Genomic DNA, 71,596 nt, shown 5'->3' with positions numbered 1-71,596 from the left:
GAGTGAAAAAGTTGGCTTAAAGCTCAACATTCAGAAAACGAAGATCATGGCATCCGGTCCCACCACTTCATGGGAAATAGATGGGGAAACAGTGGAGACAGTGTCAGACTTTATTTTTTTGGGCTCCAAAATCACTGCAGATGGTGACTGCAGCCATGAAATTAAAAGATGTTTCTCCTTGGAAGGGAAGTTATGTCCATCCTAGATAGCATATCAAAAGCAGAGACATTACTTTGCCAACAAAGGTCCGGCTAGTCAAGGCTATGGTTTTTCCAGTGGTCATGTATGGATGTGAGAGTTGGACTGTGAAGAAGACTGAGCACCAAAGAATTGATGCTTTTGAACTGTGGTGTTGGAGAAGAGTCTTGAGAGTCCCTTGGACTGCAAGGAGATCCAACCAGTCCATTCTAAAGGAGATCAGCCCTGGGATTTCTTTGGAAGGAATCTAAATCTAAATCTAAAGCTGAAACTCCAGTACTTTGGCCACCTCATTCGAAGAGTTGACTCATTGGAAAAGACTCTGATGCTGGGAGGGATTGAGGGGCAGGAGGAGAAGGGGGACGACAGAGGATGAGATGGCTGGATGGCATCACTGACTCGATGGACATGAGTCTGAGTGAACTCTGGGAGTTGGTGATGGTCAGGAGGCCTGGTGTGCTGGGATTCATGGGGTGCAAAGAGTCGCATACGACTGAGGACTGAACTGAACTGAACTAACTGCCATGCAATAGATGGTATTCTGCTTGATTAACTGAAATGTTAATCTCATTTGAAATACATTTTCACATCTAGAAGCATCTAGAATATGACTGACTAAATATCTTGTATCACAGCCTGGCCAAGTTGACACAGAAAATTAACCATCACAAATCATCACAAAGCAGCTCTTTCTTGAAATGCTCTTCTTCCCTAGTTTACTTACTTCCAGTTCTCCTTCTAAACTTCTTTGACTCCTTTTTCAATATACCAAATAGGAAAGGCTGTTTTTCTGAATATAGACATTCCCTCTCCTTATATTAGTTGGTGTGAGTAACATTCCCTGATGTAACAACAACCTACTGTCTTAACAGGACAAAAATGTATTTCTCACATCACAATCTAGTGTGGGCTGGACCCTTCCCTAGTGGTCCAGTGGCTGAGATTCCATGCTCCTGTTTGTTTGCCAAGAAACTCCCTTGCAATGGTACCACCCACACTGCACAGTAGCAAAATATTCTTGAAAAGATGAGAGGGTTAATCCAGTTAATTTCAGAACAGGGTTCAAGCAACATTGGTCATAAAGGAAAATGTAAAACCCATTTTCCTACTGGCCTCCATTTAAAGTAATAAACAAAATTCCTGGAGGGGGTGGATGGGAATCTATCAACATTCTTGAGTGAAGACTTGTCTAGAGAAGCATTACTCTATCACGTTACCATTCCATTGAGGATAAGGCCTAATCTATCTATCCATTTCTGTTTATCATCTATCTATCATATGAAAGTGAAAGTGAAAGTTGCTCAGTTCTGTCTGACTCTTTGTGCCCCATGAACTACACAGTCCATGGAGTTTTCCAGGCCAGAATACTGGAGTGGGTCGATTTTCCCTTCTCCAGGGAATCTTTCCAACCCAGGGATCAAACCCAGCTCTCCTGCATTGCAGGCAGATTCTTTACCAGCTGAGCTACCAGGGAAGCCCTTTTGTCTATTATATCTGTCATCTATCACCTCTCTATGCTACGTGTGCTGTGCTAATTCGGTAAGTGTTGTCTGACTCTTTTGTGACTCCATGGACTATAACCGACCAGGATCCTTTGTCTGTGAGATTCTCCAGGCAAGAATACTGGAGTGAGTTACTGAGAGAGTCATTTCCTAGGGAGGTTGATAAGAGGTCTAGGGTCCCCAAGGAGAGAGGGGTCTGGAATTCTCAAGGAGGAAGAAAGGACAAACTTTTTCCCTCTACATGACAGAGGTTTGTGACACTGTACAGGAGACAGGGATCAAGACCATCCCCCTGGAAAAGAAATGCAAAAAAGCAAAATGGCTGTCTGAGGAGGCCTTACAAATAGCTGTAAAAAGAAGAGAAGTGAAAAGCAAAGGAGAAAAGGAAAGATATAAGCATCTGAATGCAGAGTTCCAAAGAATAGCAAGGAGAGATAAGAAAGCTTTCCTCAGCGATCAATGCAAAAAAATAGAGGAAAACAACAGAATGGGAAAGACTAGAGATCTCTTCAAGAAAATTAGAGATACCCAGGGAACATTTCATGCAAAGATGGGCTTGATAAAGGACAGAAATGGTATGGACCTAACAGAAGCAGAAGATATTAAGAAGAGGTGGCAAGAATACACAGAAGAACAGTACAAAAAAGATCTTCATGACCCAGATAATCACAATGGTGTGATCACTGACCTAGAGCCAGACATCCTGGAATGTGAAGTCAAGTGGGCCTTAGAAAGCATCACTACAACAAAGCTAGTGGAGGTGATGGAATTCCAGTTGAGCTATTTCAAATCCTGAAAGATGATGCTGTGAAAGTGCTGCACTTAATATGCCAGCAAATTTGGAAAACTCAGCAGTGGCCACAGGACTGGAAACGGTCAGTTTTCATTCCAATCCCAAAGAAAGGCAATGCCAAAGAATGCTCAAACTACCACACAATTGCACTCATCTCACACGCTAGCAAAGTGATGCTCAAAATCCTCCAAGCCAGGCTTCGGCAATATGTAAACTGTGAACTTCTGATGTTCCGGGCTGGTTTTAGAAAAGGCAGAGAATCCAGAGAGATCAAATTGCCAACATCTGGTCATCCAAGAGATAGAAAAGGATTGACTATGACAAAGCCTTTGACTGTGCGGATGTGGAAAATAAGAGATTGACTACCTGACCTGCCTCTGAGAGAAAATTATTTAACTTAGAACTATGCAGACTGGTTCCAAATATCATGTAGAAATTTCGCAGAGTACACTGCGAGAAACTGACTGAAGAAGCATGTTGGAATCAAGATTGCCGAGAAATATCAATAACCTCAGATATGCAGATGACACCACCCTTATGGCAGAAAGTGAAGAGGAACTCAAAGCCTCTTGATGAAAGTGAAAGAGGAGAGTGAAAAATGTTGGCTTAAAGCTCAAACATTCAGAAAAAAAGATGTTTCTCCTTGGAAGGGAAGTTATGTCCATCCTAGATAGCATATCAAAAGCAGAGACATTACTTTGCCAACAAAGGTCCGGCTAGTCAAGGCTATGGTTTTTCCAGTGGTCATGTATGGATGTGAGAGTTGGACTGTGAAGAAGACTGAGCACCAAAGAATTGATGCTTTTGAACTGTGGTGTTGGAGAAGAGTCTTGAGAGTCCCTTGGACTGCAAGGAGATCCAACCAGTCCATTCTAAAGGAGATCAGCCCTGGGATTTCTTTGGAAGGAATCTAAATCTAAATCTAAAGCTGAAACTCCAGTACTTTGGCCACCTCATTCGAAGAGTTGACTCATTGGAAAAGACTCTGATGCTGGGAGGGATTGAGGGCAGGAGGAGAAGGGGACGACAGAGGATGAGATGGCTGGATGGCATCACTGACTCGATGGACATGAGTCTGAGTGAACTCTGGGAGTTGGTGATGGTCAGGGAGGCCTGGTGTGCTGGGATTCATGGGGTCGCAAAGAGTCGCACACGACTGAGGGACTGAACTGAACTGAACTAACTGCCATGCAATAGATGGTATTCTGCTTGATTAACTGAAATGTTAATCTCATTTGAAATACATTTTCACATCTAGAAGCATCTAGAATATGACTGACTAAATATCTTGTATCACAGCCTGGCCAAGTTGACACAGAAAATTAACCATCACAAATCATCACAAAGTAGCTCTTTCTTGAAATGCTCTTCTTCCCTAGTTTACTTACTTCCAGTTCTCCTTCTAAACTTCTTTGACTCCTTTTTCAATATACCAAATAGGAAAGGCTGTTTTCTGAATATAGACATTCCCTCTCCTTATATTAGTTGGTGTGAGTAACATTCCCTGATGTAACAACAACCTACTGTCTTAACAGGACAAAAATGTATTTCTCACATCACAATCTAGTGTGGGCTGGACCCTTCCCTAGTGGTCCAGTGGCTGAGATTCCATGCTCCTGTTTGTTTGCCAAGAAACTCCCTTGCAATGGTACCACCCACACTGCACAGTAGCAAAATATTCTTGAAAAGATGAGAGGGTTAATCCAGTTAATTTCAGAACAGGGTTCAAGCAACATTGGTCATAAAGGAAAATGTAAAACCCATTTTCCTACTGGCCTCCATTTAAAGTAATAAACAAAATTCCTGGAGGGGGTGGATGGGAATCTATCAACATTCTTGAGTGAAGACTTGTCTAGAGAAGCATTACTCTATCACGTTACCATTCCATTGAGGATAAGGCCTAATCTATCTATCCATTTCTGTTTATCATCTATCTATCATATGAAAGTGAAAGTGAAAGTTGCTCAGTTCTGTCTGACTCTTTGTGCCCCATGAACTACACAGTCCATGGAGTTTTCCAGGCCAGAATACTGGAGTGGGTCGATTTTCCCTTCTCCAGGGAATCTTTCCAACCCAGGGATCAAACCCAGCTCTCCTGCATTGCAGGCAGATTCTTTACCAGCTGAGCTACCAGGGAAGCCCTTTTGTCTATTATATCTGTCATCTATCACCTCTCTATGCTACGTGTGCTGTGCTAATTCGGTAAGTGTTGTCTGACTCTTTTGTGACTCCATGGACTATAACCGACCAGGATCCTTTGTCTGTGAGATTCTCCAGGCAAGAATACTGGAGTGAGTTACTGAGAGAGTCATTTCCTAGGGAGGTTGATAAGAGGTCTAGGGGTCCCCAAGGAGAGAGGGGTCTGGAATTCTCAAGGAGGAAGAAAGGACAAACTTTTTTCCCTCTACATGACAGAGGTTTGTGACACTGTACAGGAGACAGGGATCAAGACCATCCCCCTGGAAAAGAAATGCAAAAAAGCAAAATGGCTGTCTGAGGAGGCCTTACAAATAGCTGTAAAAAGAAGAGAAGTGAAAAGCAAAGGAGAAAAGGAAAGATATAAGCATCTGAATGCAGAGTTCCAAAGAATAGCAAGGAGAGATAAGAAAGCTTTCCTCAGCGATCAATGCAAAAAAATAGAGGAAAACAACAGAATGGGAAAGACTAGAGATCTCTTCAAGAAAATTAGAGATACCCAGGGAACATTTCATGCAAAGATGGGCTTGATAAAGGACAGAAATGGTATGGACCTAACAGAAGCAGAAGATATTAAGAAGAGGTGGCAAGAATACACAGAAGAACAGTACAAAAAAGATCTTCATGACCCAGATAATCACAATGGTGTGATCACTGACCTAGAGCCAGACATCCTGGAATGTGAAGTCAAGTGGGCCTTAGAAAGCATCACTACGAACAAAGCTAGTGGAGGTGATGGAATTCCAGTTGAGCTATTTCAAATCCTGAAAGATGATGCTGTGAAAGTGCTGCACTTAATATGCCAGCAAATTTGGAAAACTCAGCAGTGGCCACAGGACTGGAAACGGTCAGTTTTCATTCCAATCCCAAAGAAAGGCAATGCCAAAGAATGCTCAAACTACCACACAATTGCACTCATCTCACACGCTAGCAAAGTGATGCTCAAAATCCTCCAAGCCAGGCTTCGGCAATATGTAAACTGTGAACTTCCTGATGTTCAAGCTGGTTTTAGAAAAGGCAGAGGAACCAGAGATCAAATTGCCAACATCCACTGGATCATCAAAAAAGCAAGAGATCCAGAAAAGCATCTATTTCTGCTTTATTGACTATGACAAAGCCTTTGACTGTGCGGATCACAACAAACAGTGGAAAATTCTTCAAGAGATGGGAATACCAGACTACCTGACCTGCCTCTTGAGAAAATTATATGCACATCAGGAAGCAACAGTTAGAACTGGACATGGAACAACAGACTGGTTCCAAATAGAAAAAGGAGTTCGTCAAGGCTGTATATTATCACCCTGCTTATTTAATTTCTATGCAGAGTACATCATGAGAAACGCTGGACTGGAAGAAACACAAGCTGGAATCAAGATTGCCGGGAGAAATATCAAGAACCTCAGATATGCAGATGACACCACCCTTATGGCAGAAAGTGAAGAGGAACTCAAAAGCCTCTTGATGAGAGTAAAAGAGGAGAGTGAAAAAGTTGGCTTAAAGCTCAACATTCAGAAAACAAAGATCATGGCATCCCGTCCCATCACTTCATGGGAAGTAGATGGGGAAACAGTGGAAACAGTGTCAGACTTTATTTTTCTGGGCTCCAAAATCACTGCAGATGGTGACTGCAGCCATGAAATTAAAAGATGCTTACTCCTTGGAAGGAACGTTATGACTAACCTAGATAGCATATTCAAAAGCAGAGACATTACTTTGCCAACAAAGGTTCGTCTAGTCAAGGCTATGGTTTTTCTTGTGGTCATGTATGGATGTGAGAGTTGGACTGTGAAGAAGGCTGAATGCGGAAGAATTGATGCTTTTGAACTGTGGTGTTGGAGAAGACTCCTGAGAGTCCCTTGGACTGCAAGGAGATCAACCAGCCCATTCTGAAGGAGATCAGCCCTGGGATTTCTTTGGAAGGAATGATGCTAAAGCTGAAACTCCAGTACTTTGGCCACCTCATGTGAAGAGTTGACTCATTGGAAAAGACTCTGATGCTGGGAGGGATTGGGGGCAGGAGGAGAAGGGGACGACAGAGGATGAGATGGCTGGATGGCATCACTGACTCGATGGACGTGAGTCTGAGTGAACTCTGGGAGTTGGTGATGGACAGGGAGGCCTGGCGTGCTGCAATTCATGGGGTCTCAAAGAGTCGGACACGACTGAGGGACTGAACTGAAATCATCCCATACCTATGACTTTAAAACAATTGAGAGGATTTTGGGGAATTACAGGCTACTGTCCCATTTGGATTCTGGGTTATGGGAAACTTTCCCAGCCTTTATATAAACTTACAGCTGAAACTCAGCAGGCCCAAACTGACAAACTGGTTTGGTCTCCAGATACTCAAAAGGCTTTTAAGGTTCTTCAGACTGCTCTCCTGCAAGCTCCCACTCTGAGCTTCCCCACAGGGTCAGAATTTAATTTGTCACTGAAAGAAAAGGTATGGCCTTGGGAGTTTTGATACAACTCCGAGGGCCTCACCAGCAACCTATTGCTTATCTAAGCAGAGAATTAGTTGTAATTTCACGTGGGTAGCCCTACTGCTTAAGAGTAATTGGGGCAGCGGCTTTATTAGCACCTGAAGCTTTAAAAATGATTAATGGATAAAACCTTACTGTACTGACTTCCTATGATGTGAGCGGAGTCTTAAATTCTAAGGTTAATATTTGGATGACAGACAGTAGGCTTCTTAAATATCAGTTGTTGTTGTTAGAAGGACCAGTAACTAAGCTTAAAGTTTGTGGAAATTTAAATCCTGCCACTTTCCTTCCTGAGAAGGAAAATGAAACATCTGATCACGATTGTTCCCAATTTCTAACTTTAAACTATGCAGCTTGGGAAGTTCTAATGGATAGCCCATTAGACAATCCTGACATGGAAATATTTACAGATGGCAGTGCTTTTGTTCAGGATGGAAAGCATAAAGCAGGTTACGCCGTGGTGACTGCTGAACAGATTTTAGAAGCAAAATCTCTCCCCCAGGGAACCAGTGCTCAGTTAGCAGAGCTTGTGGCTCTGACCCGAGCTCTAGAGTTAAGAAAAGGGTCGTGGGTAAGTATCTACACAGATTCTAAGTATGTTTATTTGACTTTACATGCTCATGCTACAATATGGAAAGAAAGACAGTTTAGAACAACAACAGGAGAACCTATTAAACATTTCAGAGAGATCGAGAGACTTTTAACTGCTATATATTGTCCTAAAGAAGTAGCAGTTATGCATTGCAAAGGGCACAGCAGGGATGGAAGTAAAGTAGCCGAAGGTAATCAGTTGGCTGACTGTCAAGCCAGAAAAGTGGCACTTTATGAAACCCCTTCACTGCAGACGCCTTTGATCTGGACAGGTCCTGTGGAACAGGGAAAACTACAGTATACTGAGGAAGAATTAGAAAAATATGAGAAAAGAGGAGCAAAGATTACTGACAAAGGGTGGTCACAGTCCGAGGATGGATGACTAATAATCCCTGAAAATGCTCAGTGGAAAATTCTTAAAGGTTTACACCAGAGTTTTCATTTGGGTGCAGAGAGTACTTACCAGATGGCTTCTCATTTGTTTGAAGGTAAAAATGTAATGAAAACTTTAAAGAACATTATCAAAAGGTGTGAGGTTTGTCAGAAAAATAACCCAAAGACTGAAAAGCTAGCAAAATCTGGATTACAACTAAGTGGAAAGTATCCTGGAGAGGACTGGGAAATTGATTTTACTCATATGCCAAAAGCTAATGGGTATTCTTGCTTACAAGTTTGGGTGGATACTTTTTTCTGGATGGATTGAGGCTTTTCCCTGTCGTAGTGAACAGGCTAAGGAGGTTATAAAGATTTTAATCCATGAAATTATCCCCAGGTTTGGGCTGCCACGGAGCCTTAAGAGTGACAATGGCTCCACCTTTAAAGCTGCTGTAACTCAGGAGGTACTCTTTCTGCCTCCTTCTGATGCCTATATCAGAAGCTTTCTCTATCTCCTTTATACTTTAATAAAACTTATTACACTAAAGCTCTGAGCGATCAAGTCTCATCTCTGGCCCCGAATTGAATTCTTCTCCTCCAGAGGCCAAGAATCCCAGCGTTTTTTCGTGGTTCAGCAACAACCTTTCATTACCATTCCCTTCTCCAGGGGGTTTCTCAACCCAAGGATCAAACCCGTGTCTCTTATGTCTCCTGCATTGGTAGGCAGTTTCTTTACCTTTAGCGCCACCTTGAAGTCCATCATCTCTCTATGTCTATTTATTTATCTATTTTCTGTTTATCATCTATTGTATCTATCATCTATATTACCTGTCTCCAATTCTATATCTATCTATTAATATCTATCTGATATTCATCTATCTATATCTAACTATACCCAATCTATACCATGCAGTATTTGGGCATGTAATACATAATAGACATCTACCTAATGATTTTTATTTTTATTGAAGTATAGTTGACTTTATATTTAAGTCAATAATATTAGCTTCAGGTATATAACATGGTGATACAGTATTTTTTACTGTCTATATTTTAGTAAGCAGAAGACATTCTTAAGCAAGACAGGAGACCTAGAAACTATAAAGGAAAAGATAAGGAAATTTCACTACAAAAAAATGTAAAGAACCACCCTTATGAAAGGTAAAAGACATGAGAGCTTGGTAAAAACATCTGCAATACACAGAGGATTACATCATTTATTTAAAGAGCTCCTGTACATTGTTAGAAAAAGGGGTGCACTGTAAATCAACTATACTTCAACTTAAAAAAGGATGCCTAACCCAACAGAACAAACAAATAATATGAATGAGCAAGTCACAGAAAAGGAAACTTTATTTTAAAAGGAAGAGCTGAAAACAACGAACACACAAAGACAGTAAGAGAGCAAAATGTCAGTTTCACCCACCAGAGTGGCAAACGTTCAAAAGGACGACTACATCCAGGCTGATGGTCACGTGGGAGTCGGGTTTTCTCAGAGACAGTGAGAGTTGCTGCTACCACCAGCCTGTATATGTTAACATTAAGATGACACATTCTCTTTTACCCTACAATCCCAATTTCAGAATCTCTTATACCAATAAAGGATTAACAGTGAAGATAGTTTAAGTAATATTTGCCTACTTATAGGTCTATGATAAGCAACTCAAGAGAGACTAGCATAGATCTTTTCCCAAAGAGATCCTATTTGGGAAAATAAGGGAAACACAGTGGATGGAGCCGAATTTTCCAGACTTAGGGAAGCCCTGAAAGAGCAGTAGGATGCCTCTGCATCAGCTCTAGGCCGATTTTATCACTTATGATTTTATTACCCATTATTTTTTTTATGACCGAATACACCCAAATTATAATTAGAGCCTGGAGGGTGACTCTTAATTATAGGCCATGGAGTATTTACTGCTTTCATCCTTTTCTAGCTCGTCCCACTTACATCAGTGGTACTTAAGCTGCTGGCACAGAGCTGGACCGTGACGGTGGTGGTGGGGTGGGTGCATAACAAAGATACCACCGAACAGGGGACAATGGTAGGTAAAGCAGAAAGAGATGAACAGCTAAACATAAAGTTCTTTACTTTCTCCCTGTCCCCTCCCCAATGGTTCCCCCACTCCAAGGAAAAAAATCAAGCCCCAAACCCCAAACCCGACCGCCTGTCTGTAATGGGAGGAAAATGACTAAACGTCAGCGTCTGCCAAAAAAAGATCAATTCTATATGAATCAGCCAAGTGACTCAGCAGCTGAATAAAAGCTTATCTTGAGTGTTTGTGCAAGAGAGCAGGTGGTCCTGCTCTGGCCTGTGGTCAGTCCTCACCTGTATTGGCAGGCCCAGAGCTCAAGAGAGGCAAGGTGCAGAAGGCCAAAGGGTTGGGGAAGAATTTGCAAACTGTGACAGAGCAGGCAGTGACAAGCCTGGGAAATGCTGGGAGAAATGAAATAGCCCTTGAAACAGCCCTTCAAAGAGCCGAAGGGCTACTAGCAGTGGGGAGATGGATTGGGTTTTCTCTGTGTGGCTCCAGATGACACACCTGGGTCTGAGATTGTCCCTTGCAGGAGCCAGACTCTGACTTCAACAAGCTGTACAGACAACTAACTCTGTGGACAGTTTTCTAGATGATTTCATGCATGGAGGTGATGAGCACTCAGTTATTGGGGGCATCCAAACAGAGGCCAGGGTGACCACCTGATGGGAATGTGCCAGTGGTGGTGGTAGCTGGGGGCAGTTGAGAATCAAGTAGTGGAATCTAAAAAAAAAACAAAGGTATAAGGGGACTTCCCTGAAGGTCTGGTGGTTAAGACTTTGCCTTCCAATGTAGGGGGTAAGGGTTTAATCCCTGGTTGGGGACCTAAGATCCCATATGAGTTGTGGGCAAAACTCAAAACATAAAAGCAATATGGTAACACATTCAGTTAAAAAAAAAACTATAAAATAAATATAAAAAGAGTATAAATGAATGCATTTACAAAACAGAAACTGAAATACAGATGTAGAAAACAAACTTATGGTTGCCAAGAGGTAAGGGAGGGGAGGGATCAAAACTGGGAGACTGGGATTGACATATACACAGCACTATATATAAACTAGGTAACTAACAAGGACCTACTGTACAGCACAAGGGACTCTGTTCAATAGTCAGTAATGACCTACATGGGTAAAGAATGTAAAAGAATGGATGAAGTCAGGTGGGCCTTAGGAAGCATCGTTACGAACAAAGCTAGCGGAGGTGATGGAATTCCAGTGGAGCTATTCCAAATCCTGAAAGATGATGCTGTGAGAGTGCTGCACTCAATATGCCAGCAAATTTGGAAAACTTCAGCAGTGGTCACAGGACTGGAAAAGGTCAGTTTTCATTCCAATCCCAAAGAAAGGCAATGCCAAGAATGCTCAAACTACCGCACAATTGCACTCATCTCACACGCTAGTAAAGTAATGCTCAAAATTCTCCAAGCCAGGCTTCAGCAATATGTGAATCGTGAACTTCCTGATGTTCAAGCTGGTTTTAGAAAAGGCAGAGGAACCAGAGATCAAATTGCCAACATCCGCTGGATCATGGAAAAAGCAAGAGAGTTCCAGAAAAACATCTATTTCTGCTTTCTTGACTATGCCAAAGCCTTTGACTGTGTGGATCACATGAAACTGTGGAAAATTCTTCAAGAGATGGGAATACTAGAGCACCTGACCTGCCTCTTGAGAAATTTGTATGCAGGTCAGGAAGCAACAGTTAGAACTGGACATGGAACAACAGACTGGTTCCAATAGGAAAAGGAGCTCGTCAAGGCTGTATATTGTCACCCTGTTTATTTAACTTATATGCAGAGTACATTATCAGAAACGCTGGACTGGAAGAAGCACAAGATGGAATCAAGATTGCCGGGAGAAATATCAAGAACCTCAGATATGCAGATGACACCACCCTTATGGCAAAAAGTGAAGAGGAACTCAAAAGCCTCTTGATGAAAATGAAAGAGGACAGTGAAAAAGTTGGCTTCAAGCTCAACATTCAGAAAACGAAGATCATGGCATCCGGTCCCACCACTTCATGGGAAATAGATGGGGAAACAGTGGAAACAGTGTCAGACTTTATTTTTCTGGGCTCCAAAATCACTGCAGATGGTGACTGCAGCCATGAAATTAAAAGATGTTTACTCCTTGGAAGGAAAATTATGACCAACCTAGATAGCATATCAAAAGCAGAGACATTACTTTGCCAACAAAGGTTCGTCTAGTCAAGGCTATGGTTTTTCCTGTGGTCATGTATGGATGTGAGAGTTGGACTGTGAAGAAGGCTGAATGCGGAAGAATTGATGCTTTTGAACTGTGGTGTTGGAGAAGACTCCTGAGAGTCCCTTGGACTGCAAGGAGATCAACCAGCCCATTCTCAAGGAGATCAGCCCTGGGATTTCTTTGGAAGGAATGATGCTAAAGCTGAAACTCCAGTACTTTGGCCACCTCATGTGAAGAGTTGACTCATTGGAAAAGACTCTGATGCTGGGAGGGATTGGGGGCAAGAAGAGAAGGGGACGACAGAGGATGAGATGGCTGGATGGCATCACTGACTCGATGGATGTGAGTCTGAGTGAACTCTGGGAGTTGGTGATGGACAGGGAGGCCTGGCGTGCTGCAATTCATGGGGTCGCAAAGAGTTGGACACGACTGAGCAACTGAACTGAACTGATAACTGATTCACTTTGCTGTACACCTGAAACTAACACAACATTGTAAAAAATCTACTACGAGCCAATAAAAGTTAAAAAGAAAGAGTCAACTACTGGGTGAGGGCTGCACCGATAGGTCTCCGTGATCTATTTAGACTGTTTAAAATCTAGTTGATGCATTTACGGTGCACTTTTCCCCTTGAAGTTTCATCTTCTGAGCCTTGTGTGCTTAGTGGCGAGCTGGAGTCATCAAGTAATTGCTCCCAGAGGACCACAGTTGAGGCTGTGAATCATGTTATTTTCTCCCAATCCCTTCTTCTCCTCCCTCCCCCTGCTTCAGCTGACTAAGGCAGATATCCTTGTCTTGTCCTCCAAAGTCTGATTTTAAAAAATATATAATTATTACAGATTTGTGCCTAATGTTCCGGATGCTGGGGAGTCACAGAACAGAAAAGTTACAAGGAGGGAACTCAAAGAGAATCCATCTGTCCTGGGGGCATTGATAGGATGCTAAAGAGGTGGCAGTCTCCATAGAAAATGTAGCTGTTACTGATAATTAGACTTTTTCAGGAAGATAAAGTGAAGACTCAGGGGAGAAATACTGTTGCAAATTCTGGTTGAATTTTTTTTTTTTCTTCCTTCTGGGCTGGTGATCTTCTCACACTTGGCGTTGCTCCTGGTGAGATTGAAGGGGACCTCAGAGATGATACATTCCAGATTCCTCATTGTCCAAAAGGAAGAAACTAGAGAACTGAGGAGCCCGGATGGGGTGTGGGGGTTAAAATCTTCGGGCTGGCCAAGGTCACCCAGATCCTCAGGATGGAGCTGAGAGCTCCATCAGAATTCTTGGCAACACTCCTCCCCCCTCCTGCCCCCGCATACACTTTTCTCCCTGTTTTTCCGCTTGCCTAGAAGCTCCCTCTGTGCTCCTTCCTGAAAAGGGTGGGGTCCTAGTTGCCTCGGACCTTGGGCAACCAGGGACTGGGTCTGAAGGTGTATGTTGAAAGCTGTGAGCAGGAAAACTCAGCCCCTCGCCACACGACTCTCCTCTGTGCCCCTGATCTTGCCGGTTTTCAGTTGGCAAGTGAACCAAACTGTCCCCGCCTGCCCTGCACACCCATCTTCCCCCAGCCAGGGCGAAAACCACCCTTAAGCCCCTAGACCTTTCTCTTAGGGCTCAAACATCCTGGATCAGAGTGCCTGACTCTGTTTCTTCCCCAGGAAGTATTAATCGCTATGCCTGTGGGGCTTCTGGGTCGCTCCCCTGCCTGCCAGGGGTGGCATAAGGGTTCCCACCCCTCAGCCCCATCAAAGCCCCCTGCCACAGGGAGTCTGTTGGCAAGCTTCCTCCTGCCAGCAGAAGGAACTTGGGGCTGGTGGAGATGAGCGAAGGCCTTTGCAAATAGGATCAGCAGCATAATTTGTGAGGCCCTGGGCACAAGGAAAACGCAGGGCCCCTTGTTCAAAAACGATTGAGAATTTCAAGACTTGGACAGTAGCAGGGTCCCATGTTCATGAAGCCCACCTGATTTGGCTGAGTCTCAAGTGGATGGGGACAACATTTAGTTAAGGTCTAGGAATCAAAGAGTCAGGGAGGCCTTATGATTTCCCAAACGGATGCTCTGTTCATTCCTAAGAACCTGTTTCTGTTCCTGCAGCCTAGCAGGTCTGCCATGGGGTCACCAGGTGACTGTAGTGGTTTGGGAAGCGGTTATTTCACACTTTCTGTGTTCCTTCTCTATCACAACATCCCTCTCCATTACACCCCGTTATTTCTGATGCTTTTAAATGGAGCCGGAGGAGTGACGCACGTGAAAAACTAACGTTCAATCGGGCAGCGGAATTCTGAGTTTTGATTCGGGAGTAGGCACCAGCCTGGGGCGCGGAGCATCCCTCCACTTCTGCGGAGCTGGGCGCTCGCCGTGCACGTTAATTCAGGCTCTTCCCTCCTGGGGGCGCCGTGCCCCAGCTCTGAGCCCCAAGGGTGCGATCCCGCACCCCAACGTCTGTCTCCGCTGGAGCGTTTCACGGTGCCAAAGCGCCCCCCTGCGCCCCTCGCCGAGTGCTGCACCGGACCTCCCCTCCCACCCAGCCAACTGCCCGCCCCTCGCATCTCAGCACCCCCTCCCGCGCCGGCTTCCAGAAAGCTCCCGGTGCTTTCTACGGCATTCTTTGGGCGTGAGTCATGCAGGTTTGCAGCCAGCCCCAAAGTGGGTGTATACGCAGCGGAGCGCTATAAATACGGTCGCCTCACGGTGCTGTGCACGCGGCGTGGCCAGGAGGAGCGCGCGGGCAGCGGTGACCGGTGAGACGTCTCCACCCTTCCAGTTCCCTACGCAGAGCCCCGCCGCAGGGACGATGAGCAAGGGGATGGGGTGGAGGTGGCCGCCAGGCTAGGAGAGGATGATCACTGGTAGTTAGAGGGCTGTCAGAGGGGTGCTTTGGGTGGAGTCGGGAGATCAGGGAAGGCAGGTGACCACCCCATCGCCTGTGAGCCTGGCAGGGTCCGAAAATTGCTGGGGTCGGCGCACAGGCAAGGACTCGGGAACCCTTTTGTTCATGAACTCCAATCACAGTTCTCTGGGGGTACACAGGATAGGTGTAGTGAACCTCTTTTTGTAAAGATGGGGAAATTGACATTTGGGGGACTGCCGCAGACGCTGGAGGCCAGGCTAGTTAGTGGCAGAGCTGGCCCGCCCTGAGAGCCTTCCTGCAGCATTTTCCTTGCAAAGGCGCTGATATCTCCAGGGGTGGCGGTCAGCTTGAGCGCGTGAGTCATCTTGTTTGTTCCTTAATTCTCTAGTTTTCTGGCTAGTGTGTTTATAAGTATGATCTTTTGATTTAAGTATATGTTGTGTGCGTGCTCTGTCGTGTCTGACTCTGGTACCCCATGGACTGTAGCCTGCCAGGCTCCTCTGTCCATGGAATTCTCCAGGCAAGAATACTGGAGTGGGTTGCCATTTCCTCCTTCAGGGGATCTTCCCAACTCAGGGATGGAACCCGCATCTCTTGAGTCTCCTGCATTGGCAGGCAGATTCTTCACCACTGAGACACCTGGAAAACTCTTTCTGCTTCCTAATGCATCAGAGTACATCAGAGAAACGTGTCACACAACCTCCATCAGATTTCAGACATCTGATTCAAAACTGTCACATTTTATAGATGAAAATCTGGAACGATAAACAGAAAGATAAATCTGCAAAGATAAAAAGAAAATAAGTATCAGAATTGGGATTAGAGCCCAAGTCTTGACCTTCCAGAATTTCTGGACTTACTGAAAAAAAGAAGCTGATTATTACTATTTAAGACTGAGGTTAAGAATTAAGAGTATGTGCAAATTCTATAAAAGGATGCTCTTAAGAGTGTTCGTTATAATAATAGTCAGAAATTAAAGACAATTTAAATGCTCAGCTTTGTGGAATGGCAAAACAAGGTACACCAGAAAAAGGACTATTACACAGCCACGAAAGTATGCTTTTACAGTGTATTTGAAGATAGTGGATGTAAAGGACCCAATTGTATGCAAATGCATAGAAAAGAGGAAAGATAAGCAGTGCTATTGTTTGCCTCCGGAGGGTGTGAATTACAGGTGAATTGTTTTGTTTTTCATTTAGGTAGAGTTTATTTATTTGGGGAGGGTGTAGGAGAGCAGCTTGGGCTTTGAACTGTGCGGCTTACTCTGCCCATGGCTTCTTCTGGGGAAAGGAGGACCTTTGAGTGGCTGGTTTAATCAGAACAGTTGACAACCAGGTGCCCTGGTCTGAAAATGGGAGGGGAGGGGAGTTAGTGCAAAGGGAGGGTAATTTGGCTGCACAGCCGCTGTTCTCGTACTGTCCTTCGGCTAGAATCAGTATTGCTACTGCTGCTGCTGCTAAGTCGCTTCAGTCGTGTCCGACTCTGTGCGACCCCATAGATGGCAGCCCACCAGGCTCCCCTGTCCCTGGGATTCTCCAGGCAAGAACACTGGAGTGGGTTGCCATTTCCTTCTCCAATGCAGGAAAGTGAAAAGTGAAAGTGAAGTTGCTCAGTCGTGTCTGACTCTTTGCGACCCCATGGACTGCAGCCTACCAGGCTCCTCTGTCCATGGGATTTTCCAGGCAACCCACTGGAGTGGGGAGACTGATACCGTCTCCGAGTATCAGTATTACCTGCAAGCTTTTTAGCACAGCAGTCTCAGAATCAGAATCTGGTGTAATAACAAGACTCCTGGCTAATTCCCATGTACTTTTAAGGAGCCAATTGCTTCATTAAGGCAAAGCCCGCAGCAGGGAAGGACTGACTGCAGTGGCCTCTGTGTGTCTGTTTCAGTTTCTCTGTCCATGTCTCTACATGTAGGTCATGTCTCTACATGTCCTCCCACTTCCCTGAAAGATATCGTGCCAGTGCCCACAATTGGTCCTACGTCTATTTCTGAAGGAGTCAGAATTTCCTGTGATGACATAAGACCCTTGTGTTTACAGAACAAATTCAAATCTCTGAGGTCTGTATTAGGTCCATTTTACAGATGGAAAAACTGAGGCTCAGATTTCAGTGACTCAATGTCAAGGAAAGAACACTGGACTAGGGGATTGGGAGGGCTGGGTTCTCAATCCTGGGGTTGCCACCTGCTTGTAGGCCTTGGGGGCCCCATCATGTTTCTGGGTTCTGCCTCCCCTCTGAGGTGGAGGACTGAATGAGAGACAGGTCCCTGTCCCAGCTCTCAGCTCCATGGCTCCCATGGTCTCCAGGCTTCTGATGGGAGATCCTATACTGACCCCTGGGTTTCTGGACTCCTCATCCAGTGCTCTTGCCTGTGACTTTCCTGACTTCCCTGCATCTCTTTTCCTCAGGACCCAATGCCCCGTCTTCCGGTCCAAGCCTATTTCAAAGGCTGGTATATGGATTTCTCAAAAGCCTTCACTTACGGGGGGTGCTCTGCTGAAGGGGTGTTTCTCTCTGGCTTTGTCTCTCTGGCGTGACAAAGCCTCTGTCCCTGCTTGAGGCGTTTCAGGCCTCAGTGAGCAGCTGGGGCAGTGCCTGGCAGACTGAAATAGCGCCCTGGCTCAGCCGCCCACCCACCATCTCTGGGGAGGTCAGTGACCCGCTCTCCTCTCCCACGCTGCTCAGGCACCACAGCCTGGCTACCTTACTAATTGTGTCTCAGGAGAGACTTGGCTTATTCATGTTCTCCCAGGGTCTCAGCCTACGGAGCTGAGAGCAGCTTTGGGGTGAGCGTCATTCCAGGAAGGGGAGAGCCCCTTCCTACTCTTGTTACGGGAAGCGGGTGAGTTCAGATGATAAGTTGTGGGGAGGGGTGCAGGGGGACGGATGCAGGGGGAGGGGTTTCTGTTTTGCAACAACTTCAGCTTTTGGGAAAGGATCCATTGTGTAAGGCCAGCTGGTCCAGTGTTCAGGCAGCCAGCCGAGTGTGGTGCAAGGACCTTGGCAGACGCTCTGCGGTGGGTTAAGAGAGACCAGCTGAGTGAAAGGGACCTGGCAGAGCAGAGAGGCGCTCCTCCCAGCAGGACTTCTTCTGGGGAGGCTCCTTGCCCCCCCACATCCCCCTCCCCAATCCTTTGGCTTTGCCCCTCCCTCTCTACGCTCCCTGGAGACCACTGTCCTCGCCTTGTTCTACTCCCCCATCCACGCCTCCTGCCTCAAGTCTCACACTGGGGATGACAAATGAATTTATTTTCCTGTGCCAACCCAGAGGGTCTGAGGCTGTCAGTGCCTCAGGCCCTCAAAACAGCTTCAGACCCTCAAAAGCACTTTCAGGAGGTGTCGAGACATGGCTGGGGACAGTGCTGTGATTGATTGGTGCTGCCTGCTGCGGGCAGGCTTGGTGATGTCAACAGCAGGGGGCTGGCTGCGCTCTGGACTGCAGTCCCCACGTTAGGGGGATGGGATAGGCCGGACGAGTGACCCAAGAGAGGTGTATTCAGAGTTGAGTTTGATGTGAGCAGGTATTGTCAGATGGATGTCCTCTCTGGATGCAGACAGTTCCTGTGCCTTTTTCGGGCACAGTCAGCTATGATGAGAAGAGAAGGAGGAGGGGGAGGAACGGGGAGGAAGGGGAGGACGAGGAGCAGGAGGAGGGTAGCTTGGACCTGAGTCCAGTGGTTCTGACTCCAGATCCTCGTTTCTTCTGTATGAGGCTGCTTTCCTGGGGTTCTTCCTGGTACCTGCTGCCTCCCACTTTCTTTTTAAAGTGCGCATTGGCAAGACTGATCCTTTCTTGTCCAGTCCCTGGGATAAAAAGGCGGTGATGCAAGCTAAGGGCATAGCGGAGGGCCAGGCCTCAGAAGGGCTCCAGGAAAGCAGGCGGCAGGCTGGGCTGGAGACCAGCGGGCTGTCTAGCTGTTGCCATGACAGTCCCCTGTTCTCTACAAACAGAGGCGTGCTGGGATTCCAGAAGTGGAGAAGGAGGCAAGATGAAGACTCTACTGCTGTTGATGGGGCTGCTGCTCAGCTGGGAGAGTGGCTGGGCAATCTCGGACAAAGAGCTCCAGGGTAAGTGACCAGGCCCCCAGGGGTCAGAGACCTTTTCTTCCCTGTGCATTGGATCTGGTTTGCTCTGCTCAGGCCCCTCTCTGAGCCCTCTGTCGCCAGCCCAGGCTCTTTGTGGTCAAATTGTCTTCCAGGCACTTTCAGATGGAACCCAAGCCCTTTCTGACTGCTGCATCTCCTTCAGCTGTTCCCTTCCCAGTCCGCTTGGCCCAGCGCCCACACCTCCCCCATGACGCTCCTTGAAGCCTGGACCACTGGGGCCTCTGTGGACTTCCCTTGGAGTTTCCATAAAGCTCACTACCTGTATCTGCCACCTTGCCACCTAGAAAACCAATGCTCTGGATTCAGGAAAGAGGAAATATCATTTATTAGGAGGGCTTGTCATCCTTCAAAGCCCGGCTTTTGCTTCCCCTCTTCTGCTAGGTCCTTCTTGACACCTGTCTTCCCTCTGCTTCACTCTCATCCCGCGAGCTGACCAAATCTCCGGGGTAGTAGTTAGAAACCCTAATATTGAGATCAGAGGTGGGTGGGAGTCTGTCTCTGCCCTCCCCAGCTGTTATAACCCTGGGTGAGTATCTTGACCTCACTATGATTCTCCATCCTCACTTGTGCAGTGGGGTGAAGGCGATGTTGAGAGTCTTAAATAAAATGCATGTGAAGTGTCCAGTGTGGTGCTTGACCCAGGATAAGCACCAGAGAAGCGTGGGCTGTTACTTTCAGTACTTCGGTGACATTATCTCATTGTATTTGTCACACGATGTGGTGTCTGATCACAGTCTCACCTCCATGTCCCTTGTCACCTGATACCATTCGTCAGAACAAAGATGAAATTCAGATGTTTGCTTAAACTGCATTCCAGAAGAAATTATATCCAGAAGGATACAATTTGATATTTTGATGCTTAAACAATTACGCTTCCAGGATTTTTTTTTTTCTTGAAAATTTTCTTCTGCAGCTGGTTAGGCTGCTCCTCCAGCGCCCCAGGAGCACACTGGGTTATTCCTCCTCTGGGGTGTGTCCGCTCCAGTGTTTGCTTTTCTGAGAAGCTGGCTGTAATTGATTCTCAGGCCCTGGGTCTTCAGTGTGCCCTGGAGATGGAACACTGGGAATGGAACCCGGGTCAGGGTGAAGCTGGGACCCTGAAGGCTGCCTGCCAGGGAGACCCCAGCCTTAGCAGCCCCTAGACCCCCTGGCCTTTCTGACCCTTTATACTGGTTCCAGGGTTGTATTCCCAGCACCATCCCTTCCTCTCACATCATCCACCTGCCTGCCCTTTTCCTGCAGAAATGTCCACCGAGGGGAGTAAGTACGTGAATAAAGAAATTAAAAATGCCCTCAAGGAGGTGAAACAGATAAAGACCCAAATAGAACAAACCAATGAAGAGCGCAAATTACTGCTCAGCTCCCTAGAGGAAGCCAAGAAGAAGAAAGAGGTAAGGAAGAGCCGAGCTGCCCCTACCTTGATCCTCTGTGCTGGAGGCAGGGCATGGGGAAGCCCTGCCAGGTTGCCATGGTGACCCTCTGTCTTTCCTTCCAGGCTGTGTCAGCTGATACCCAGGGCTGTGGTTAACAAATAGGAAAGGTTTATTTGCTTTTGAAAGCTTCAAGGGGTGAGATTTCGGATCTGGTTTCATTTCAAGCCTGGCCTAGGGCCTGCTGCCCAGATTTATTTCAATAGATTTTTCTAAACCCCGATTGTGTGCAAGCTCCAAGGTCGGCTTTGGGTAGGGTCTGTCATTGTCACAGGTTAGGAGGTGGATGTCACCCTACCTTCAGGAAGCTTATCTAGTGTGAGTAATACCTTTGGGGTACAGCAGGCACACACTATTGCTCACATCTGAGTTCTGGACTACTTTGTAAACAGACATCTAGGTCCACTGGTGAACACACAAAACTAAACTACTATTGTTCAATAAACAGCTTATTTACACTGTGCTAAGTCGCTTCAGTTGTGTCCAACTCTTTGAGACCCCATGTACTGTAGCCCACCAGGCTCCTCTGTTCATGGGATTCTCCAGGCAAGAATACTGGAGTGGGTTGCCATTTCCTCCTCCAGGGGAATCTTTCTGACCCAGGGATCGAACCTGCTTCTCTTAAATGTCTTCTGCATTGGCAGGTGGGTTCTTTACAAGTGCCACCTGGGAAGCCCAGCTTATTTAAAAAATAGTCTCCTTGACGATATCCTCAAATTCTACTCTTGTTGCTCCCCTAACCCTAATGACAGAGATGCTGAAATGGGGCCTATGGTCCCTAATGCATGGAGTGAAATCATTATAAAGACTCAGAGAAGTTCTGCAGTAAAGGAACATGTGTGACTTCATTCAACCCAAGTGCTTTTCAAATCCATTTGACCAAGGAATCCATTTATTTTTTTCCCGATAACTTGTAGCACAATTTCATGGAAGCCACTTACAGAAATGTTGGCCTGGGTGCAGCCCTTTCTTTGAAACTTAATTATCTTTCTTGGCATGAATAGAAATTCCCACCATGCTATGAGAAGGCTCCTAGAGTCCACGGAGAAGTGGCAAGTCTTTTTCTTGAATGTTGTGCTACTCACTGGGATTTGATAGTTGACAATCTATGATAAAGCACATCATGTTTGGAAAAAGACTCCATGACTTCTCAGGTGAGGAATATGGGAACGGGAAAGAAAGGAATTGCCTGTGAATTGGCCTAGTAGAAGGCATGGTGGCCTTCCCCATGTGGGAAAGGCAGTGGACATGGCCCAGGGGGACGGGGAACACGAAGTAGGGGAAGATCTCACACAGCTCTTCCTGGTCACACATTCCTACTGGAGCTTCATTTGGGGGTATGGATGGTCTACTTAATTCTTTGAAGAGTAATACCCACATTTATCAAGATTTTAATACAGAAAAGCAGAAGAGAAAAAGTTTTTCCATAATCCTTTTACCTTAGGACAGTTCCTTAGGTATCTAAGGATACCTGCATTTGATCTATTTCTTACTACTTTTTCTCTTCTATACTTTTTGGACAGTGGCTATACTCAAACTCATGAATTTTTTAATGTGAGAAATGCTTATTATAATATTTAACAATTATTATAAACATCCTTGGTAATGCTATCCTGTTTACCATTTGTAGGTACCACAGTTTCCCTAACTGGTCCCCTAGTTTTGAGCACCTGAGTTGACGCCAGTATTTTTTTTTTTTGCCATTCATGAATATTGAAACAAATATCTTCAGGCATATGAACTTCTCCTTTATTGCAGGAAATCCTTGGGATAGAGTCTTGCAGATTTACTGGATCAAATGTCATGGTCATGTTAGAGAGTTTTGGTAGTAGATGTGACCTTGATTTTGGAAGCTTACCTATTACCGTGGTATGCCAGGGGCTGTGGTTGCCATAGAAAAATAAGATTCAGGGAAGCTTTGGAAGATGACATTGAAATTCCTGAAGTTGAGAGTAGAAAGTGGGTTATTTGTTGAGAGGGGGGAAGTCTTGGGGTAAAGACTGTAGGTGCAGCGTCAGAGAAAGAAGTCCAGATGAGCTCTAGGGGCCAGAAGGGACTAAGGAGCAGGATGAAGATGGGAGGATGTTTAAAACCAGATGAGAAGGAACATCCAGGTGGCAAACATGAACGAGAGCAGGGATGGAAACAAGCACCCCATGTGCCCAGGTTTGGCAGAGGTGGGCAGGCCCACCCATGCCTACCTCGGGCAGGGGAAGCCTGTGGTTTCTGTGGCTAAGCCAGCTTTTGTTATCCCCTAGGACGCCCTGAATGACACCAGGGATTCTGAAAACAAGCTGAAGGCGTCCCAGGGGGTGTGCAATGAGACCATGACAGCCCTTTGGGAGGAATGTAAGCCCTGCCTCAAGCAGACCTGCATGAAGTTCTACGCGCGGGTGTGCAGAAGCGGATCGGGACTGGTTGGCCACCAGGTGATGAGGGCTCCGCTCCTTCAGCGCAGCATGGCTTGGGGTGGGGAGTGAGGAGAGCTGAAGATGCTTCTTTGATTCTGCACCGAGTTCCAAGTATAGGGGTATTTCCCCACCAAGGGATTCTCCCACACCAGCTGGGTGCCCTGCAGTTCAGCTCAAGTTGGACCCCATCTACCCGGAGACAGCGTTAGACCCCACAAGTTCAGGGCTCAGTCCCACAAGACTGCCCCATCATGCCCACCCCCCAACTTCAACAGCCAGTCAGAAGTCCAGGTGCTTCTGACTGACTGGCTGTAGATCAGAGAGTTCCATGACTGCTTCCTTTTGTTGCTGTTGATTCGCTAAGTCGTGTCCTACTCTTTGCAACCCTATGGACTGTAGCCTGACAGGCTCCTCTGTCCATGGGATTTCCCAGGCAAAAGTACTGGAGTGAGTTGCCATTTCCTTCTCCCAGGGATCTTCTTGACCCAGGCATCGAACCCAAGTCTCCTACAGGTGGATTGCCCCTGTAGGCAATCTCGAGCATTAATTTGCTCGAGAAGCTCACAGAACCCAGAAAAACATTTTACATAGTAGATAATCAATTTGTTATAGAAGGATAGAACTCAGGGGATTTCCCCAGTGGTCCAGTAGTTAAGTATCTACCTTGCGGTGCAGGGTACATGAGTTCAAACCCTGGTTGGGGAACTAGGATCCCACTTGCCACGGGGTAAATTTCACGTAGGTAAAATCTTTTTTAAAAATGCTACCAATGGGTGACCAGCCCATTGGTCACCCATTAAAAAAATAATAAAAATAAAAGGATATGAGTCAGGAGCAGCAAGATGGAAGAGATACCCAGAGCTAGGGATGGGGAGCGGTGGGGGGCCTTCATGGCCTCTCCAAGTGCAGCAGTCTCTTGCATCTCTTTGGTGCACGTGTCTATCAACCCAGAAGCTTTACAAGCCCATCCTTTTGGATTTAATAGAGGCTTCATTACACCAGCATGGTTGATTAAATCATTGACCATTGGTCACTGATTCAGTCTCCAGTCCCTCTCCCCTCTGTAGAGATCAGGGGCTGGGGCCGAAAGCACTAGCCCTTTAATCATGTAGTTCGCTCCCTGACAGTCAGCCCCCATCCTTAGTTGCTTTCCAAAAGTCACCTCCCTAACATAACAAGACATCTTAATTGCTCTTATCACAGGAATTCCAAGATCTTTAGGACCTTCTTGTCAGGAACCAGACCATATATATATATGACTGACTCAAATCCTTTTATTTTAATTATTTTTTTAATGGGTGACCAATGGGCTGGTCACCCACTGGTGGCTTTTTTAAAAATGATTTTACCTACATGAAATTTACCCCGTGGCAAGTGGGATCCTAGTTCCCCAACCAGGGTTTGAACTCATGTACCCTGCACTGCAAGGTGGATAAATCACAGTATCACAGCTTCATTTCGTGTGCCAGTTGCAATTGATTAGTTCTGGCTGCAGTGTGTGATTGATTGGTAATGTCTGCTATGAATGCAGTAATGTGGGAATGTGAAAAACACCTGTGCCAGGTATTTGCCATCTTAAAAGACTCTCATCCAGCTATTCTTAGCTGCATAAGTTAACAAATGGCTCCATGGTAGAGCAGAGCCCTGTGTCCTCTTTAGCAAAAGGAATTAAGAATTTTTAGTATGCTAATATTTATCTACCCTCCCCTGCAGGCCTTGCTCAATTAGGACTCATGAATTTTGCCCTTCCCCAGAGTCCTATTGGTTGGCGCTTGGCTGATTGGGGGTCAAAGAGGACAGAAGACTAGTCTCACCTGACGGGTCTTGTGACTTCCTTAGCCTCACAGGTCTTCTTACTCCTGCCCGCTGGGGTCAGCAGAATGGAAGGGGGCTGGCCTGGACATTTCAGAGATGGGAGCCATTCCCAGCCGGGCCTCCGCCCCATGCTGTGACTCTGAGATGTCCCAGGTGCTGGGATGGGCCTGGCCCCTCTTGACAAGGGGGAGGCATCCCTGACTATCCCCCACCTCCTGTCACAGCTTGAGGAGTTCCTAAACCAGAGCTCCCCCTTCTACTTCTGGATCAACGGTGACCGCATCGATTCCCTGATGGAGAATGACCGGGAGCAGAGCCACGTGATGGACGTCATGGAGGACAGCTTCACCCGGGCGTCCAGCATCATGGACGAGCTCTTCCAGGACCGGTTCTTCCTCCGGAGGCCCCAGGACACTCAGTACTACTCCCCCTTCAGCTCGTTCCCGAGGGGGTCACTCTTCTTCAATCCCAAGTCCCGCTTTGCCCGGAACGTGATGCCTTTCCCCTTGTTGGAACCCTTCAACTTCCACGATGTGTTTCAGCCCTTCTACGACATGATCCACCAGGCCCAGCAGGCCATGGACGCCCACCTGCAGAGGACTCCCTACCACTTCCCCACGATGGAATTCACAGGTGAGAAGGAGGGGGACAAAAACTCAGTTCTTTGAGATGCTTAACCCAGTCAAACAGGCTGTGATGCTGAAGAGACGTATGAATAGCTAAGGAGCTAAGGAAGTATAGAGGCAGGGAGCCTTAGATGCTCAGATCTGTGCCCAGGACTTGGCCTGTATCATCTGAATCCCCCAAGGAGCAACCTGGGGAGGGGGCTACCATCTCTGACAGGGAGTGTAGGAACATGCCCAAAGGTTCACAGACATCCCTATTGGCTCAGCTGTAAAGAATCCGCCTGCAATGCAGGAGACGTGGGTTTGATCCCTGGTTTGGGAAATCCCCTGGGCTGGTCAAATCTAGTCCTACAGGACTTGTAACTCTGGTATTCTTTTGAGTTTTCCAGGCTCCTTCCAACAATTTCCTCTAGGGTCGGGATTCCCGGCCTCTGGGATTTAATGCTTGTTGACTGAGGTGGAGTTGGTGTAATAGTAATAGACATAAAGTGCACAATAAATGTGATGCTCTTGAATCATCCTGAAACCTTCCCCCACCCTCCCCCTCCGTGGTCCATGGAAAAATTTGTCTTCCACAAAACTGATCCCTTGAACCAAAAAGGTTGTGGACCACTGGTCCTGAGGGCTAGACCTCTTTGTCTTGAGAACTCAGGTGCTTTATATGGATGCCATGCATATACTGGCAATGAATTATATAATCAGCTCACTGTACAGTTAAGAAAGCTGTTTGTGGCTATAACCTTAGAGTCTGGTAGAGAATGGGCACATAACGAGTATCTTTTGAATGAATGAACTCTAACATGGACATGAAAAGCCAAACTTTTCGAAGTGATTTCTTTCATTGAACCAATAGACACTGGTTGGCCAACCCCATCGGCTAAATGCTACAGTTGGACCAGCACTGGGTTTTGGCTTGTAATGGATTGGAAATACAGGAGGGTACTGACTTAAACAGGTTTCCCGGTGGCTCAGTGTTAAAGAACTCACCTGCCAATGCAGCAGACATGGGTTAGAACCCTGAGTTGGGAAGATTCCTTGGAAAAAGAAATGGCAACCCGCTCCAGTATTCTTGCCTGGAGAAGCTCATGGACCGAGGACCCTGGCAGGCTACAGCCCATGGGGTCGCAAAAGAATCTGACACGGCTTAGCGGCTAAACAACAAATTGACCTGAACAAGCATTTCCTGCATATCCATAAGGTTGCGGGGGGTGGGGAGTCGCCCTGTGTTATAAGGAGGTTCCAAGGTAAATCTTACTCCTGCCTTCAAGGAGCTTGCTGCCTGGCCAGGGGGAGAGAAACGAGACAAGACAGATTGCAGAGCAAAACGGGTTATGATACCAAAGAGAAGTACACACAGCTAAGGGAGTATGGAGGTGGGAGAGGTGTCAGCAGGCGAAGGTGGTGAGAGCGTGGCCATGCCCAGCTCAGGGAGGCCTGGGCGCCACCTCCTGGTCCCACTGCAGGGAGTCCCACTGCTGGTCCAAGCCTGGAGGACCAGCAGTCTTCAGGCAGACAGCCAGATGCCAACCTGCTCTGCCCGCAGAATCATCTCAAAAGGCTTGTCAGTGGTGTGGAAGGGCTCAGAGAGACGGGGGCAGCCCGTGTTGCTCTGCGTGACTTGTCCCGTGTGTTCCCAGAAAACAACGACCGTACTGTGTGTAAGGAGATCCGCCACAACTCCACGGGATGCCTGCGGATGAAGGACCAGTGCGAGAAGTGCCAGGAGATCCTGGAAGTGGGTGAGTCAGGGGCCCCCTGGTCTCCTGTGTCTTCAGGTCCCCAGCACCTCACTGGGCTTGCCTTTAGCGGGTCAGGTGGGTGGGAGTTTAATGCCAGCTCTGCTGCCTTCAGCTGTGGCTCTTGGTAGGGGGGACTGGCCTTTGCTTGGCTCTCCCTGGATCCCCCATCTGGGGTTGAGGGTTAAGATGCAGAGTTGTCCCTGAGGTCAGGAGACAGAATACTTATCACATCAGCTCATGGTTAACAGGCTGACTGTGGGAGGGGTGCTTTCTAAAAAGCTGTCATCCTGTGACTTCCTCCAGTCAGTCTGTTCCCAGGGGCTAAACCTAGTATACTTCATTTTTGGCTGCAGACGATGAAAATTTAGACAGTATGTTGTTGTCGCTAAGTCGTGTCTGACTCTTTGCAACCCATGGACTGTAGCCCAGGCTCCTCTGTCCATGGGATTTCCAAGGCAAGAATACTGGAGTGGGTTGCCATTTCCTACTTCAAGGGATTTTCCCAACCCAGAGATTGAACTCAAGTCTCCTGTATGGACAGGCAGATTCTTTACCACTGAGCCATCGAGGAAGTGCTTCAGCAGTACGGACTCTATTAAACAAACTCTTGCCGTGTGTTTGTTACCAAACACCCTTCTTCTCAACACTTTACAAACATTTGCTCTTTCCCTAGAATAACTGGGGTGGCTGCTTTTCTTACAGAGGAGGAGACTGAGTCAGAGAAGGTTTGGTGACCTGCCAAGATTACTGGACGCCCCTCCTGGGGGGTGTTTGGGAGGTGTTCCCCACCATTGCTGCTGTGTTCTCTGCCCTGAACATATGGTCTCTCCTCGGGGTACCTTCGCTTTCTGGCCACCTTCCCTGTGGTTGGTTGATCCCTGAGTTGGAGGAAATAGCTCTCTTCCGCTGTTGCTCTCTGTTTTATCAAGGGGACTGAATTCTTCCTGCTGCTGCTGCTGCTAAGTCGCTTCAGTCGTGTCCGACTCTGTGCGACCCCATAGATGGCAGCCCACCAGGCTCCGCCGTCCCTGGGATTCTCCAGGCAGGAGTACTGGAGTAGATTGCCATTTCCTTCTCCAAAGCTTGAAAGTGAAAAGTGAAAATGAAGTCACTCAGTCGTGTCCGACTCCTAGCGACCCCATGGACTGCAGCCTACCAGGCTCCTCTGTCCATGGGATTTTCCAGGCAAGAGTACTGGAGTGGGGTGCCATTGCCTTCCCCGGAATTCTTCCTACTTGGAGGTAAACAGCTATAAAAGCAGTGACACACTTCCTGGCTCACAAAAGTCTATGCTTGGAAGGAAGGAGTTAATTATTTCTCTGTACTGAGTGAGTTGATCCTGGGGGGTGTTTGCTTTGCTCTTACTTAATTCTTTTGGGTGCCTGGGCAGCCCTTCAGAGTCTAGTTAAATATTCCTAGTCTCAGTGCTGTGATTTTAGAAGCCACTGCAAAAGTACGAGTGCTATGTGAGGCTGATCCATGAAGGAGTGAGGTGAGCCCACACGCCCGCCTCTTGGGTTTAGCCCATAACATATCACAGTTAGAAAGCCATAAATCACATAGTGCCTCACAGTGAGAAAGTCACCTTAGGGCCAGAAGAAGAGACCTCCTGACGCCCAAGCTCAGATTGGTGCCCCTGATACCGATCTTAACCGTCACTGATCACAACTTCCTGAAACGCTGGTTTTCTTTTCTACATTGAGGAGGACTTAGGACCTCTTATCTAAGGTGCTTGCAGCCGTGGGAGCATGTGTGTGCTGCCTGGGACCTCCAGACGGGACTTTTGCAATCTCCATTCTCCTGGCATTTTGAACCAGATCATTCTTTTTTTTTTTTTAAATGATAGGCTTCATCATTTTTTAAATAACTATTAAAAAATATTTTTATCTGGCTGCATTGGGTCCTAGCTGTGGCATGCAGGATCTTCACTGCGTCATGCATCGCAGTGGGTGGGCTCAGTAGTTGCGGCATGCAACGTGGGATCCTAGTTCCCTAACCAGGGATCAACCCCGTGACCCCTGCATTGCAAGGCGGATTCTCAACCACTGAACCACTGGGGAAGTCCCTGGGCCGGATCTCTGTTTGTGACGGGGCTGCCCTGTGCACTGTAAGGCAGTTAGCAGCATCTCTGGCCTCTAGCCCCTGGATGCCAGTAACCTCCCACCGCCCCGACCAGTTGTGACAACCAAAAGTGTTTTCAGACCTTGTCAAATATCCCTGGGGACAGCGCCGCCCCAGGTGAGGGCCACTGCCCTAGGCTGCATCCTGGTTCCCAGTGGCTGTCCTTACTTTCAATGACTCCCTGGCACAGAGAGTGTAGTCATTGTGCGTATTTCTCAACTCAGCTTATTGTTCATAATCCTATGTCTTGCTCCACCTGATTGCTTGCTCCTCCATTAACAGAAATGATTACAACCAGCATGATGAAGCATGCAAAGAACTCCTCCTTTTTCCCTGACTTGCTTGAGTTTCGTGTGCTCTTTGGGGCATTTTTCAACAATTAAGGGAGAGAAAAACAGAGAGAGAGTGTTTAAAGAGAGAGTGTTGTTTCTAGCTCTTGTCTATCTCACCATCTGCGGTGGGTGGGGTAGGGGTGGGGGCCAAAAGCAATGAACTTGCCTACTCTCTGGTGAGGTTGGTAGCCAGCCGTGATGGGCAGGCGGGCAAACCTGGGCCCACAGCCCTCAGTCCCTGTGTGCTTGTGGTCCGAGGATCCTGGCTGGCTCTTCTGCTACTTAGCTTCTTGGGGCCAGAATTTCCAACTCTATAGATACAAGCTAGCTTGGAGAAGTTTCCAGAGCCATAGACTGAGTAGCAAGAGCCCAAGTTTAGGAGTTACAGCTCTGGGTTCACCATCCTGACCTCCCAAATCGTTCATCCTATGACTTTAGGCAGATGGTTTAGCTCTGTGGTCCTCAGTTTCATTGCTGGACGTCAGAATACATCAGACTATTAATGATCACTGCTATCCAGAGCGCTTGGTAATGCCTGAGCATAAGCATAGCAGTACTGGACAAATAGCAGCTACAGATAACATCCACCACTTCTGGAAATGGTTCCTGAGGGGACAGGGCAGTGAGAGGATCTCCTAGTCTGAGCACACGGAGCCCCGAGGCCATGCTTCATGAGGTGTGGGGCAGTGCCCCTCCTTGCCCGTCTCCAGGGAGACAGGGTCTTGCACCCAAAGAGAAATCAGTGATGTCACCAAGACAGTTTACTTCAGCTGACACCATCTTCCAGAGCAAGACTTTCTTGATGAAGACAGCACATGCTGAGTCACACTCAGGGCCAGCTCTCTGCTTTGTCTTGGGCTGACCGCAGATGCTTGGTGGAAAGATGGCATTCTGAGTAGCTCTGGCTCAGGTCCTGGCTGCGTGACCTGGTTGCCATTTGTCTGCATCCCTGTTGAGCTCTCCCTTCACCTTTCTGTCATCTGTCTGTGTTCTTTGCCTCTCTGGGCAGACTGTTCGGCCAGCAACCCGACTCAGACGCTGCTGCGCCAGCAGCTGAACGCATCCCTGCAGCTGGCGGAGAAGTTCAGCAGGCTGTACGACCAGCTGCTCCAGTCCTACCAGCAGAAGATGCTCAACACGTCGGCCCTGCTCAAGCAGCTGAACGAGCAGTTCACCTGGGTGTCCCAGCTGGCCAACCTCACGCAGAGCGACGACCAACACTACCTGCAGGTCTTCACGGTGAGTCCCTGCTGGCCGTGCACTGCCGCTACGCCCTCGGTGCGGCCTGGAGGTCGTGTGGTCCTCCCCTGGGGGTGAAACAGGATCAAGATGTTCATGGGGCCATGTCTGCTTTCGATGGAGCACTTGTCCTACCCCAGGAAGCGAACCCTCAGGCACAGCGGTGCACGGAGGCGCTGTTGCCCAGTGAGGCAGAGTGTCACAGTCCCATCTTATGGGTGAGGAAAGGGCGTGGTTCAACAGCTTACCCCGCATCTCCCACCTGAGGGGTGATCACCCGTCCAGCTGCAGGGTGAGAGCTCTTTCTGGAGAGCTGCCCTGTCTCACATAGGAGGCCCCATGAACTGGCCCATTGTTCTCCTCCAGTGATAAGAAGCTTCTCTCTAGTACCAGGAAACGTTTCTTTTTCTCTCCCTGCTGCTATTTCTACCACCACCTGGCCAGTGGCTGCCCAAAGGAAGCAGGCGGCTCGAAACCATATTTTACTTGGTGGGGCCCCCCCTGGACTGGCCCTTCGTGGAAGGCGTTTACCCCCTCACCAGACTACTGTGTCTGTGGGGTTAGGGCATTTCTGTTCCCCGAGTTGTATAGAAAGTGGAGGTGAGTGAAAAGCAAAGGGGTCCGTGGATCCGAATGAAGCCCGACTTTAGTTGCCAGCCGAGTCCGTGTTGACTGTCATCCCCACCCCGTCGTGACTTTTCTTTTCTCCTTCCAGGTGAATTCCCACAACTCCGACCCCAGCATCCCGTCTGGCCTCACCAAGGTGATTGTGAAACTCTTCAACTCCTTCCCCATCACAGTGACGGTCCCGCAGGAAGTCTCCAGTCCTAACTTCATGGAGAATGTGGCAGAGAAAGCACTGCAGCAATACCGCCGGAAGAGCCAGTGAGTGTGCGCCCCCTGCCCCACTGTGGTCCGTCTGGGGGTCCAAAAAAGTGGGGGGCAGCCTGGGTATCACTGGAGCTGCAGCCAGAGCCCAGGCAGGAAGTTGGGAAGCTACTAGGAAGTTTTTTCTTTCTTTGGAGGATGTTCTTTCAGGGTTGGTGAGAATCAAAGTGTTGATTGCTGCTTCTCAAGGAGTGTCAGCTTACCTTCCCCTCCCCCGCTTCTTTTTCAGGGAGGAGTGAGGCGTGAAAGTTGCTTTTGCAAGTATCGGGGCGTCTGCACCCACTTGCCCCTGAGATGAGCTTCAGGCCCCTTTAGAGAGCTCTGCACGTCGCCAGATGACCAGGCCCTGACCTCGAGGTCCTCCTGACCCCTCCAGCCTCTCCTTCCTCTGAACTCCTCTGAAACGCACTAATGCCTGCGTTTGCTGATCACGGGAAGAACTTGCTCGCATGCCACTAACTCAATAAACCACCTTGTAATCTGAATGCTCTGCTGTGTCCTCTTTTTTTTTTTTTTGACTGCGTCCTGAGACATATGGGATCTTAGTTCACTGTTGTTTATTTGCTCAGCCTCTATTGATCTCTATTACAGAACCTGGTAGCCCACCAGGTTCTTCTTTTTTTTTTTTTTTTTATGCTTTAAGGTTAACAATCATTTAATGTATTAACATTTTCACTTATAAACATACAATTTGCATATACAGGGAAAAACTGGTTCAGAGGACACAACAGAATACTGGAGACAGGCAAGCAATCAGAAGAGAAAAGAAAATACCAACCTGAGGGGAAAAAAAATGGAACTGCATTCCATGCCGGTGTCTATAAACTTGGGAAGGAGAAAAAGATCACACAGAATCACAATTAATGTAGAAAACAAACGTGGGTCATTCTGTATCAATGGCAGGAACTTCTCCCATGATCCAGATCTTGCATCCCGGTCCGGCCCACTTCATCAATGTTGATCTGAAACACAGTCGCTCATCTCTCCCTTCTCTTTAAATCTAACCTTGAAGTTAACTTAAGAAATTAAATGCACACAGCTAAGAAACAAGCAGACTGGCATGTGTGCAACATCAACGGCCAACTATTTAAAAGTGCACATGGAAATAAAATGCTGACTAAACATTTTACTTCAGTTAAAGTGAACAAGTTCCTTCCAACTCACCTAACTTCTTGATTTAGGACTACCTAAGCGAGGTGACCAAAAGATTGGCATCTATGAGAACTGGAGCCAGGGAAATGAAGCATCTCAGCCCGTTTTTATGCTGAGCACGCATTTCCTCTCAGGATGAAGTCACTAGGGACAGTGAACTTCCAGACTCAACTACAGTTGCCCAGTGTGGCTTGCCCAGCTAGGGACAGGGACTGGAGATGGGGGAGCACATGTATGACAGGACTTCAGTCCACAGGTCCCCCCACTCTGTCAGGGGGCAGAACACAGGGAGACCACCTCCTTCAAGGGCATTTCAGTGACATAACTCAGTATCTGTGGTTCCAGTAATTCCTATTTCAAAATTAACATTCCAGTGCAACATTAAAAACTGAGTTTAGTATTTTGCTTGTAAAGGATACAGCTTGAATAATGATTACCATCTGAACAAAGCTATTCTGATTACATATGATGTAAAATAAGTAACATTTTTAACCATCAAAAGCAGTATTGTCATACATCACATGTGGCAACTTTCCACCACATGACACATCCAAAGACACGACAGCCAAGTGTATTTCTTTTCAGCTGGAAACAGACTCTCCAGTGTCACCAAGTACAGTAGAATTGGCGAGGGAAACAGACCTGTGGTCACCACAACGTTCATTTGGCATCTGGTTTTCATACGGAGATAGATCTATTTAAGTCTGCCTTAGAGGTGGAGTGGACTGATAAGTGAAACAAAAGACTGTGTCTGTAACTGGCCACATAAAATAAAAACAGAATTTGTGCTACCAGGAGTGTATTTTATGGAAACATGGCCACATGGAGTATAGGTGCAGAGACCTTCAATGTGCCTTTGTAAATGTACATTTTTTTTAAAACATGCGGGACAGAAAACTGGAACAACTGAAGTTTTAAAATTTACATAGCTAAAGAAATAAGAAAATTACAGAAATGCAGGACCCTTGGTTTTTCAGAGCTTCACATATAAATTGGGGCTCAAAATTAAATGGTTCAAGCTTCTCTGTGACACTAAAGTCAGAAATAAAAGCAAGGCCGGTGTCCTGGTCAGGTGGAAAGGTATCTTGAGCAGGTCATTCATGTCTCTGGGCCGAAATTCCCATCTATAACCTGAGTTTCCCCCACCATGCAGCACAGAGCTCAGGGGCAGCAACAGTGCCCAGTCCTACACAAGACAGGAGATGGGCTCATCAACAGCCTTCAGAAGGACGTGAAACACATCCTTCGTGCAGCCCAATCCCCTGGAACAGGAACACTGCAACTATGGCTCTCATTTCACTTTCCTCACCATTCTTTTAATAATACTTTCTCAACAAGTAGAAAAATAAGCTATAAGTAGGCTGAAGTGGCAATAAAAAATGCCCAAAGCAAACACTAAAACCCTGATGCCTCTGAAAACGATAAATCTACCTCCACACACCTTTTTGTAGTTGTTGTGCCTTCTTCAAGTTTTAAATGATAAAGCCCTAAAATGTTGACACTCAAGTCTACTCCTAATTTGGGATGCTTTCCAAGTATCACTACCAAAAACAAATAAGAATAAAATGAAAAAGCATCATTTTCAAGGGGGGAAACTGTCATCCCATCCATCGTCCTGAGCAGTCAGCTTTGCTGGAGCCCCAGAGGCTGTGGGATATCACACCGCTGCCTAAGGAAGGTTCCAGCCTATAACTCCTGAAGTAACATGCAGCCAGTTCTGGTCTGAGGTTTCAAAGTCTGACATTAAACGAAAAAAACTGCAGTTTTTCTTGCCACGGCCATTCACTCACTCATATATCACCATGTTACCAGCAAAACACTAAAATTATCCCTTAAGAAGTAAGGCCTAACTCTAAAAACAAAATGGCCTTTCAAAACAGGTGTGTTTAAATAAAGTATTGCGAGAGTTTTATAAGGAAACCCCTCGAATGAGCCAGTGCCGCCACAGAGTCCACATTTTAGCTAAACAGCAGTCCGAAGCGTTCTCTGCAGTACTTCTATGTACTTATAAGCATTTTGTCACTACTTTCAAAAGAACTATTAAACCTATTACTAAAAACATTTATAACAAACAGAAATGCCCTGCAAATCATATTATTGCACCCGGGGTATCAGAAGCTATGCACGCCGAGGTTCCACGGACTCTAGAAGACCCAGAACAGAGACGCCAGGGCCATGCCTGTGGCTGCTCCGGCCAGCATGCCCAGCGCCAGGTCGCTGTTGTTGTCTCGGTACCGCTCACGAATGATGACTTGGTTGGCAGGCTGCTGTCCATAAAGCCCTGCATACGGGTACTGATAGGGTACAGCATAAGCCTGTCCATTTGCAGCATAGACAACTTGAGTTCCTGGTGGGTATGCACCACTGTATGGACCATAGCCATATGCCTCAGGGGTCGGTGCCGCATACGCTGTGTAAGGAGGTGGGGAGGAAGCCACAGCTGTCTCATCATACATGACTTCTGAGCCAACATAAGCTGTGTTTGTCCTGGAATCCTGGAGTGTAAACTTCCAGGCCAAACAATCACCTGTGCTTTCTGCACAAAGACTGATGGTTTTTCCATCTCGGCAAACAATCTGCAGCATACGGTCTTTTGGCTTCCCATCTGGTGGTTGAATATCCCGACACTCATGCCCCATGCGAATGTTGATGCAGTCCACTGGCATGTGGACCTTATCTTCTACACTCTGCCGAGTCTGGTCATCATAATAGATCAGGTGACCATCTGACCACAGGTCAAACCAATTCTTCTTCCAGCGCTTCAAAATAGTACTCTGTCGCAGCAACCATCCACTCTTCACAAATGCCATTTCCTCACCTGGAAAGCCTCCGGCCACCACCGTGCACGGAAACAGGTCCGAAGCGAAAGGACACTGCCGGGTTACTCCCACCAGGTTCTTCTGTCCATGGAATTGTCCAGGGCAAGAATACTGGAGTGAGTTACCATTCTCTTGTCCAGGGGATCTGCCTGACCCAGGGATCAAACCCACATCTCCTGCATTGGCAGGCAGATTCTTTCCTGCTGAGCCCCAGAGAAGCCCCTTTTAGTTCACTAATGAGGGATCAAACCCTCGCCCCCTGTATTGGAAGTGTGGAGTCTGGACCACTGGACCACCAGGGAGGTCCTGGTGTGTCCTCCTTACGCAGGTTGTTTTGTTTGTTTGTTTGTTTTAACCCCCACATGTCTTCATTTGGATATGGAAAAAAAAAAGAGAAAAGAAAAACCAATATCTAAGATGGTATCAGTTCAGTTCAGTTAGGTTCAGTCGCTCAGTCGTGTCCGACTCTTTGCGACCCCATGAACTGCAGCACGCCAGGCCTCCCTGTCCATCACCAACTCCCGGAGTTCATTCAAACTCACGTCCATCGAGTCGGTGATGCCATCCAGCCATCTCATCCTGCCCCCAATCCCTCCCAGCATCAGAGTCTTTTCCAATGAATACTAAGATGGTATAGTCTCATATAATTGAGAATAAAAGGAGTGGGATGATGAAGTTGGCTCAGTTAAGGATTTTCTGCTTTTAGGAAGAGATGTGCCAACTAAAACACATTTCTGAAAAACGAACCTTTTCCATTTTATTATAAAGCAGATGTGTACTCTGATTTGAGGTTATGGTGATCTCCTGAAGGAATACATTGAAAATTAGGGTGCATATGGGGTAAAAATAAGGCATACCAGTTATTTTAATACATAATTGATATTTTCCTTCTGGAAAATGTACTCCCCCCAAAAAGCAAAATGAGGTTATTTTCTTTTAATTGTGAGAGCTTAGAATCCCTGCGAAACCTTCTTGACTGTGGCACTGTTTGGTTACTGTCTGTTCTACACAACCTTTATATCCTTCCATCGACCTTAAGAATTTCTCTTCTGCCTGGATTTTTCCTGATAACTATTCACCCCTCGGGGCTTCTCAGGTGTCTCAGTGATAGAGAATCCACCACCAATGCAGCAGATGCAGGTTCGATTGCTGGGTCAGGAAGATCCCCTGGAGAAGCAAATGGTAACCCACTCCAGTATTCTTGCCTGGAGAATCTCATGGACAGAGGAGCCTGGAGGGTAACAGCCCATGGGGTGGCAAAAGAATCAGATCCAACTTGGCAACTAAACATTTCATCCCTCATTCGGAAATATAGCTGGCCTGCAGCACCCACAGATTGCCAGCAGGTGGCACTGACTAACTGAGATACTTCTCTTCACAGTAAGAAGCCTTTCCATTTATGAACCTAAAGAATCCTGTTCAAACATACATCAAAGGAAAATAAAAACCATCTGGGTGCACCTCAGGTCTATAACAAAATCCACATGTAAATTAAAAGCTTAAAATATTCTTAGTTTACTTTTCCTTGTCTCTCTTAAGTTACAAGCACCCTCACCACACAGACAGCAAGCTTATGTCCACAGAAGCTAGTACTTTAGTATTACTATCAGGGAAATTCAGAGGAAGGTGTGTGTGATTCACTTACAGATACACATTAATTAGGGTTATGGTTCAGAAGGCATTTGCTAAAATGACTGTAACTGTATATTATATATGATATTAATGTCACTTATTACATTTCACAAATTATTTTATTTTCCATGATGCTGCTGGATGTTGGAAGTCACTATACCCAATTGTTGCTTCTTTTTATGCAACCTCCTTTAAATTCTAGACTTGGCCCTTAAAAGACAGAGCCTAGGACGTCCTTGGTGTTCCAGTGGTTAAGAGTTCACCTGCTAACACGGGGAACATGGGTTGATACCTGGCCCAGAAGATCCCACATGCCACAGGGCAGCTAAGCCTGTGCACCACAGATACTGAGCACACGTGCTTAGAGCCCATGCTCCGCAACAAGAGGAGCCACCACAACGAAAAACCCAGGCACCACAACTAGAGTAGACCCCGCTTGTTGCTACTAGAGAGAGCCCACATGCAGCAATGAAGACCCAGCGCAGCCAAAAATACCACCTGGGGAAGACTGAGGGCAGGAGAAGAAGACCATGGCGGATGAGATGGTTGGATGGCATCATTGACTCCATGAACATAAGTTTGAGCAAGCTCTGGAAGTTGGTAATGGACAGGGAAGCTTGGCGTGCTGCTGTCCATGGGGTCACAAGGAATTGGACATAACTGAGCGATGGAACAATAAAAGCCAAAAAAATAAATAAAGACAGAAACTGAATCTGACTCTGAGTTTCACTGGATGCCCCTTTCCCTCTCCTGTTTCCCTCTTTGCATGGTGGCTTGGTTTGAGGGTCCTTGGACGTCCCTCCATCCCCGATAGAAATCTCAGCCTGAGGCCCTGGCAAGCCTGAGGCAGGAGATGAGGTCACCAAAGTGCTGGATGAGACCCACTGGGGATCTTCCGGCTGGAGGTCTGTGGATAATGGGCTCTTGGTTTCTGGCTTCTAGGATCTTTGTGGCAGACAGGGAGCAGGACTTGATGTTCTGAGAAGAGAGGGCTTGACCTCTGCCTGGTGAGGGCGTGGTGGTGGTGCGAATGACACTTTATGTCGACCCTTGACTGCCTTCTGCCAGAAACTTGTGATATCGTCTCTGATGACCGTGAGGTGAAGTGACACCAGATGTGTGCAGTGTGCAGTCTGGGCAACTGTAACCAGGAACCCGGGGCCAGCCACAGTTCTCTACCCCCTGGGCCAATTGTTCTGTGTAATCCCAGGAGGCCTCCACAGTTACCTGGAGGGCAGGGGTTATTTCCCCCACAGCAGGAAATCTGCCAGGGGTAGCTTTCATCAGAGAAGTGCCCTGTGACCAAGAAGGCCTAGAGGGGAGAAGACCACATCCTAGTTCCTTGTAGCCCACAGAGACTACAGGAGGGGACCCCGGGTTGCAGCACTGGCCTGAAAAGTAGCAGGGAATAGGGGAGCGGTGGGAGCCAAGAAGCACCCCCGGCCCCCACCCGGAGCGTGCAGAGAGAGTGCGCCACCAACTGGTGGAGATGGGGATGACAGACAGTCACTCGGCTCAGGCCTCCCCAGGCTCCTGGCATCGTCTCTCCTGAGGTTACAGGGTCACGGAGTCTGCCCCTCCCAACTCTGCTCGGATTTGTGCCCCCCAACCTCCTCCTCTGATGGGGGAGAGACAGAGCTTGGTTTTGGACAGGAGAGTGACATTCCAAAGTATTCGGATCCTTTTATTACCTGTGAGATTTTCAAGAAGTAGAACAATCTGCTGGAGCTATTATCAAGGGACAGAACAGTGGTCAGAATGAATAAAATTGCTTTTTGTGTGTGCCTCCAAAGGAATGGAAACTCCACAACAAACAGATTCCCAGAGTCGCATCCACAGCTGAGCAAGAGGTTCAGACAGGAAGTGGACCGAGGAGAGGTAATTGCGAGTGTGGGTGTAGACGTAAAGTGTGTGCCTGGTTGCTCAGTGGTATCCCACCCCTTGCAGCCCCATGGACTGTGGCCCGCCAGACTCCTCTGCCCATGGGACTCTTCAGGCAAGAATACTGGAGTGGGTCACCATGCCCTCCTCCTCCAGGGGATCTTCCCCACTCAGGGACTAAACGTGTGTCTCTTCTGTCTCCTGCATTGGCAGCTGAGTTCTTTACCACTAGTGCCACCTGGGGAGCATAGACATAATAAGAACCACTTATTTGCAGAAATGCAGAATTGGGATCAAACCCAAGTCTGACTCTGGGGTCCAAGCCCCTGCCCCAGTGCCTTCTCACAATGAGCATTTGCCCGGTGTTTTCTCTCTGTGACAGGATGGGTTGGCAAACCCAGGAAATAGCAATGTTAAATAGCTCTAAAGACAACTCGAGGACTCAGGTCTGCAGAACTTATTAACAGAACTGACGATTACCAAATCCGTCAATAAGATAGCAAGTAAACACTGGGCCCTGTGGAACAAATGTACCAGGTTAATAATGAACTCTTTGTTTGCCTCTGAGATACCTCAACCCCTCGTGCACAATCCTCCCAGAGGGTGACATTGATCAGAGTTGGGTGGGGGTGGGCCATGATGGTGCCTCCTGCCCCACCCCCACCACTCTTGCTCTCTAATGGTCAACGCTTGCCTTCAGCCAGGTCAAGTCCATTGCAAAGGTGGGGAGAGGTATTCAGGCCACAGAAAGGGGAGGAAGACAGGTCAGCATATTTCTTGCCCTCACCTCTTGCCTCAGGGCTTCCCAGGTGGCGCTGGTGGTAAAGAATCCATCTGCCAGTGCAGGAGACTTAAGAGATGTGTGTTCGATCCCTGGGTCAGGAAGATCCCCTGGAGGAGGGCATGGCAACCCACTCCAGTGTTCTTGCCTGGAGAATCCCATAGACAGAGGCACCTGGTGGGGTACAGTCCATAGGGTCGCAAAGGGTCAGACACGACTGAAGTGACTTAGCATGCATGTTGCCTCCAACATCAAAGGAATAAAGACAGTGGTCTTCCACTGGTACCAGATGTTCTATAATCTCCTCTTGATCTCCAGACCCTTCGGTGCCCAATTCAATAAAAAAGAGCACTCGACCCAGTCTGACCGCCAAGCAGGCACATCACAGTGGTGGAGGTGACAGGTGAATTACTTACTCCAGCCTCATGTCCACGAAGAGACTTTTGCCCTCTTTGTGAAGGACTTTGTGTACATGGACTACATCACAGAGATGCCCTGACAGCATCAAAGGAAGGTATTCGTCCCCCAAATTCAAGCCTGCGCCCCTTATCACCTGCCTGGAGTGAATGAGATATCATTCTTTAAAACAATATCCTGTGGTTTTCTGGAGCCCGGCAAATCATTCTCTTACTTGGTGTGTGCGTAAAAGCATCCATTTGTGGGTGGCAAAAATTAAAGCTAGCCAACAGTTTGATAATTCTCTCTGGGAAGTTTCTGGAAATGTCTCGGCCTCTCTTGACCCTGTCACATGGAGGAGAAACCCAGGGTGAAAATGAAGATAAGCCAGGCTTGGGTATTTAGTGCCGCTTTACTCAGGCACTGCCTTGGATTTTTCCCCTTGAGTTCACGGGTTCCTCAAGGAACCATTTTTCATATTTATTTATCCAGCTTCCATCGCCCCATTCTTGGAATAGCTCCTGCCTTTGGCCTCATTTTTTGTGTGGCGCAAGTGGTAAAGAACCCGCCTGCCAATGCAGAAGACATAAGAGACACAGGCTCGATCCCTGGGTCGGGAAAACCCCCTGGAGTAGGAAATGGCATCCCACTTCAGTATTCTTGCCTGGAGAATCCCATGAACAGAGGACCCTGGCAGGCTACAGTCCATGGGGTTGCAAAGAGCTGTACACGACTGAGCACACACGGGGACCTATGGGTCAGATCTTCCTCGTAGGGGACCCAGCGACACCCCTTCTAAATCTGTTTTCATTTTTCTACTTTTAATATTTTATTTGGCTGCAAAGGATTTCACTGCATCAGGCAGGATCTATTTCCTTGACCAGGCGTAGAACCTGGGCCTCCCTGCATTGGGAGCAGGGAGGGGAAGTCCTCCGCCCCTTCTCAATTTGAAGCCTACTTCTGTCGGGAGAAATCTGTTCCCTCTTGCCCCCCACCCCGCCCTCCAGGATTTGCTCCCTTTCCTGAGGCCGTCTGGTGGCATCGGCATTTGAGACTAGCCAGCTTCACGCCTGTAGAGTCAGCCTTGCTTGCTTTCTTGTGAGCTCAGTGTGTCTGACCCTTCGTGACCCCGTGTACTGCAGCCCACCAGGCTCCTCTGACCATGGGATTCTCCAGGCAAGAATACTGGAGTGGGTTGCCGTTTGCTTCTCCAGGGGATCTTCCCAACCCAGGGATCAAACCTGTGTCTCCTGCACTGCAGGCAGATTCTTTACCACTGAGCCACCTGGGAAGCTCTTTAGGGTCAGAGAGGGAGGCTTCGTTCCTCTTGAGCTCGCACCTCGCAGGATCCCGACAGCTGCCACCAGGGGGCGCCATGAGTCTCTGTTTCGGGTCTGACAGTGGATGCTGACCTTGAGAGAAGGACCAGAGCTGTGCTGTGCTCCACAGATGCTGGGCTTTGCTGCGCTGCCCACTCCCGTCAGCTGACCCATCCATTCCCTCGTCTGTCTTCCAGGTGACCAGGTTGACTTGGTCAGTTTGGGGTTATCCCCATGCAGAGACACCTGCAAGTGAAGTGAGGGGGGATCATCTTGGCTTTTAAATGTCCCACATCTTGGCATTCCAGGAGGCTTTCTGAGCAGTAGTGCATCCTTCTGGGACCCTCAGAGGTCACCCGGAGCCCTATCTGGAACCCTTCCTTTCTCGGCTGTGCACTTGCAGGGTGCAGGGGCTGGGCGGCCACCCGAGGGGAGAAGCTGCCCACAGTCCACTCACTCCACTTGGTGAAAATTACACGTTGCTTTTCAGCCGGTGATTACTCACTCCAAATTCAATTTTGAGAACTGCTCAGGGCCCAACAGCCATGATGCTGGACTACGATTGAGCTTCACACTGGCCCGAGGGACCCCTTTCCTCATCCTTCAAAGATGCTGCCGATGATCACTGTTCACTGTTAGGAGCACAGGTTCTGAATCTCAACAGCCACGATTTTCCGAGTCCCCCTAGATGAGGAGAGTGTTTGCCTGAGGACAGCACTGGGAGATACGGGAAGACGGCCAGTGGGAATCTGGACCAACAATGGCCAGGATGAGGCGAGGGAGGAGAGAAAAAGTGATTGGCATCAGCAGTGGGTTCAGGAGCCCAATTTACGGCCTCAGTATACACTCGATCTCAAAAGGACTCTGCAATGAGAATTTGGGGGGATAAGATGACCTTCAGGCTTTAAAAGGTCTCAAATCAAAGGAAGAGTAAATTGGAATTCATTAAAAGCCTGATCTAGAAAGGGGCCTCGGGTTCTCTGGTAATTAGAAAGTCTATTTCCAGAATATTCTTTGGCCTCAGCATTCCAGGAATTCAAGTTTAACTGAATCTCAAGGTTTTGGACTTAAGCCATTGCACTGTGTGTTCCTTGACCTGAACAGGAGAAGGGCTGAGAATAACGAAGGTTGGTTCTCAACAGCCTAGTTCGGAAGAATGAATGCTCAAAATAGCTGCCAATTTGGTAACTGTTTGTTGGATGAATGAATGAATGAATAAATATAAGATAAAAAGTAGGTGAGATGAGGTAAGAAAGGAAAATTCCATTTTAGATGTGTACATTTGAAGGCAATACAAAAACTATAGATGCAGTAGTTTTTGAGGAAAGTTCATGAAGGTTTGGAGGTTTGGATTTGGAAGTTGTTAGCATAGCACTTTTCACTTTCATGCGTTGGAGAAGGAAATGGCAGCCCACTCCAGTGTTCTTGCCTGGAGAATCCCAGGGATGGCGGAGCCTGGTGGGCTGCCGTCTATGGGGTTGCACAGAGTCAGACGAGACTGAAGCGACTTAGCAGCAGCAGCAGCAGCAGCGTAGAGATAGTTCTTGAAGCAACAGAAGAATCTGAGACCACTCAACAAGAATGTGTAAAGCTTAAAGAGGAGAAAGGCAGGGATACCAACCTTTGTGGGTATTTAAGGGGCAGACAGAGGAAGATTAGCTGGCAGAGAGGGGAAAGTAGCTGCAAAGAAGTTAGAGGATTGAGGGAATTCCCAGGTGGTCCAGTGGTTAGGGCTCTCCATGCTTTCACTGCGGTGGCCTGAGTTCACTCCCTGGTCGGGGAACTAAAATCCCACAAAAAAAAAAAAAAAAGGATTAGGAGGAGGTATGTTTTGAAAGTAAAGGAAAGAAACAGAAAAAGAGTGAATGTGTGTATGTGTGGGTGTGGGTATGGCAGGCGGGTGTGCTGGAGGGCTGTATAGAGAGTATGTTTTCAGTCTGAATTCTGAAATGTGTTCTACCAAACTCTTCTTTCTAACAGTTTGCCAGTAGATTTAGCTCTCTTTTAAGGTCGTTCCTGGTTCCTGACTGAAAAGCCAGGTCAACAGCACAAAGGAAGATAGTAGTCTTCCTATTCGTTGTAGCTGGAGGGCTGTACTTATTTCAAGTAAGAGCTATTTCAACTTACTTAGACATGAGGTGGCCTAGGATATATTAACCCCCATCCCCACAGCACGTGTCCCCTGATGGCACTTAGACTAGAATTAGCCTTGTTTGAATTTCTTTTTTACTCTTAGTCTTCCACAGCTTTTGAGGATATATTAACACACTCCCCAGTAGATACAAGGGTGCCCATCTCTCTTTCTGTGTGTGAAAATTATTATTTAAAAAAATTCTGCTAATGTGTTTGGCAAAGCAGATAACTCATTTTAATTTTAATTTTGATTTCTACCCCAGGCAATGGATGGTTGTTGTTGTTTTCAGATGGTTATGAAACATTTGTATTACTATGTTTTTCTGTAAAGTCTGTTTGGTGTTGTTCTCCACTTGTATTTTGGGTCTTAGAGGTCTTTTGGATTGATACTTCTATGTTCATTATCTATTAACGGCATTAATAACCCTTTGTTAATAATCATTTTTCCAAACAGTCATTGACGCAGCAGTGGAAGAGAAGTGCCAACAGTCTTTAGAGCAGTCTCTCCATCAAGTTCTGAGGCTCACCAACCAGGCTTCTTGACCTCTAGCTCTTAACCTTTTGTTTACACTTCTGAGAGCCTCTCCGCCAGGCCCAAGAAGGTCTCCTTACAGAATCAGTGGCCCTTGAAAATAAAGGTGACTGAATGTGAGCTTGTGGATTGTATCTGCTGTATGAGTTAGCTTCCTTTCTTCTCTCCCAGAACTCAGGAAGATGTGCCTGAAACTATTGTGGCATCTGGGGTGTTGGGTTTCCTCACAGCTAAATGCCCGAACAGCTGTTCCGAAGGCCCGTCTAAAAGGAATACCTGCATGTACTCTTGTTTGTTGGATAAACGGGAGTTCAGTTATTTAAATATAGGCCATGTGACTTCCTTCAGGGTGTTAAATTCATCATCAGATGACTACGTAAAGAAAGCAAATCTGAGCTGCATTGGGGAGAGGAGTTTCCTGCGTAGCTCAGTTGGTAAAGCATCTGCCCACAATGTGGGAGACCTAGGTTTAATTCCTGGGTTGGGAAGTTCCCCTGGAGAAGGCAATGGCACCCCACTCCAGTACTCTTGCCTGGAGAATCCCATGGATGGAGGAGTCTGGCAGGCTGCAGTCCATGGGGTCGCTAGAGTCGGACACGACTGAGCGACTTCCCTTTCACTTTTCACTTTCATGCATTGGAGAAGGAAATGGCAACCCACTCCAGTGTTCTTGCCTGGAGAATCCCAGGGATGGTGGAGCCTGGTGGGCTGCTGTCTATGGGGTCACACAGAGTTGGACACGACTAACGTGACTTAGCAGCAGCAGCAGCAGCAGCAGGGGAGGAGGGAGATGAGAGTTACTATTGTATCGTTTTTCAGATCTCATTCCCTTATAGTTTATTTTTGTTGTCTATTAACCTTGTTTACTGGTTGTTGTTGTTGAGTTGCCAAGTCCTGTCCAACTCTTTGCCATCCCATGAATTGCAGCACGCCAGACTTCCCTGTCCTTCAGTATCTCCCTGAGTTTGCTCAAACTCATGTCCATTAAGTCAGTGATACCATCCAACCATTTCACCCTCTCTCATCCCCTTCTCCTCCTGCCCTCAGTCTTTCCCAGCATCAGGGTCTTTTCTAATAAGTTGACTCTTCATATCAGGTGGTCAAAATATTGGAGCTTCAGTTTCAGCATCAGTCCTTCCAATGAATATTTAGGGTTGATTTCCCTGCTGTCCAAGAGACTCTCAAGATTCTTATCCAGCACCACAATTCGAAAGCATCAGTTCTTCAGCCCTCAGCCTTCTTTATGGTTCAGCTCTCATCCGTACATGACTACTGGAAAAACCATAGCTTTGACTATATAGGACCTTTGTTGGCAAAGTGATGTCTCTTCTTTTTAATATGCTTGTCGAGCTTTGTAATAGCTTTTCTTCCAAGGAGCAAGCATCTTTTAATTTCATTGCTTCAGTCACACCGAAAAAACTTACTAGTAAATTTGATAAATTCATTTATTTGTAGATTGCCTTGCCTCTCACTCTCCCTCTGGCCCTCCCACCCTCCCCCCATAAAGCCTCTGACATGATTAAACAGATGGCCCCATACCCTGTAGCTACCACCCTCCCATTCCACCTTCCCCCATCCCTAAGCAAACAGCAATCTACTTTATGTATTTATAGAGCTACCCCTTCTGGACATTTCATGTTGGTGGAATTATAGAGTATGTAGTCTTCTGTGACTGGCTTCTTTCAATTAGCATGATATCTCAAGGCTCCTCCACGTTGTAACATCTATCAGTACTCTGAAGTGAGTAAAAGTCGCTCAGTCATGTCCGACTCTTTGTGACCCCACGGGACTATACAGTCCATGGAATTCTCCAGGCCAGAATACTGGAGTGGGTAGCCTTTCCCTTCTCCGGGATCCTCCCAACCCAGGGATCGAACCCAGGTCTCCTGTATTGCAGGCGGATTCTTTACCAGCTGAGCTACCAGGGAACTTTTTTATGCCTTGGCAAATTGTCATAATCTTTTTTTAAGTTTGAATCAGCTTTCAACATTTTATCCTTTGTGCTTTTAATGTCATGAAAGGTCTGAGAGTTCTCTTAACCTTAGGTTTTTTTTTTTTTTTTTTTACTGATACGCTTTTGTCACAGCCACTTTCATATCTGAAAGCGTCATAACTACCTGCTTTAACTAACCCTTGCAATCTGGATTCGAATTTCACAGCAGCATCTTTATTTGTGTTAACACTTCATCAGATAGTGTAACATTAGTCAGTTCATGCCAACATATGAAATGATGGAAACTTTTACTGGCAGTGAGAGATTCTTTTCTGGTCTCCCTTTAATTACTGTTTTCTTTTCATATGGCAGCTAACTTTACCGTTTGGTCTGAATGCTGGCTGACCTGATTTGAATGATTTTTTCTTGCAGTCTCAATCCATAGTAGAAGTAAGTGCTCCATTTCAACCATAATTGGCTTTCTGTTGCTTCTACTGATACAGTTTAAACTAAAATATGTGGGAGCAACTTTACCTTGGTTTTTTATATTCACTGAATCTTGTCACTATAGTTTAGACCAGAGCCTCATGGAAGCCTGGATCTCCTTTCTTTTGCCATTTTTCAGATCTTCTACTTGCAGCCAATTTCACTTTCAGTGTTACCACTTTTTGTTTCTTTCCTGCAGTTAATCTTTTTTTGTAAACTGCTTCATTAATTTATCTCTGGGAGACAAGGAGCCCATACAACTCTACTGTTTACTGTCTGTGAAATAAATAAGCAACGAATGTGCAGTGGCCAGTCACTGGCAGACTTGGAAAGAAGTGATGTGAGTGGTGGCTGAGTGTGACGGCCATCTGTTACGTTGCGATTTGTGGAGGGAAGTTTAGCAGCAAAGTTTGTATCTTATGCGATGACTTGAGTTACTAAATGGTGGTCACTGAAATTTGAATTGTTGTATTGAATGACTGATGTTGTTTAACTAAACCATAGTAACTGCAGTTTGTCCATCTTGGGTCTGTACAAAACAAGGGATGCCTGAATTCGATTTCAATGAATCACCCATCTTTAAACCTCATCTACTTGATAGTCTTGGGTCTTGAACTAACTGCTTTATTTGTGTCAGACTCTTGAGGTGGTACCATTCTGACCTTTGGATTTAAAAATTATGGTAGAGAAGACGGTTTCTGGGATTATCATCTCGAAATGAGGGCTACCCTGGCCTCCTGCCTCCACTAATGAGGGCTTAGAGCAGCTCTGCCTCTGACATACATAGTTTTATTCTGTGTATAAGCCAGCAAGGTCTTCTCTGTCTCTGATGTCTGCTGTCCTCTCTGTGTTTGTCTATGTTCTTGTGATTTAAAACTGCCTTCCAGAAACATATGGAAGTGTTGCCCAAACACCCACAGTGTCAGCCAGCTAGATGCTACCTTTCAAGTGAAGAACTCATAAACACCGAAAGAACTATTTTCCCTGAAGAATGCCTCATAGTAGCTGTAACAACCTCTCTTTCAAACCTCAGGCCAAACTGTTTTTTCCCCTGTTTAAGAATCTAAGTTTCAAAAGCTCTTCTGTAGTATTTTACATGAGTTTCAAAGGCTCACAAAGGAAAAAAGCTTCCTGAAGTTCTGTGTCTCTTTTTCCTTTGGCACCTTTGAGACATTTTCAGTGTGACAGATAGTTTTAAAAAGATCCGGAGAGATTCGTTGTGCTGCTTTTGTGTCTCCAAGCACTTAGAACATGGCTAGGCACATAGGAAGCGTTTAACAAATGCTTGTCGCTTTATTGATTGAAATGACAAGCTACAGGCATACCTTTTGATTTACACCTAAATTTATTTCTGAAAATTGATTTTTTGAGGATAGGGAGGGAGACATGATACTGGATTGGCAGAAGGGGGAGAAAACTTGCCTTGAGAAAATTCGTAATGTGGATCCTCCTAACAGTCACAAATTCAGATGTCTTTTTGATGAGGCTTTGGAAAATGAGTAGTTTGCAGGCAAAATATCTTTTGTTTAAAATCATAATTTAAATATTTTCTTTAAATGTGATAGCTATCTATCAGTGAAAGACTGTTGCAGTCAAGATAAAAAGCTAGGGCCATGAGACTTGGGGAAAATGTATTGCGGCTTGTTCCCTGGAGGGGAAAAGCATGAGCCCAATGCGAATTTCTTCTGGAGGAGTGCTCGTGGCCAGGCTGTCAAGTCCTCTAACCTGTTAGAAGCTGAGGGTATTTTCCTTTTCACTTTGTCTCACCTGTAATAACTGTGAATTCAGCAGACACCTAATGTGTGTATCGTGAGAGTAACCTCCTCCCTTCTGCTGATTCTGAGCAGTCTCAGGGCTGTTTGCAAGCGTGGACAAACCCTCCAGGCGGCCTTGCCTTGGTTTCCTCTAGCCCCTAGCAGAGAGGAGGACTGTGCATGCAGTTGATGGCTGGAGGTCTTCACAGAGTCTTTAAATCACGCTCCCTTTATCAGTTTGTAAGATCTGCTCTGGGAGAATCAAAGATCAGCTACATGACCGGTTAAGGGCCCCACAAGGAGGATCTGAGAGCTCCTGGTGTCAGGTCATGAGGTTAGATTCAGAAGAGCAAGACTCGAACTCCTCTGTGACATGGCTCGTTACATGATTCAGATGGTCTAAGGGAAAATGGATCACAGCACACAAAGCCCCACATAATACCAGTGCTAATTCCACCCCAAACAGCAGAGTCCAGGGCTTCCTCAGTGCTTACTTAATTTGGTTTTTGTTCATTCATGTTAGTTTATGTTTTAGATGAAGAGCTTCCAGAACGCAGGATTCAGGACTGTATGGATGGAACTGTAACCTCCCCCACAACCCGCCCAAATTCCTATGTTGAAACCATAACCCCCAGTACCTCAGAATGTGACTGCATTTGGACACAGAGCCTTCTAAAGATGTACTTAAGGTAAAATGAAGTTATGTGGGTGGGCCCTAACCTAAATATGACTAGCGTCCTTAAGAGATTCGGACTCGGAAATGCACGGGGGAAGATCATGTGAAAATACCAGAAAAAGACGGCCATCTGTAAGCCAAGGAAAGAGACTTTGAAATAAACTAACCCAATTGACACTTTGATCTTGAACTTCTAGCCTCTACAACTGTGAAGAAATAAATTTCTGTTGTTTAAGCCACTTAGTCAGTAGTATTTATTATGACAGCCCTAGAAAACAAATACAAGGTCTGTTTAAATTTCTATGAATAGTATCAAGTCTCAAGACCGTACGTAAAATAGATGCATTTAATGGAGCAGGCAAAAATACAACAGATGGACAGAACTTTTTCCCCCCCCTTTCACTGGCAGGTATGGCATTTAAAGGCTAGGAATTGAATCAGGCAGGATCAGGCATTATCTTTTCATTATCTTTTATTGTACATCTGAACATCTTTCAACTCTCCCAGAAGCAAGTCTCTGGTGGAATGTGGGACTTCCGAACCACTCTGATGCCATGAAGGATTTAGGAGAGATTGTGTTGAAAAATGACTTTGGAGAGAGGTTTAGAAATGATGACTATCTATTATTGTTTGGTCTAGGCTGTGGCACAGTTGATTGCTGCACCTTGCTTTTATCAACATCATGGGAGAACTGTTGTAATAATAGGACACGCATTATGTAGCTTTTGGTTTTTTTTTGCCCCCGTTCACTATTGAAGGACCTTTTCCCTGCTACATCTTCTTACTCCTCCTCTTTGTTTCAACTGATTTCCAGGGAAAGATTCTCTTATATCCTTTTGAGCACAGACCTCTCATGATCTCTATCACTGTCTCTCTAATTACCTATCTATAGATAACAATTGAAAAAGTTGTTTGATATGTTTCATAATTTTTATGTTAACTTGGATGTTTTAATTTATTTGTACATATTTTATGATGAGACTGATATAACCACAATAAAAGAAAGTTTGGAAATAGATAAAAGAAAAAAAGTCACCCATAGTCTTATCATTCTAAGGCATTTTTTTTGTGTGTGCATTTGATTGATTTTCCTTTCAACCTTTTAATCCTATGCATAGGAACTTTTCTCCAAACGTGGAGATTTTAATATATATATACACAAATTTCTATATGATGTAAATTGCATCATGAGCCTTTGTATGGTGCAACAAAATTTTCTTAAACATCATTTGAGTGATAATATAATATAGCATTGAGTTGACACAATAGTTTACTTATCAGTTTCCCAATTCTTGGACATTTAGGCTGTTTCAAGTTCTTTAAAAATAAATAACTATAAACAACACAGACATCTTTGACAACGGATATGTTTGAACGTACTTGCTATTTCTTTCTTGTTTTACATTTCTTCCTTAGAACACATTCCCATTTGCTGAATTACTGTTGGGTGAGGTGTGCTCTTTTTTTTGTGCAGAAGCTGCAAGTCTGTCTTGCTGTTGGTGGTAAGACTCCTTGTAGAGTATTTATATCTTGGGCCACTCTTCTTCGTTTAACCTGTGCTAAGATCCCCGATGGCTTGAAGGCTCTGCTGCTGCTTTTGGGGAATCATCTACCTAGTTCATAGCTGGTGCATTTTGCCTAATATGTTGCATACTGAGTTTTACCAGTCTGATGAGATTTAAGAACAAGTAAATAAAGGAGACAGGACAGAATGGGCCTAAGACTCACACAAGGAGTTGGTTTAAGTGTTCTCAGACACCTCATATCATCAGTAACACTTCATATGTCAGTGAAAGAGTAGTATGAGCACCATAAAGTGGGCACAGAGGAGCAGCTCTGTTGCACCGACCAGGGAGTTGACACAAGAGACTGTGAAGCAGGAGATTGTGTAAGGGACTCTCTAGCCATGTCACTGGGTCTTGGGTCTTGTCTGGGGAACAAGCTATCAAGTTTTCCTAGAGTTAGGGGAATGTGTCTCCCCAGCCTGATACTTTTCTGAAACATCTGACTGTTGCTCAGCTTCTTTGGTATCTTGACACCAGGATGGTGGCCGCGCACCATGTACCTCACTGTGTTTGCCTCTATTCTGGCTGCGAGGAGGCTACTCAAGAAAGAACACAGGACCCCCTGCTCTGCTTTGTGGGCTGACTTTACTCCCAAAGCCATCTTGCTTTCTTAATTTTATTTGCTCTTTGCCTCATCTTTTTATTTTGGATGTATTTTCTCTTATTAAGTGTTTGCATATTTCTAGGTAGCCTTAACTTTGTTTTGGAATGAGTCATGGTTTGAATGCAGAAGGAGAGATTGGCTTTCTGGTTTAGGGATTGGTCTGGTTCTATAGTGTGAACTTGGCACTGAGAGATTGTGCATCTTGGGTCCAGTGTCTGGATCTGACTGATCTGCAGTCAGATAGTGGCTCCTGATGGTTCAACCTCAGCGCTGTCCTGAGGTCCTGTCATTAAAAATTCAGCCCCTAGGTGGAAATGTAAATTGATCCAGCCACTATGGAAGACAGTATGAGGATTCCTTAAAAAACTAGGAATAAAACCATTATGTGAAATGAAGTCGCTCAGTCGTGTCTGACTCTTTGCAACCCCATGGACTGTAGCCTACCAGGCTCCTCTGTCCATGGGATTTTCCAGGCAATAGTCCTGGAGTGGATTGGCATTTCCTTCTCCAGGGGATCTTCCCAACCCAGGGATCGAACCCGGGTCTACCGCATTGTAGACAGACGATTTACCGTCTGAGCCACCAGGGAACAATACCACTTGTAGGCATATACCCTGAAGAAACCAAAACTGAAAAAGACACATGTACCCTAATATTCATTGTAAATATAGCCAAGGCATGGAAGCAACCTAGATGTCCATCGACAGATGAATGCATAAAGAAGATGTGGTACATAAATACAATGGAAATATTACTCAGCCATAAAGAGGAACACATTTGAATCAGTTCTAATGAGGTTGATGAACCTACAGCCTATTTTACAGAGTGAAGTAAGTCAGAAAAAGAAAAACAATATCGTATTTTAACACATATATATGGAATCTAGAAGGATGGTATTGCCGAATCTGTTCACAGAGCAGCAGTGGAGAAGCAGACATAGAGAACAGACTTATGGACAAGGGTGGAGGAAAAGAGGGAGAGAGCGGGATGAATGGAGAGAGTAGCATGGATGCATATACACTAACAAACAGACAGCCGATGGGAATTAGCTGTATGGCTCAGGGAACTCAAACTGGGGCTCTGTAATAACCTAGAGGGGTGAGAATAGGCGGGAGGTAGGGGGGAGATTCAAGAGTAGAAGAGATATGTACACCTATGGTTAATTCATGCTGATGCAGGACAGAAATCAAACCTATATTTTAAACCAATCATCAATCAATTAAAAATAAATATATACTAAAAAAACCCCAGATGAATGGATACAGAAATTGTGGTTCATATATACAATGGAATATTACTCAGCTATAAAAAAGAATGCATTTGAGTCAGTAAATAAAAAGATTCTTTCCCTCTTAGGCTCTACCCTCCTCCCCCTTTTGTCCTTTTAAAATGGCAAGAGGTAGACTGTATTTATTCATGGGTTACAAGCCTAGTTAACAGTTAAGTATTCTTACCCCATTTGTCTTTTTTACTTCCTTATACACCTTACTTCTGTATTTTCAACCTATAGAAACTTTAATTTTGACCGAAGGAGAAAAGTGGATATAACTTTCAACCTGGATTATTCTGCTAACTAAATGTTACAATTTAATAATTTAGAATTTTGGAACAGTTCTTTAAATACTTAGTATCTCTTAAATCGTTGACTTTTTCAGCATTAAAAAAAATGAATTTATCTCTTCTTCCCCTAAGAAACTCTTAAAGGTAGGGACCGCTTCATTTTTGAAACTCTAACAAAACTGAAACCAAGTCTTTGCACAAAGCAGGAGCTCAGCACAAGTCTGTTAAACTGAATATTCTCACCTTTAAACAGGCTTGAGAAATAAAGATGTATGGAAACTCTACCGTATGACAGAAAACAGTCATGCTAGTAAATACATAGATTGATCAACTTTACTGAAGACTGTTCTCAGTGATGTCAAAAAAGTCCCACCTGCCAGAGGTGTCACACTAGGTTTTGGTTTGAACTCTACTTGCAGTCAGAGGATCTTCAATTTTAAGATTGAAAAGTGCTGTATGAAGAGTATATGAAGATTGTGTTTTCTTATAATTTGGTAAATGTCATTTCTACTTCATTGTTTGAAATTAAATTTCAATTTTTGTCATAGTGAGAAACAGTCAAAATATTTCACATATGGTGAGAATAAGACCCAAAGTTTGTGGTTATGGCAGGCCAAGAATCTTTGATTTAGGGTGAAAATGTCATTCTTTTGGAAACCCCTTCTAACCTTCCAGTATGTTTTAATTTCCTCCAAAGACTCAAATATTTTAAGACCATATGTAGGCCTAGTCATTTGAGCATTTTAAACATAATAGCTCTACTTTGGGTATCCAGTTCATTACTGTGGGTCCTTGAGAACAAAAGACACAGAAAAGAAAAATTTTTTAAAAGGTGAATTGCATTCAGTTGCATTAGATTCTGACTAGGGAACTAAAATAACCCATTTTCAGAGCTCTTCAGAGAGATTAGGCTCTACATTTGCTGCAGAGTAGCCCTGGTCAGGAGAAAGGGTTTAAATAACCCTACTCGTGATCATTTTTTTTCCTCTTTTGCTTTTTGTTCTGTACTTTCTTATCATTACAACTGATGCTTTCTCGTCTCTATTTATTTTTTTTAAAAAACAAAACAGCATTTTTTCTTTTGGTGAAGGGGAAAGGTGGGGCATGTGGTCCCTGAATTCCCGACAATGGACAAATATTCACTCACAAAAGCGAAGTCGTCTGCCACTGGCAAAATGTCCAGTGAAACTGGACATTGAAGCTACGAGGCCTCTGTGATGCATATGGAACAGGTTATGGAACACACAGCGGGACGTGTGACTGTCAGCTGTAGTCACGTGGGAAATGCATTCTTTAAGAACGATATTTTATGCCTATAACTAACCACTGATGGGGCAGTTGCTGTGATTGGAAGAGAAAATAATTCTGGGGTGAGACTAGAATGTTAGCTGCACATGTGAAATTCATTCACTGTCAGCCCAGCATAGGAGAGAATTGAAGTCAGCAGGTTGTAAAGTGCCACAGGAGGTCACTGATGTGGTTACTGTGACAAATCATGGACTTTAACAGTAGAATCGTCTCAAACTTTGTGAAAAAGAGAGGGACCATGAAAATCTTTTATATCACAAGAAGTTTTCTGGTCATCTTGAGGCAAAGAATGGTCCATTTTAAAGATGAGTAATTACCAAATTTTATTAAATATGTAATTAGATTGAAATTTGAGTTAGTTTTTATCCACAAAGTAGTTGGGGTTATGAGTAAAACTATGCTAGTTACAGACAAAGCTGCAGAGCTACATTTTCTCAGCACATTTGAATATATGACATCTCTACCTTTGTATATTCTTTTGTTTAAAATGGCTAAAATTGAGTTACACATTTTTCTTTTTTAACAAGTGTTCTAAATTCACTAACCTTTTCTGTGACACTGGCAGCTCTTGTTTTAAATTTATTATTCTTCAAAGCAAAGGTGACATTTTATCAATGAGAGAAAATACCTGCTTTTCAAAAGAATTCTTCCTGTGGCGAGAACATCTTGAAAATGGATGTTTGGAAATGTTTCAAACATTATATGATTTTGTTGTGGAAAATGATGTGCCTCAACCTCAAAAATTTCATACTTTTGTACTTCAGAGAACAGGATATTCTAACTGGCATAAAACTTTCCAACACATTGGAAAGAATAAAATACCTAGGAATAAACTTAACCGGGGAGGTGGAAGACCTATACTCTGAAAACTATAAGACATTTTTGAAGGAAATTGAAGGTGATACAAAGAAATGGAAAGACTACCTATGCTTCTAAACTGGAAGAATCAATATTGTTAACATGGCCATACCACCCAAAGCAATCTATAGATTTAATATAACTCCTATCAAAATACCTGTGACATTTTTCACAGAACTGGAGCAAGTAATCTTAAAATTTATTTGAAACCATAGAAGACCCTGAATTGCCAAAGCAAGCTTGAGAAAAAAGAACAAAGCTGGAGATATTACCTTCCAAGACTTCATACTATACTACAAAGCTACAGTAATCAAAATAGCATGGCATTGGCATAAAAACAGTCACATAAATCAGCAGGATAGAGAGCTCAGGAATAAGCCCGTGCACACATGGTCAACTGATCTATGACAAAGAAGACAAGAATATACAATGGAGAGAAGAGAGTCTTTTTGATAAGTGGTTCTGGAAACACTGGACAGTTACATGTAAATTGATGAAATTAGAACATTCTCTAACACCATATACAAAAAACCCACAAAACACTCAAAATGGATTAAAAATCTAAATGTAAGACCTGAAACTATAAACTCCTAGTAGAGAACACAGGCAGAACACTCTTATACATAAATCCTAGCAGTGGTTTTTGGATCTGTCTTCTAAAACAAAAAAAATAAAAAGCAGAAGCAAACAAATGGTATCTAATTAAATTCAAAAGCTTTTGTACAGGAAAGGCAATCATTGACAAAATGCAAAGACAACTTTTGGAGTGGAAGGAAATATTTGCAAATGATATGACTGTCAAGAGGTTAATACCCAAACTACACAAACAGCTCATACAACTCAATGTCTGGAAAAAAAAACAAAAACAAAAAACCCCAAAACTCTAAACAACCCAATCAAAAATGGGCTGAAGACCTGAATAGGCATGTTTCTAAAGAAGACATACAGATAGCAAACAGGCGCATGATAAAGATGCTCAACATTGCTAATTATTAGAGAAAAGCTAATCCAAACAGCAGTGAGGTATCACCTCATACCTGTCACATGGTTATCATCAAAAATTCTATAAATAACAAATACTGTCAAGAACGTGGAGAAAAGGACATTGTTGTACACTGTTGAGATGTAAATCGGTGCAGCCACCATAGAAAGCAGTATAGAGATTCCTCAAAAAAATAAATTCAGGAGTACATATGATCCAGCAATTCCACTCCTGGTTATATATCCAGAAAAATAGAAAACATTAATTCAAAAAGATAATACACCCCAGTGTTCATAACAGCACTATTTATAATTACCAAGATACGGAAGCAACCCAAAAATCCATCAGCAAATGAAAGAATAAGCAAGATGTGATATATATATATATAAAATTGAATATTATTATATACATTTAATGGAATATATTACTCAGCCATAAACAGAATGAAATTCTACCATTTTCAGCAATGTGGATAGACCTAGAGAATATTATGCTTAGTGAGGTAAGTCAGAGAAGGACAAATACTATGTGATATCACTTATATGTAGAATCTAAAAAATTAACAAATGTATATTACTAAGCAGAAACAGACTCGCAGATATAGAAAACAAGTTAGTGGTTACTGGTGAGAAAAGGAAAGGGGGGAGGGGCAAGATTAGGGGTATGGGTTTAAGAGCTACATACTATAATGTATAAAATAGATGAACAGCAAGGATACATGGTACAACACAGTAAATCATCAGCATTATTTTGCAGCAACTTTTAATGGAGTATAATCTATAAAAATGGGCTTTTCAAGTGGCTCAGTGGTAAAGAATCTCCTTGTCAAAGCAGGAGACTCAGGTTTGACCCCTGGGTCAGGGAGATCCCCAGGAGTAGGAAATGGTAACCTGTCCAGTATTCTTGCCTGGAAAAATTACATGGACAGAGGAGCCTGGAGGGCTCTAGTCCATGGAATCGCAAAGAGCTGGACACAACTGCGTGACTGATCATGCATGCGTGCAATCTGTGAAAATACTAAATCTCTGTGCTGTGTACCTGAAACTGGTATAACATTGTAAATCAACTGTGCTTCAGTTGAAATTTCCAGAAGAGAAATTCAGGGGGTTTGATTGGTTTTGTAAGAACTGTTTGATATCAGAGAACACAGGAATTTATGAGCCTAATTTCAACAAAAGTCTTTGCATAAATGGTAATTGGGATTAAAAATTCATAATGTTGAAAATCCTGCCAATGATATGGCTTTTTCTTTCCCACTTGGACCTACTGTCATTATAACTTAGGCTTTCAGCTATGCAGGAAAATTAAAACCAGCTATTATGTATGAACGTATCATCTGACATGATTTTCTGTGTCATTTGTTGTTCAATCAGTAAGTCATGTCCAACTCTTTGTGACCCCACGGACCACAGCATGTCAGGCCTCCCTGTCCCTTGCTATCTCCTGGAGTTTGCCCAAGTGGTGTCCAAGTTTCTGTGTCATAGAGTTGAATGAAATCTATTAAAACAATGAATAATAATAATAATAAATACAAATATTTTATTAATAATTTTGTTATGGAGAATACAAAGGTTATATTAATTATAATGTAAAAATATTTTAAATATCTGAATTCATTTAAATATTTGAAAAAGTAAAAATTATGTTTATATAATTTATATACAACTATAAACATTATGAATATGGCTATGAATACAATTTGTAAATAAGGACATACCTATAGCATAGCTCATTTCATTGTGCTTTGCTTTATTGTGCTTCACAGATACTGTATTTCTTATAGATTGAAAGTTAGTGGCAACCTTGCATCGAGCAAGTCTATCAGCACCATTTTTCTAACAGCATTTGCTCACTTTGTGTCTCTTGGGTCACATTTTGGTAATTCTCGCAATATTCAAACCCTTTCATGATTATTATTATTTAATTAATTGTTACGGAAATCTATGATCAGTGATCTTTGATGTTACTATTGCAGTTGTTTTGGGATGTCACACACTGCACCCTTGTAAGATGATGAAGCTAATCGATAAACATGTATGTTCTGACTGCTCCCCTCACTGGCCATTTCTGTCTCTCTCCTTTTCCTCCCGTCTCCCTATTCCCTGAAACAGTATTAAAATTAAGCCATTTAAAACCCTACAATGGCATCTAAGTGTTGACGTGAAAGGAAGTCACACTTCAAATCAAGTCTCTTGCTTTAATCAAAAGCTAGAAAGGAAGGCTTCCCTGGTGGTCCAATGGTTAAGAATCTGCCTGCCAATGCAGGGACACTGGTCTGATCCCTGGTCTGAGACCACGACTACTGAGGCCAAGTGCCCCAGAGCCTGTGCTCCAGAACAAGAGAAGCCACCACAAAAAGAAGCCTATGCATTGAAACTAGAGCGTAGCCCTGCTCACTGAAACCAGAGAAAGCTCACATGCAGCAACGAAGAGACAGCACAGCCAAAAATAAATAAATCATACATTTTTTTAAAAGCTAGAAATGATTATGCTTACTAAAGAAGGTTGCCAAGAGCCAAGGTAGACTGAAAGCTAAGCCTCTTGCACCAAATGGTTAGCCAAGTTATAGAGGCAAAGGAAAAATTCCTGAAGGAAATTAAAAGTGCTATTCCAGTGAACACCTAACAGATAAAGTAAAGCAGCTTATTTGCTGATACGGAGAAAGGGTTTTGATGGTCTAGACAGAAGATCCAACCAGCCACAAGTTTCTGAAGCCAGAGTTAAATCCAGAGCAAGGTCCTAACTCTCTTCAGCTCTATTAAAGCTGAAAGAGGTGAGAGAGTGTTGGAAACTAGCAGAGGTTGGTTCATGAGATTTAAGGAGAGAAGCTGCCTCCATAATATGAATGTATAAGGAGAAGGATCGGGTATTGATGTAGAAGTTGCAGCAAGTTATCCAGAAGATACAGAAAAGATAATTAATGAAGGTGGCTACACTAAACAGAAACACACTTTCGTGAACAGTGTAGAGGAAATAGCCTTCTACCTGAAGAAGGAAAGATGCCATCTAGGACTTTCATAGCTAGAGAGAAATCAATGCCTGGCTTCAAAACTTCCAAGGACAGGCTGACTCTCTTGTTACGGGCTAATGCAGCTGATGACTTTAAATTGAAGCCAGTGCTCATTACTATTCGCCAAATCCTAGGGCCCTTAAGAATTATTCTCAATCTACTCTGCAGGTGCCCTGTAAATAAAGAAACAAAGCCTAGGTGCCAGCAATCTGTTTACAACATGGTTGACTGAATATTTTAGGCCTACTGTTAAGTACTATAAGCGATGTGGGTTCAATACTACTGTTAATTAACAGTAGTTCTGTTACTACTCAGAAAAAAGATTTCTTTCAAAATATTACTGCTCATATAATGTACCTGGTGACCCAAGAGCTCTGATGGAGATGTATCAATACAATGAGATTCATGTTGTTTTCATGCTTGCTAACACAACATCTATTAATCATCCCATGGATCAGGAGTAATTTTGATTGTCAAGTTTTATTAGTTAAGAAGTACAAAGTTATGACCAACCTGGATAGCATATTCAAAAGCAGAGACATTACTTTGCCAACAAAGGTCCGTCTAGTCAAGGCTATGGTTTTTCCTGTGGTCATGTATGGATGTGAGAGTTGGACTGTGAAGAATGCTGAGTGCCGAAGAATTGATGCTTTTGAACTGTGGTGTTGGAGAAGACTCTTGAGAGTCCCTTGGACTGCAAGGAGATCCAACCAGTCCATTCTGAAGGGGATCAGCCCTGGGATTTCTTTGGAAGGAATGATGCTGAGGCTGAAACTCCAGTACTTTGGCCACCTCATGCAAAGAGTTGACTCATTGGAAAAGACTCTGATGCTGTGAGGGATTTGGGGCAGGAGGAAAAGGGGACGACAGAGGATGAGATGGCTGGATGGCATCACTGACTCGATGGACGTGAGTCTGAGTGAACTCCGGGAGTTGGTGATGGACAGGGAGGCCTGGGGTGCTGCGATTCATGGGGTCGCAAAGAGTCGGACATGACTGAGTGACTAAACTGACTGAACTGAACTGAACATTCCATAAGACTCTAGCTGCCATAGATAGTGATTCCTCTGATGGATCTGGGCAAAGTAAACTGAAAGCTTCCTGGAAAGGATTCATCATTCTAGATGCCATTAAAAACAATTGTGATTCATGGGAAGAGGTCAAAATACCAACATTAACAGGAACTTGAAAAAAGTTTCCGACTCTCATGGATGACTTTGAGACTGCAATGCAGGAAGTACTTGCATATGAGGTAGAAATAGCAAAAGAACTACAATATAAAAAAGTGGAGCCTGAAGATATGACTATAAACTTCAACAGATGAAGATTGCTTCCCATGGATGAGCAAAGAGAGTGGTTCTTGAGATAGAATCTACTTCTGGTGAAGATGTTATGAAGATTGTTGAAAAGACAACACAGAATTTAGGATATTACATAAACGTAGGTGATAAAGCAGCATCAGGGTTCGAGAGGATTGACTCCAATTTTGAAAGAAGTTCTACTGTGGGTAAAATGCTATCAAACAACATTCATGCTATAGAGAAATCGTTTATGAAAGGAAGAGTCAAGCAATGCCACAAGCTTCATTGTTATTTTATTTTAAGAAATTGCCAAAGCCACCCTAACCATTAACAACTACCACCCTAACCAATCAGTCTTCCCAGATGGCGCTAGTGGTAAAGAACCTACCTGCCAATGCAGGAGACATAAGCAATGTGGGTTCGGTCCCTGGGTTGGGAAGACCTCCTAAAGGAGGGCATGGCAACCCACTCCAGTATTCTTGCCTGGAGAACCCCATGGACAGAGGAGGCTGGTGGCTACAGTCCATAGGGTTGCAAAAAGTCAGGCACAACTGAAGCGACTTAGTGCACACATGTGCACCCTGATCAGTCAGCAGTCATCAACATCAAGGCAAGACCCTCCACCAGGAGAAAGACACGACCCAGTGAAGGCTCAGATGATGATCAGCATTTTTTAGCAATAAAATTTGGAGAAGGAAATGGCAACCCACTCCAGTGTTCTTGCCTGGAGAATCCCAGGGACGAGGGAGCCTGGTGGTCTGCCGTCTATGGGGTCGCACAGAGTTGGACATGACTGAAGCGACTTAGCAGCAGCAGCAGCAATAAAATATTTTAAAATTAAGATATGTACATTGCTTTTTATTTTTAAAATGTGTACAATGTTGTGTTGATTTATGCCATACAGCAATGTGAATCAGCCATAATTATACATATATCCACTTCCTCCTTAGCCTCCCTCTCTTACCCTCATCCCAGCCCTCTAGGTCATCACAGAGCACCAGACTGGACTCCCTGTGATATACAGCAACTTCTCACCAACTATCCATTTTACACATGATAGTGTGTGCATGTCATCCCACTTATTCCCTCACCCACTGTGGCCACACGTCCATTCTCTACATCTGTGTCTCCATTCCTCCCCTGCAAAGAGGTACATCAATACCATTTTCTAGATTTCATATATATATGTGCTAATATACTACATTTGTTTTTCTCTTTATGACTTACTTCACTCTGTATAACAGGCTGTAGTTTCATCCACCTCACTAGAACTGACTCAAAGTCATTCTTTTTATGGCTGAGTAATACTCCCTTGTGTATATGTACCACATCTTTATCCGTTCATCTGCTGATGGACATCTAGGTTGCTTCCACATCCTGGCTATTGTAAATAGTGCTGCAATGAACCCTGGGGTACAGTCCTTTAGAATTGTGGTTTTCTCAAGATATGTGCCCAGTAGTGGGCTTTCTGGGTCTTATATTTATTCCTAGTTTTTAAAAGAAATCTCCATATTGTTCTCCATAATGGCTGTATCAGCTTACATTTCCACTAACAGTGTAGGAGGGTTCCCTTTTCTCCACATCTTCTCCAGTATTTGTTGTCTGTAGATTTTTTGATGATGGCCATCCTGACTGGTATGAGGTGATACCTCACTGCAGTTTTGATTTGCATTTCTCTAATAAGTACTGATGTTGAGCATCTTTTCATGTGTTTGTTGGTCATCTGTATGTCTTCTCTGGAGAAATGTCTGTTTAGGTCTTCTGCCCATTTTTTGATTGGGCTATTTGTTTTCCTGATATTGAACTATATAAGCTGCTTATATATTGTGGAGATTAACCCTTTGTCAATTGTTTTGTTTGCAATTATTTTCTCCCACTCTAAGGGTTGTCTTTTAATCTTGTTTATTGTTTCCTTTGCTCTGCAAAAGCTTTTAAGTTTAAGTAGGTCCTATTTGTTTACTTTTATTTCCATTTCTCTAGGAGGTGGGTCAAAGAGCATGTTGCTGTGATGTATGTCAAAGAGTGTACTGCCTATGTTTTCCTCTAAGAGCTTTATAGTTTCTGGCCTTATATTTAGGTCTTTAATTCATTTTGAGTTTATTTTTGTTGTGTTGTTAGGGTGTTAGGAAGTGTTCTAGTTTCATTCTTTTACATGTAGCTGTCCAGTTTTCCCAGGACCACTTGTTGAAGAGGCTGTCTTTTCTCCATGGTATATTCTTGCCTCCTTTGTGAAATAAAAGGTGCCCATGGGTGCATGGGTTTATCTCTTGGCTTTCTACCTTGTTCCATTGGTCTATGTTTCTGTTTGGTGCCAGTACCATACTGTCTTGATGACTTTAGCTTCATAATGTAGTCTGAAGTCAGGAAGCTTGATTCCTCCAGCTTGGTTTTTCTTTGTGAAGATTGCTTTGGCTATTTGGCATCTTTTGTGTTTCTATACAAATTGTGAAATTTTTTGTTCTAGTTCTATGAGAAATCCCATTGGTAGTTAGATAGGGATTGCATTGCATCTGTAGATTACTTTGGGTAGTATAGTCATTTTCACAATATTGATTCTTCCAATCCAAGAACATGGTGTATCTCTTCATCTGTTTGTGTCATCTTTGAAGGATATGTACACTGTTTTTTTAAAAAGACATAATGATATTACACTCTTAATAGACTGTAGTATTGTTTTACATAATTTTTATATGAACAAGAAAACCAGAAAATTCATGTGGCTTGCTTTATTGTAATACTTGCTTTATTGCAGTGGTCTGGAACTGAGCCCATACTATCTCCGAGGTATGCCTGTATTTAAAGTGTAGTTAAACCTTTTTACTAAAAAGGATGTACCATCAAAAAGTTGAGATGATTGTTTTATACGTATAACAAGAGTCTCAATCCCAGAATCCCAAGAAAGAGAAGATAATTGCTTTAGTTGGGGCAGTTTTTCATCTCTGATCCAGTCATCTGTGGCCCAGGAAGGAGGGTGGCATAATATCCCCAATATCTGAGTGGTTCTGATTCCAGTCACAACAATTACATGATTTCATGGTGAAGTAACATTTATCACCACGTGAAAATATTCTTCTACTTGTAAATTTGCCTCCTCTCAAGTATCTCTCCTGCTTCATGCTGGTACCTTCCTCTCCACTCAATACATTTTTCCCACTTCAGTGATGAATATTGTAAACTCTGATATTATACATGCAAACTCATTGTAAATAGGTTGTGCAGTGCAATTGTCATTCCTGGAAACATTTTAGGATTTCATAAAATTGAAGAAAATGATGTTTAAGTATTGCTCAAATCACCCACAAATGAAGTTTGGGGAAGTTAGATCAGGTAACAATTGAAGAAAAAACCAATAAGGGTTATGACGAAATAGTTTTTCAAAGCAAAAGACTTGATTATAATATTGACACTGGTAAGTTAATATGCCCTGGAGTATTTTCTTTGCAGAAATGACCCTGTTTATTTTGCAAGTAAATCCCACTTTTGTATTTTAAAAGCTTTTGTGATAGCAAAACACAACCCCACAACTTGTATTCACATACCTCAATGCATCTTAGACCGGCCCCTAACCCCCGCCGTGTCATTCAATGCTGACAATCCAAACAACACTAGACTTTGTTTACAGAATAGCAGCCAGCGGTCCTGCTCAAGAGGGAGTGGGTGCATAAAACCACCAAACTACAAAGGGAGAGTGAGGTGAGCGGCATGCGGCATGCAGCCACCAGAATCCTGGGAAGTAGATGTGATGAGATTTAGAGGATGAGATACATTGGTTGGGAAATGTGCTGTGTGTACTGGAGCAAAGAGGGGGATCTCTCTGGTGAAAAATAGCCTTCTGCAAGAGGGAGTGCAGGGGTGAGGGTCCAGGCAATTAGGCTCTAGCCCTACTCCATCCCCTCAGCTGCAGCAAACGAGACGAGGGGGGAAATGAGCCTGTTTATGATCTCACTACAAAAAGTGGCATGAAGTGAAGGTTATTATATAATGCTATTATACTTGTGCGCTCATCTTCTGTGAGAAATCCAAAATTACAACTCACTGCTGAACAACCATTGACAGAAGAATGTTGGATCCCAGCATAAAAAGATACCCCACCTCTAAGGGCAAAGGAGAAGCCCCAGCAAGATGGTAGGAAGGGCGAAATCACATTTAGAATCAAACCCCATACCTGCCAGAGATGCTCAGAGGGCTCAAACAAAACCTTGTGAACACGAGGACCCAAAGACCCCACAGAGACTGAGCCAGACCTATGTTTGAGTGTTTGAGTATCTCCTGTGGAGGTACGGGTCAGCAGTGGCCTGCCTCAGGGGCAGGGGCTCTGGGTACAGGAGACCTGGTCACATCACCTGTGGCATAAGCCCTATTGGAGGAGGTCACCATTAACCCCACTATAGAGCCACCAAGCAGACGACCCACAAACTGTGGAACAGTTATGCCAAAATTCTCACACTGTTAAGAAAGTTCTAGGACCCTCAACAGATTTCCCAACCTGGGGATCTGGCAAAGGGATTGAGAAGCCCCAGGGAATTTGACTTTGGAGGCCAGTGGGATTTGACTACAGAACTTACACAGGACTCAGAAACAGACTCTTGGAGGATACAAACAAAACTTTGCGTGCACGAGAACCCAGAAGATGGGAGCAATGACCCCACAAGAGACTGACCCAGACTTGCCCATGAGTGTCCAGGAGTCTCCAGTGGAGGCGAGGGTCGGTCGGGGGCACTGAGTGTGGCAGTGCCTGCGTGGGAACTTTTGAAGAAGGTCGCCATTGTCTTCATTACCTCCACCATAGTTTGGCCTCAGCTCAAACAACAGGGAGGGAACACAGCCCTGCCCATCAACAGAAAATTGGATTAAGGATTTACTGAGCATAGGCCTGCCCATCAGAACAAGACCCAGTTTCCCCCTCATTCAGTTTCTCCCATCAGGAAGCTTCCATAAGCCTCTTATCCTTTTCATCAGAAGGCAGAGAGATGGAAAACCACAATCACAGAAAACTAATCAAACTGATCACATGGTCTAACGCAACAAAACCATGAGCCGTGGTGCATAGGGGTCATGGTGGACAGTCTTGACAAAATGTGGTCCATTGGAGAAGGGAATGGCAAACCACTTCAGTGTTATTGCCTTGAGAACCCCATGAACAGTACAAAAAGGCAAAAAGATAGGACACTGAAAGAGGAACTCCCCAGGTCAGTAGGTGCCCAATATGCTACTGGAGAAGAGTGGAGAAGTAATTCCAGAAAGAATGAAGAGATGGAGCCAAAGCGAAAACAATGCCCAAGTGTGGAGGTGACTGGTGATGGAAGTAAAGTGTGATGCTATAAAGAACAATATTGCACAGGAACCTGGAATGTTAGGTCCATAAATCAAGGTAAGTTAGAAGTGGTCAAACAGTGTTACAATGAACATTGGGGTACACATGTCTCTTTCAATTAAGGTTTCCTTGGTGTGTATGCCCAGCAGTGGGATTGCTGGATCATAAGGCAGTTCTATTTCCAGTTTTTTAAGGAATCTCCACACTGTTCTCCATAGTGGCTGTAGTAGTGTGCATTCCCACCAACAGTGTAAGAGGGTTCCCTTTTCTCCACACCCTCTCCAGCATTTATTGCTTGTAGACTTTTGGATCGCAGCCATTCTGACTGGTGTGAAATGGTACCTCATTGTGGTTTTGATTTGCATTTCTCTGATAATGAGTGATGTTGAGCATGCTTGGGGCTGGTGCACTGGGATAACCCAGAGGTATGGTAGGGGAAGGAGGAGGGAGGGGGGTTCAGGATGGGGAACACATGTACACCCGTGGCGGATTCATGTTGATGTATGGCAAAACCAATACAATATTGTAAAGTAATTAGCTTCCAATTAAAATAAATAAATTTAAATTAAAAAGAAAAAAAAAGAAGTGGTCAAACAGGAGATAGCAAGAGTGAACATTGACATTTTAGTAATAGTGAAATAAAATGGACTGGAATGGGTGAATTTAATTCAGATGACCATTATATCTACTACTATGGGCAAGAATCCCTTAGAAGAAACTGCGTAGCTCTCATAATCATCAAAACAGTCTGAAATGCAGTACTTGGGTGCAATCTCAAAAACAACAGAATGATCTTTGTTCGTTTCCAAGGCAAACCATATGAGATCACAGTAATCCAAGTCTATGCCCCAAACAACAATGCTGAAGAAACTGAAGTTGAATGGTTCTATGAAGACCTACAAGAACTTCTAGAACTAACACCAAAAAAAGATGTCCTTTTCATCATAGGGGACTGGAATACAAAAGTAGGAAGTCAAGAGATACCTGGAATAACAGGCAAATTAGGCCTTGGAATACAAAATGAAGCAGGGCAAAGGCTAACAGAGTTTTGTCAAGAGAACACACTGGTCATACAAAACACCCTCTTCCAACAACCCTACACAAGGACATCACCAGATGGTCAACACTGAAATCGGATTGATTATATTCCTTGCAGCCTAAGATGGAGAAGCTCCATACAGTCATCAAAAACAAGACTGGGAGCTGACTGTGGCTCAGATCGTGTGTTCCTTATTGCCAAATTCAGACTTAAATTGAAGAAAGTAGGGAAGACCACTAGACCATTCAGGTATGACCTAAATCAAATCCCTTAGAGTTATACAGTGGAAGTGACAAATAGATTCAAGGGATTAGATCTGATAGACAGTGCCTGAAAAACTGTGGGCGGAGGTTCATGACATTGTACAGGAGGCAGTGACCAAGACCATCCCCAAGAAAAAGAAACGCAAAAAGGCAAAATGGTTGTCTGAGGAGGCCTTACAAATAGCTGAGAAAATCAGAGAAGCAAAAAGCAAAGGAGAAAAGGAAAGATATACCCATTTGAATGCAGAGTTCCAAAAAATAGCAAGGAGGCATAAGAAAGCCTTCCTCAGTGATCAATGCAAAGAAATAGAGGAAAACAACAGAATGGAAAAGACTAGAGATCTCTTCAAGAAAATTAGAGATACCAAGGGAACATTTCATGCAAAGATGGGCTCAATGAAGGACAGAAATGGTATGGACCTTTTACAAAATGGTAACAGAAGCAGAGATACTAAGAAGAGGTGGCAAGAACACAGAGAACTATACAAAAACAATCTTCACGGCCCAGATAATCACGATGGTGTGATCACTCACCCAGAGCCAGACATCCTGGAATGTGAAGTCAAGTGGGCCTTAAGAAGCATCACTATGAAAAAAGCAGGTAGAGGTGATGGAATTCCAGTTCAGTTCAGTTCATTTCAGTCGCTCAGTCATGTCCAACTCTTTGTGACCCTATGGACTGCAGCACACCAGGCCTCCCTGTCCATCACCAACTCCTAGAGTTTACCCAAACTCATGTACATTGAGTCAGTGATGCCATCCAACCATCTCATTCTCTGTCACCCCCTTCTCCTGCCTTCAATCTTTCCCAGCGTCAGGAACCTCCAATGAACACTCAGGACTGATTTCCTTTAGGATTGACTGCTTGGGTCTCCTTGCAGTCCAAGGGACTCTCAAGAGTCTTCTCCAACACCACAGTTCAAAACCATCAATTCTTCAGCGCTCAGCTTTCTTTACAGTCCAACTCTCACATCCATACATGACTACTGGAAAAACCATAGCCTTGACTAGACAGACCTCTGTTATCAAAGCAATGTCTCTGCTTTTTAATATGCTGTTTAGGTTGGTCATAACTTTCCTTCCAAGGAGTAAGAGTCCCTTTTAATCTCATGGCTGCATTCATCATCTGTAGTGATTTTGGAGCCCCCCAAAATAAAGTCAGCCACTGTTTCCACTGTTCCCCCATCTATTTGCCATGAAGTGATGGGATCAGATGCCATGATCTTAGTTTTCTGAATGTTGAGCTTTAAGCCAACTTTTTTACTCTCCTCTTTCACTTTCATCAAGAGGCTCTTTAGTTCTTCTCACTTTCTGCCATAAGGGTGGTGTCATCTGCATATCTGAGGTTATTGATATTTCTCCTGGCAATCTTGATTCCAGCTTGTGCTGCATCCAGCCCAGCATTTCTCATGATGTACTCTGCATCGAAGTTAAATAAGCAGGGTGATAATATACAGCCTTGACATACTCTGTTTCCTATTTGGAACCAGTCTGTTGTTCCATGTCCAGTTCTAACTGTTGCTTCCTGACCTGCATACAAATTTCTCAAGAGGCAGGTCAGGTGCTCTAGTATTTCCATCTCTTTCAGAATTTTCCACAGTTTATTGTGATGCACACAGTCAAAGGCTTTGGCATAGTCAATAAAGCAGAAATAGATGTTTTTCTGGAACTCTCTTGCTTTTTCCATGATCCAGCAGATGTTGGCAATTTGATCTCTGGTTCCTTTGCCTTTTCTAAAACCAGCTTGAACATCAGGAAGTTCATGGTTCACATACTGCTGAAGCCTGGCTTGGAGAATTTTGAGCATTACTTTACTAGCGTGTGAGATGAATGCAATTGTGCAGTAGTTTGAGCATTCTTTGGCATTGCCTTTCTTTGGGATTGGAATGAAAATGGACCTTTTCCAGTCTTGTGGCCACTACTGAGTTTTCCAAATTTGCTGGCATATTGAGTACAGCACTTTCACAGCATCATCTTTCAGGATTTGGAATAGCTCAACTGGAATTCTATCACCTCCACTAGCTTTGTTTGTAGTGATGCTTTCTAAGGCCCACTTGACCTCCCATTCCAGGATGTCTGGCTCTAGGTGAGTGATCACACCATTGTGATTATCTGGGTCGTGAAGCTCTTTTTTGTACAGTTCTTCTGTGTATTCTTGCCATCTCTTCTTAATATCTTCTGCTTCTGTTAGGTCCATACCATTTCTGTCCTTTATCGAGCCCATCTTTGCATGAAGTGTTCCTTTGGTATCTCTGATTTTCTTGAAGAGATCCCTAGTCTTTCCCATTCTGTTGTTTTCCTCTATTTCTTTGCATTGATTGCTGAAGAAGGCTTTCTTATCTCTTCTTGCTATTCTTTGGAACTCTGCATTCAAATGTTTATATCTTTCCTTTTCTCCTTTGCTTTTCACTTCTCTTCTTTTCACAGCTATTTGTAAGGCCTCCTCACTGCAGATGGTGACTGCAGCCATGAAATTAACAGATGCTTACTCCTTGGAAGGAAAGTTATGACCAACCTAGATAGCATATTGAAAAGCAGAGACATTACTTTGCCAACAAAGTTCGTCTAGTCAAGGCTATGGTTTTTCCTGTGGTCATGTATGGATGTGAGAGTTGGACTGTGAAGAAGGCTGGGTGCTGAAGAATTGATGGTTTTGAACTGTGGTGTTGGAGAAGACTCTTGAGAGTCCCTTGGACTGCAAGGAGATCCAACCAGTCCATTCTGAAGGAGATCAGTCCTGAATATTCATTGGAAGGACTGATGTTGACGCTGAAACTCCAATACTTAGGCCACCTGATTTGAAGAGCTTACTTATTGGAAAAGACTCTGATGCTGGGAGAGATTGGGGGCAAGAGGAGAAGGGGACAACAGAGGATGAGATGGCTGGATTGCATCACCGACTCGATGGACGTGAGTCTCGGTGAACTCCGGGAGTTGGTGATGGACAGGGAGGCCTGGCGTGCTGCGATTCATGGGGTCGCAAAGAGTCGGACAGGACTGAGTGACTGATCTGATCTGATGTATGGATGTGAGAGTTGGACTGTAAAGAAAGCTGAGCACTGAAGAACTGATGCTTTTGAACTGTGGTGTTGGGGAAGACTCTTGAGAGTCCCTTGGACTGCAAGGAGATCCAACCAGTCCATTCTGAAGGAGATCAGTCCTGAATATTCATTGCAAGGACTGATGTTGACGCTGAAACTCCAATACTTAGGCCACCTGATTTGAAGAGCTTACTTATTGGAAAAGACTCTGATGCTGGGAGAGATTGGGGGCAAGAGGAGAAGGGGACAACAGAGGATGAGATGGCTGGATTGCATCACCGACTCGATGGACGTGAGTCTCGGTGAACTCCGGGAGTTGGTGATGGACAGGGAGGCCTGGCGTGCTGCGATTCATGGGGTCGCAAAGAGTCGGACAGGACTGAGTGACTGATCTGATCTGATGTATGGATGTGAGAGTTGGACTGTAAAGAAAGCTGAGCACTGAAGAACTGATGCTTTTGAACTGTGGTGTTGGGGAAGACTCTTGAGAGTCCCTTAGATTGCAAGGAGACCCAAGCAGTCAATCCTAAAGGAAATCAGTCCTGAATATTCATTGGAAGGACTGATGTTGACGCTGAAACTCCAGTACTTAGGCCACGTGATTTGAAGAGCTTACTCATTGGAAAAGACCCTGATGGTGGGAAAGATTGAAGGCGGGAGGAGAAGGGGACAACAGAGGATGAGATGGTTGGATGGCATCACCGACTTGATGGACATGAGTTTGAGCAAGCTCTGGGAGCTGGTGATGGACAGGGAAGCCTGGCGTGCTGCAGTCCATGGGGTTGCAAAGAGTTGGACGGTACTGAGCAACTGAACTGAACCGATTATACTCTTTGTTTAAAATATATGTCCCCTAATATAAATATTTGAGTTGTTGAAAAATGTAGTATGTAATCATGCCAATTAGAATCTAAATTAAAAAGTAAGAGCAAATATATCTTTTAAAATTTTAATTTCATTTATTCAAGATAAAGCCCTAATCTAATGTTCTCAAGCTGTTTACTGTAGGATTTTGTTCCCTATTTGAGGCTCTGATACTCATTTATTGTTTCGGGCCAATCCTCCTGAGAGCTGTGGGTGCGAAGGGGTGTTCTGGACCCAGTCCTTTGCATCTTCTTTGATGAATTCCTGATCATTTACCTCTTCAAACCCGATCCAGTTTGAACCCTAATCCTTCTCTTTCCTAGTGTCTGATTTGTTGATGTGAAAAATTAATTTGAGCCGAGGTGCTTCTAAAAGACCATATAATTCAGAAGGTTATTCTTTCTTCAAAAGACCATTGCTTGAGGAGCAGCCTTCAGTACCTAAAACCAGGAGGGAAG

At 44.7% G+C, this 71,596-nt stretch overlaps 2 protein-coding genes across 4 annotated transcripts; one reads left to right on the top strand and one right to left on the bottom strand.

Moving 5' to 3' along the window:
* The first annotated feature begins 14,830 nt into the window (after window positions 1-14,830).
* LOC102277263 (clusterin) lies at window positions 14,831-32,420 on the top strand. The gene is made up of 9 exons (XM_005909136.3): window positions 14,831-15,111; window positions 19,179-19,295; window positions 20,577-20,725; window positions 23,023-23,193; window positions 25,215-25,623; window positions 27,254-27,355; window positions 30,818-31,047; window positions 31,763-31,932; window positions 32,165-32,420. The coding sequence occupies exons 2-9, from the start codon at window positions 19,217-19,219 to the stop codon at window positions 32,172-32,174; spliced, it is 1,320 nt and encodes a 439-aa protein (XP_005909198.2). The 5' UTR covers window positions 14,831-15,111; window positions 19,179-19,216; the 3' UTR covers window positions 32,175-32,420.
* A 168-nt stretch (window positions 32,421-32,588) lies between these two features.
* Window positions 32,589-35,968, bottom strand: LOC102280274 (pleckstrin homology domain-containing family B member 2-like). Of its 3 annotated transcripts, none has more exons than XM_070375988.1 (2): window positions 35,475-35,968; window positions 32,589-35,368 (listed from the first exon to the last, which is right to left on the bottom strand). In XM_070375988.1, exons 1-2 carry the CDS (start codon window positions 35,895-35,897, stop codon window positions 35,177-35,179), a joined length of 615 nt encoding a protein of 204 aa, XP_070232089.1. In that variant the 5' UTR covers window positions 35,898-35,968; the 3' UTR covers window positions 32,589-35,176. The 3 variants fall into 3 exon arrangements, with proteins under 3 accessions (XP_070232089.1, XP_070232090.1, XP_070232088.1); XM_070375989.1 differs by having other exon boundaries at window positions 32,589-35,474; window positions 35,596-35,968; XM_070375987.1 differs by having other exon boundaries at window positions 32,589-35,968.
* Window positions 35,969-71,596: the final 35,628 nt, after the last annotated feature.

The sequence above is a fragment of the Bos mutus genome, chromosome 8 (genome assembly GCF_027580195.1).
Source record: "Bos mutus isolate GX-2022 chromosome 8, NWIPB_WYAK_1.1, whole genome shotgun sequence".
NCBI classification, from domain to species: domain Eukaryota; kingdom Metazoa; phylum Chordata; class Mammalia; order Artiodactyla; family Bovidae; genus Bos; species Bos mutus.
Note: the sequence above shows the minus strand (reverse complement) of the source record. Positions and strands in the feature narration are given on the sequence as shown.

Bases quoted from the DNA above. Each gene is read 5' to 3' on its own strand.
- LOC102277263 (XM_005909136.3), top strand. From the start codon at position 19,217: ATGAAGACTCTACTGCTGTTGATGGGGCTGCTGCTCAGCTGGGAGAGT. The intron at 19,296-20,576 runs GTAAGTGACCAG...CTTTTCCTGCAG, and splicing joins CTCGGACAAAGAGCTCCAGG to AAATGTCCACCGAGGGGAGT. The intron at 23,194-25,214 runs GTGATGAGGGCT...CTCCTGTCACAG, and splicing joins CGGGACTGGTTGGCCACCAG to CTTGAGGAGTTCCTAAACCA.
- LOC102280274 (XM_070375987.1), bottom strand. From the start codon at position 35,897: ATGGCATTTGTGAAGAGTGGATGGTTGCTGCGACAGAGTACTATTTTG.